Here is a 72,089-nt window from a genome sequence, read left to right as displayed (position 1 = left end):
GTTATTAGCTGCCAGTGTTTCATTTCATTTTACATGCCTTACCTGTATTTTGATGCCACGTTCTGTCACATGAATAATGATTTGGATACCCTGGATTAATGGCAGCTGAAGCTGATGAAGATGTAGCTGGCACATGATCTGTAGCAGTGTTTGAGAAGCAAACACCCCATCCTCCCCAGAAGCCTGCAGACGGGGGAAGCTCATGCTGTGCATGTGGCCAGACGACGAGCAGACAGCACACAGACAGACTGTGGCAGGGCAGAGTCACGCAAATCTTTTCTACTAGAGTGAGACAGTCTGCTGTCCTGAACCCAGTCTGCCGTCCTGAACCCAGTCTGCCAAAACTGAATTCACCAGCATATCACTGTAAAGGAACAAATGATCTCTACGCCAAATATGTGGGAAGGCAGAGAGTCCGTGCGCATGGTTACAAAACTGAATCCACACTGCTGAGCTCCTTTTCTGCCTGTCTGCAATACAATACCAAGCACAGTTCCTCAGAAGTAAATAATGGCTCAAAGGCACTGGCCTGCTTAAAACTCCTAGCTTGTCAGGGCAAAGTAAAAGAAAATAACTTCAAATAGACAATTTACTTCTCCTCTTGCCACAACTCCTTACAATAGTTCTTCATCCAGAGCAGTCTCCTTGTTATCAGGCAGCTGATATTGCCCACTTCCAGATGTATTCCCTTATACTTTGTGCTACAGACAGTAATGCTTTGTTTGGTCCTTCCAGGCATCTGGAATATAGGCCTGGGGAACACAGCTGGGAGCGGAATATTCAGTTCCAGCATATGCATCTCTGCAAAGAGTAAACCCACTTCAAAGGAACAGTGGAAAGAATCAGAAACTGGTTGGACAAGAAGGATGATGTGAGGAAAGGGAAAAGATAATGGGAGTTGTGGTTTGCATGTGACACTCATGAGAGGATTAATATACATAATTATAAGCAGCTAGCAACAGTCTCCTCCCAGGCGGGCTGCATTCGACTGATGTTAGTGGAAGCCCCTTGGAGCACAAGGTCCAGCAAGAACTTTCAGGAAGAGTCTATTCTGATGATAAAAATATTCTAACCTGATTATACGCTGCTGGTAAACTTCACTGAGAGTTAAAGAAAAATCTTGAGTCGTGTCTGTGTATCACCCCACTCACATTGTTTCACACGAACTCAGACTTTTAATAGGATCAGCTATTTCTTCACAGATGCACCTCTGAAGTATACAGTTAAGTATACATTATACAACAAAGAGAAATGCAAGCTATGTCCTTTACTTTTCAAGTAATTCACCTAATTTCTCCCAAATTAGAAGTGAATTCCCTTTAAAATAAATTCTGTGCTTGTCCGTGGTGGGAAATAGCTAACTGGAGAAGACAAGAGTGTACACATCCACTGAAGAGAGAAGGAAACTCATACATAAAACTGTAGCTGAGGAAATAGATTGAAATATAGCTGGTGTGTCAAGATGAGACTTGCAGACCTGGAGGCTCGTGTTTTGATAAAGAGAGTCAAGAGAGAAGTGAAAGAGAAAAGTACTTATTTTTCTAATATAGTTCAATGCATTGCAAGTGTCACCCTTAGAATGACTTGCAGCTCCGCGCTGTAATCTCCAACTTTGTACCTGCCACTTTGCCCGTACCTACAGAGGACTTGCATAGGTATCTACCCGGACTTTGCTTTCTTGAACTGCAAATTGTTTATTGCACATTAAATGCAATACTTTTTGTCAAAATTTGTAAATATCATCAGCTGAGTGACTTACCTGTGCTGTAGATTCTCTGCCTCCTGTACTATCTTCTATATAAAAATCCTAGAAGAAGAACAGACTTTTGGTAAGAAAACTTATTTAAAGATTATCTTTACCAGCCAAACATACATAAAACCATTTAGTACCACCCTCCTGGCAGAATTAAGGAATAAAAAAGCCAGATCTGTAATGAAAAATGAATGTTTTACCACTCTGAGATCTGATTCACGTTTGACAAGTGGCACATTTCTTCCATTTACAGTTTTTACATCATGCAAATATATATACACACACACCTCAAGTCAAGGAGGTACAAAAAAAAATAAGTTTCAAATACATTACTGACAATTAGCATACGCTAGAGCTCAGGACCCTTGGGCCTCTCTGAGCCTTTGGAAAGAATCAAGGTTTATGGTGTTCAGCCATCACCTCAAGGGAAACATGCAGCTTTGGTGAGATAATGCATTCAGGAGAGAGTACTGCAAGTTTTTGTAGCAGTAGATATGACTTGAGAAGGAAAATGATTATCCTTCATAAAACAAAGACTTCTAAAAATGCGATTGTCAAGCCCAAAACGTACACCTAACACGAATCCCGAATGTGTCCACAATGCAGATCCTGAAACAGAAAACCTGATTCTCACACACAAGTATAAAAATCTGTTTATCGTTTGATCAGCATTAGAGTCGATTCAACGACATGCTGAAAATAAGGTCCTGAAATACGAAGACCTAGCAAATGCAGAATATTGTTTTTTCAAAGTTTTGCAGCTCTGTCAGACACACAGAAGGTTGAGCAGAACAAGGGCAGCTCTAGCCCAGTCTCAAATACAGCTGTCTCTGTGACTTTCCTGACTCACATCTGTCTGGTTTTGCACAAGCTATCTTCAACTACCTAGAGACAGAGGGTACAGAGAAAATGGAGCCAGACTCTTCTCAGAGGAGCACACATGACAGGAGGAGAGACAATGGACGCCAAGTGGCAAAAAGGGAAATTCCAATCAGATCCTGTTGGGGGAGGGGGAAAAAAAAATCTCAAGAATAGTAAAGCAGTGCAAAAGGTTGCCCAGAGTGCTGGTGGAATCCCTGTTCTTGGGGATATTCAAAACTGGACAGGACATGGCCCTAAGCAACCCCATCCAAGTCGGCCCTGCTTTGAGCAGCAAGCTGGTACTCTTGAGAGTACCTCAGCTCTCAAGCTGACTTGCATGAGAGCTCATAACCTGCTCACAACTCTGACCTGGGGTGGAGCGAGCCAGCCCTAACTGTCAGAGGAGACCAAAATCTCCCTTCTCATGAAACAACTGCAAATTTTAACCTGAAGGTAATCAATATAACCCTGATCTTTTCTTTCATGAAATCAAAGTTAACGGTAGCTCAAAGTACACCAATGAATAAATGAAATAACTGACTAAGCTTTCTAGAAAGAAAGACTACACCTCTAACAGGTAAATACTCCCATCACCTCTGCAGCTTTCACCTGAGAAAGACTGTGAAATAAGGACGTCACATGCCATCTCATGGATATATTAAACTACTTGCTGTGGTGGCTTCCTTAAAGCCTTGTAAAAGATCAGAAGTGGCACAGAATTGGGACTTATACGCTCTGCTGTACTTATTAGATTGGTTTCCAAATGAAAGCTCACAGAGTAAGGGGAGAAGGTAGGAACAGAGGGAGGGAGGTAAAACTACACCAGCAGCATGGCTGCATCACAGAAAGGCTGGAAATACCATCTCAGGTTCACTAAATCAATGGGCAACATTCATGACTGACTGCCATACAAGTGTTTAACAGAAAAATGCTCATAGTTAATTAAAGAAAGGAAAAGACTATCTAACATTTCTCCAGAAAATCTGAGGATAGCCTTTCTGAAACACTTCCTGCTACTCAGGAAGATATCAGTACAAAAAAACAGAACAGTTTTTCTTGAAAGAGTGTTACACCAGAGGCACAGGCTGTTCTCAGAAAGTGACTGACCTGGAGTCTCAAAGCCTGAAATGAAAGAGCTAGTTAAGACTTCACCTCTGATACCAGACGACTAAGCCTGAACAGTAAGAATCTACTCAACAAAACAACTCTGAAGAGAATATATTCTCTTATACGGGTTTCATATTTGTTTCTACAAGCAGCTGCGGAGACTTTTAAACACAGAAATCAAACTAAGATGACCAGAATAGACAGAACTTATAAACAAACTGAAATTTGCAAGAAAAAGTTTTGAATACAAGATTATATTAAAAAAAAAAAAAAACTAGGGTGGATGACACAAGAGAATGTAAGAGTGAAATGAGATCACTTCAGTTTCATGATGTAGTGCTCTCTCACTGTTCATTTCTTCTGTTACTTGACCTTCATATTGTGGAGTTTTCAGAAACCAGCACTTCAAACTATCCATGTTTAAAAACAATACCTCCAGAGTATCCTCAGTTTATATAAATATTTCACATTTTTTTAATTAATAAAATGATGCAAGAGTTGTGCCTTGTGATGTGCACCACCACTGTACTCCAGATGAACCATGACAGTCTGAACAATCTTCAGCACCTCTCTCTCTCCTGAGCCTTATATAATCTTCCTACTTGGAACAGTAGGTAGCCAGCGTCACGGGGAATATTTTTCCCTTACATTTTAGAATACTGTAATTTATAACATGAAATTAAAACCAACATAAATTAGTAATTCAATCTCTCTATTCCAATTTAATGAACTAGAGGCTTTGTTGCATTATTGTTTTGTGCCACTGGACCAATCACTTGGTTTACAGATGGAATGCACTTCTTTGTTAATAAATAAATGCATAAAAAATAAAAGGTATCCTCAATGCAATTATGTTGATGTCCCTCAGGAACCAGAATGCAATTATTTAATATATTATTTTCTTAGATTACTCTCAAGAAAATAAGGAAAGAAATATGAAATTTGTGTCCTTTTAGCTTAAGCTCATTTTAAGAGCAGTAACAGTGATGCAGTTGGTCCCCAGTGGCAACTGAGGAGCACTTAGCCAGAAAATTGTTATTGGATTACAGTTCTGGCTTCATAAAACGTGGCTAAAGATCATTTTAGACATCTATAGAATGACCCATCGTCAAAACTCATATGACAAACAAGTGACAAAGTTATTGTAGTTGGCTACTTTGGAGGATTTTTCATATCAATCAAAGGTAACTTGGGGCAGTATCAGCGTACACAGTCTTTTTGATTCAATTATAAAAATAACTCACAATAAGAAGAATTCTAGCATAAATAATTAAATCTCTCTGGAGGGAGAAAAAAACAACCAACCCACAAACGTACATATGCTTTCAAGTGTTCCCTATGCATAAAGGATCATGAAGTGATATGGTGACCAGCAGTCAATTCTCATATTGAGAACTACTTTTCAAAGTAACTGGTCTTCCTTACTAAAATAAACAAGATGAAAAGGGCACCAAAGGACACTGCATGATTTTTAACAATGTGCTAACTGAATTTACTTAAATACCTCTAAAGTTCATATGATCTTTTTCATTTCACTCTACAGTTTTTTTCAAACGGATGATTTCCTGGATGAGGCTCTTACCTCCTATATTTTAATCTGCTGGTAAAAAACAAATAACCACTAATGTGAACACATACCAGGTGCACACGTGCACACTTGAGTAAATGCAAACAAGAAATGAAATCCATCACTTTTGTATTTGAAGTCACCATGACCAACCGACAACACAGTAAAAATGAGGGCCTTAATCAAAAACCTAACACGGGATTTAATTTCTTCCTATAAATTCTTTGGCATTTTTCTTCACTGTCCATTACATGGTAGCTCTTTGCTCTTCTAATTACATAATTAACATCCTCAGCACCTATTTCACCCCTTGTTAATTTTGCTAAATATAAATACAGACATGCTCAAGGAAACAAACTCCACAAGTAAAGAAGCGTAGCCAATTTAGGGAAAAAAAAAAATCTATTCAGTGCATCACTGAGCACTACTAAATGCCTGTAATCCACCCACTGGCCCTCTGTCTAGCAGCTTTTCATTAGCCTTTGCAAGAGCAGCGTCTACTGGAATGAGTCCATCTTTCCACAGGGATGGCACAAGTGTTGGGACAAGGAGGTCTTGGTTTTCCTTGTCAGTAATAACTCATGTTGCTTGGTGCACCAAAGGGTAGTAGTGACAGTTAGATTCAGGAATCAGTGGTATTGTGAGACCACTGTGCTTTACTACTTTCTAAAAATCAAAAGGATTTGAAAGGGGGTCTGGGGAGGACTTGGCACCTAAAGGCTCAAAGGTCTGCTGAATTAAAAGTTTATCCAACAGGCCAAAGCCACATTGTTCAGCTGACAGCACTGCATGAGCATGATCATCATTCAGCTGAGATGTGGGTTTGAGGATTACTGGATTAGCAGAGGGTTCCTCCCTCACACCTCTGAAAAAAGAGAAAAGAGAAAAGTAAGAAAAAAAAAAAGTCTACTGTAAACAAACAAGATCCTAGTTCCAACTGGGAAGTTCCCAAAGTTTTAATCAATCCACCCTTAGCTAGAAAATTGGCAGTCTTATTTCCTCCACAACAATGTCCAAAAAGTAATTCCGTTCATCCTTGTGAGAAAGGAAAATATCAGATGGGTTCCATTTAGCAGGGTCACAAAGACCAGATCTGTATTCAGCCGAACATATGGATCCTCACACTTAGGGTCAGATTCTAAAACTCTTACTCACAACACAAATTATTTAGCTCCTTGCATGATACCAACAGGTCACAGAGGCTGGTATTATTAAAGCAAAGGAAGGGTATCACTGACGGCTGCTGGCATCACAAACATACTTTCAAACTTAGTGCTTCCTTACAGAAGGATAATCTTTCTCTATACAGATGCATATTGTCATTTGACACAGCAGCTAAGGAAGAGGAGAACTCTCCCGTTTTCAAGATTCTTCTCATTAAGAATCACTATCAAGCTTGTTTCATTGCACAGAAGTGTAATCTTGAGCTATACTGAAGTCCAAATATACCATGCTGCCCTGCTTATTTCCAGAGTTCTGTTTAATTATCCAAAAAATGTACGAGAAAGTGGAACAGTCCTATCTGAACACCCTGATGCTGTCTCAGCAATTTCTGCTCCTCGCACATGCTGTTTCAACAGCCAGTGATCACTGGAGTTAAAGTGCATGCAACCAGCTGAATAGGATGCAATTCTTATTCTTATGATGAATATCAGGGTCAGGGGTGAGTACCAGATAACGCATAACAGATGTGGAGGGAGTAGAAGGAATTCTGTTTACTTTGGGTGACCACCTACATTTCAAGGGGGGAAAAAACAAAGTCTAAAACTGCAAGATGAAGATTGCTTAAGGTACTGCATTGTACAACATTGTGCAGGACAGATTTACATATTTGTATATTGGCATGAAATATTGTCCAGTCCAAATTAACCTCTCATGCAGTGTAACTTTGCAGGAAACAACTAAGAGAAATCTTTTCAAAACATACCCTGTGGTCACTTCAGCTGGTATCGAAACACTGTATTTCTTTTCATGTTGTGTGTACTTCTTTCCATTTCAGAATTTTTTCAGAGACCCTCAGCAAAGTAGCCTTGTCAAGATGAAATGGAGAAAAAAACCCGATTTGAATCTGAGGGAAGTCCTGGACAGTCCCTGAGAAGGCTCTGCAAGATGCTCGTGACAGCGCACTTACAGGCGTTCAGTGTGGGACCACAAAGCTTTGCAAGCTGTCACTAGCTGCTTGGGCTAGATCCTCCACCCTGTAGCCCTGAATGCCACAGAGACCTGAAACTGCTCCAAAATACCAAACAGGTAGTGGATGATTCTTCCAAAGAAGATAATGGGGTAGGGAATTCACAGGAACTCCTGAAGCTGGCAAAACTCTTAGCAGCCATTCAGCTGCTCAGCCCTTCACAGCTAATAATTACAGAAGAGGAACCTTTCTCCTCAACTCCACCAGCTCCCAACCACCTAGTGGCAAGGAGGGAGCCTTGTAACTACATTTAGCTGCTGTGAGGGACAGGTGGGAAGACTGATAACATCAAGTATAGCAGAGAACTTACTTCAAATATAGCACTGAACTTACTGCATGGTCATGAATTAAAATACTTCTTTGTTTCCGTGTTCCCTTTTCCCTTCTCTCCCCTCACCCAAGAAATCATGAAAGTCATTAAATATCCTGGTGTCTTCCATACAGATGTTTCTACAAGTTACAAGGGCAAAGCGGACCAGTTGGGAGAACTTAAGAACAGTAGAAGGGGTTTCAATAGAAAAGTGGGAGGGAGGGGGGAAAATAAAGCTCATTTATAAGAATAAAGAAATCAAACTATCCTAGGACACACTGCATTTCTCAATATGCTACAGACACTCACTTCCCAAACAGCTGAAAACAAGTACCACTGTGAATACCGCCACAGCAAGGTTTTTCAACAAACGGATGGATAGGTTTTGTTGAAAAGTTTTCCAAAACATTTCCACACATACGTGTGTTTTTCTGTGTGTGTGTGTGTGTGTGTGTGTGTGTGTGTGTGTGTTTATGTATATATACATATAAATACAAATTTTAAACTAGGTCTAGCAATTACATCCACATTCAGTGACCAACTAAGAGCTCAAAATAGAATTAATGCGAGTATCACGACAACTTTTCAAACTAATCTTTCTAGAAAATCTAACAGATGCTAGTATTTTGTGAGAAAGATCAGATATTAGAAAACAATTGTGAACAGGCAAGCTTACTCTAAGTAGGAATCAGCCACAAAAAAAATCCTCCTTTAGATGTAACCAGTTACTCTGCTATCTTTCTTAATGAGTTTTTGGTTTATTCCTTTGGAAGCCTTGCTCTGTATGTTGAGGATCCAATCCAATTTTTACGGGTGAAGTACACAGCGGGCAAGTAAATATGGCAAATGATCTCAGAACTATTCTGGACTCTCTGAAGATACAGTTGTCTTACATTTTTCAAGATACACACTGCTTCATTTAGATGATGGATTAAAATGGAGAAAGGAAGACAATTTAAGCAGAAAACCCAACAGATTTCGGTTCTAAGCCTTCTAAGCAATGTAAATCTCGTCTCAGCTAACATTAAGGTAATTAAAAATAAAATCCTGATTCTTTAATACAGCAAATATATTTGCAGCATAAAGCAGTCATTCTTTTTCCAAATCAAAACAATCTGCAGGAACAACTCCTAGGCTATTGCTAGAGTTTGGCTGAAACAAACCAGCAAAAATCCCCAATGACTTCTCAGAAAGTGAAGGGAACGTATCCCTCCCACGTTAACTTTTGGGTTGCTGCCACGCTTCCATTTTGGCAACCAAAGGAATGCTGTGGGCACCATACAAAGGCATCTGTGGCAGCCTCAGGGTTAAAGCAGACATTTCTCATCTTTGACAGATGGTTAATTCATGGTCATTATTACTAAATTCAATTGCTCAATAATTTAGATATGACAAACATGTGTGTAGGAATATATGCCAGGACACCCTTCTAGGAATCCCAATATTGCATATTCCCTCCATGCTTTCACTATGCGTCCTCATGCTGAGTGCGACAGATTGAAACAAATGGGGGCTTTCTGAGCACTTCAGCTCCCTGGTGCCACTCCTGTTACATTAGAGAGTGGTTCTAGAGAGTGGCTGTGTTCAGATCTGGGGATGGATGAATTGGCTTGGCTAGAACAACCATTTTTTTCAATAAGTGTAATGCAACTCCAATTTCTCTTTTTTTATTGTTGGAGTTTTTTTTTTTTTTGAGGCCCAACTTTTTCAGTTCCGTTGCTGCAGATATCAGCACTAAAGAAATCTTAAGGAACTAATCTGCAGACAAAGAGTTTGAATGGCACTGAGCACTAGAAAGTTCTACTGAGAAGTTGTTCGAATGCCTTTAAAGCAGATCCTGGCTGAGCCACTTGTGATTAGCTGCACATCCACTTTTACCATACAAATAAAAAGTCAGAAAGTAAAGCCACTAAACAAGCTGTTCTTTTCTCTCCATTACCACCCTGTACCCCAAACCTAGTCCATTTTTTTCCAGTGTGGGGACAGGTATAAAGCTCTTCTGGCAAAGGTTTCTTTAAAATTCCCTTTTCCTTATTTCAGCTGATACAGGAAATTGGATTGCTCTTCTTCCCTATTCCCAATGATATTTCCAAATTGGCTGGCACAAGAAAGCACCTCAGAACACCTCTACAGCTCACTTGATGGATTTGAAAGTCTTCCACTGACTTCACAGACCTTTGGATCAGGCCCAAAGTCAGCATACAGACGGGCCAGCACAGACTACGCAGCCACAGCACCGCCTGGAACCCAGCTCCTCCACATGCGATTGCTAAAGCAGTGGAAGGAGCTCGCACAACTTCACATCTCAAAGTTTGCTTGTGCTTTTGTCTCCTTGCTAATCTGTGGAACACTTGCAGCATTTCACTAATTCGTGTGCTGACTCTGGCTAATTTACAGATTTGTTATAGAAAATATGCGATACATCATTTGGACCACAAAACCCAAGTATCACACGCTGTTTGGGGAGGCAGGCTTTTTTTCTTTTTAAAGCCTTTGAGATCTTAAGTTTCTATGCCTTCTATGCTCAACTCCTCCCCCAGAAATTTCATTGCCTTCGTGTGTCTGTATAAGGCCCTGAGATGTCATATTTTTAGTTAGAACATGAACCTTTTAGAGCAAAGACCTTGCTCTTACTTGTTAGTAGCTCACTTGGTACACTATTGGCACTAGGTAATATGAGAGAATAAATCACAAGAGTAGTAAGTGGGAAAAGCCTCTGCTCTGTTTTTCCATCACGGCCATTAATCCTCCTTAGAGTGCTGGCAAGACAAGAAACTCCAGGCAAACATGTGAAAGCTAAGCCCCACCTGTAAGTTTGCAAAGCATCTCAGCCACAGCAGGAACTGAACCTAACTTTCTGTATGCTTGAGGCAAAGGAATCCATTAACCAGTTCAGATGAAACATTCACGATATCCATTTCGGATTACTAAGCGCTGCATTAGCTTCCACATCAACATCTTTCTGTTCGTGTACCTTTCACACCACTCCAAACCACCACTGCTTCAAACCATTGCCACTGCGGACTCAGGACACGCTGCAGGGAGATGCGGCACTCCCATGGCTCCTCAAGCTACTGAGAGTTAAAGAACAAGACATCCCATGGGCCCTTCTCAACATCTTTTACAACTGACTCTTTGGCCAGTAACTGCTCTGACATTTGGTGGTTTTAAACTGTCTCTCCTTCCTTACCCCTCATTTTAGGTTATAAATATGTGTCTGTAAGAAGCTTACAGAGCTAAAGTAAAACTAAGGGAAGAGCATCGTAACCTCAACAGCACAGTGACATACACAACACCATGTAGAGTTAAAAATAATCAAAGTTGGAAAGAGAAACTCTGCATAAATTTCTCCTACCTTTTGTGTCCAGGTAAACACACACTTCTGGTGAATAATCAAGTTTTTGCAGTCACAAAAGTGCAGCAGAGCATCACAACCCATCTTGTCTCCTGCTCAACAGATAAAACGTTCTTTTGCTTCTAATTAAAAAGATTAATAAAGTAAGAGAATACATCAGGTTTGCATCAATCACTGCCCATGTGGTTCTTATTACTGTAATTAAAAGTTATCTCCTCAAAATTGTTGGATGAAAGTGCCATGATCTGCAATTGAAAACACATTGAAGGGAGTTATCCAACTTATTTGACTGTTTTAAGACAGTCAAATTTAACAACACTGTGGAGATAATGCATTCAAAAGAGTTCTTAAAGGCAATCTGTCAGTAAAAGTGCACTTCTGTCCTATAAAACCCCCCTTTATAAAAAATGTGAACCTTGCTAAGGTTTTGGATTCTTTTTTTTTTTTTTGAAAAAAAAAAAGAGAATGCTAATAGTAAGAATGGATGTCTTTTTTTAAAAAAATAAATAAGCTATTTCAATTCAGCTTCTAAAATTCAGGGCTTGATCTTGAGAGTTGTTCAGCTCCCTTGGGACTGAATTTTTTCATGTGTTTAGCTTTTCACATTGAATGGGCCAAATTTCAAATAAGCCTAAACAAACCTGGTTCTTTCGCTGACATATGACCCCTTTATGCCACAGAATTAAATGTTGAGTTTTGACATGCAAACTTTCACAATATACTGGATTTTGAAAACTGGTGGTCTAACTAAAGAATTTTCACACATTCAGGAATGCAGACTTACAAATCTGTGAAATGAGGAGGTAGAGCAAACTGAATTTATAATATAATTACAATTCTTTTCTTTCAAACAGTTATATATAATAGTTTTACAATAAGCTAATTTCATCAAATTTAGTAGCATGCTAAAAACTCAACTCCTTTTAATGCTTTCTTTGTATAAGGCAACTTTTAAAATTCTTTTCCTTACTCCCTTCCTCTCCTTTCTCTGCACTGCAACATATTTTGGCATGGGATGCAGTGACTGCTCTGTCTGGAACTCTGCTGGAGTTCTGTTCAAAATTATCCAGGATGCAAAGCCACGCACCAGTGTTTGAGAAAGGTTAGCAGGGTGGTGTTAAAAAAATATATTTTTAATATGGAGGAAGGTATCTCTGGTAACATAAAGGAAAAACCTCTTATTTAACACATCGCAGGAAAACACCAAAGGGAGCTAAAGGAGGACTTGTTTGAAATCTTTTGTGAAACAGAAATGAACATTTTCCTGACAACTTTGTTTACATTTGAACTCTGCTACCAGTTTTACTTCTGTAGCTTCTGAAACCCAGTGGCCTCTTGTATCTTCTTTACTGGTACCAACAGACAGCTTGATCCATGGGCAGTGGATTTACATGGCAGCTGATTTACATGACAAGAGATCAAAACAGTCAGTCTCCAAAGGGTTTTTAGAAAACTACAAGAGATTGTATTTGCTTTGCAAACTTCAGCTATAAGAAAGAATTTTTTAATTTTTATTTTTTGCTCAGATGGAATTACCCACATCTCACAGAATGTTATGAGTTTTACAGATACATCTGAGGGAAGCCTGACTTTTAAAGCAAAAAAAAAAAACACCCAAACTTTAAAAGGAAAAAACAAGAAAGATGAAAAGAGTGCAGAATTCTGAAATGAGACCATGGGAGGAACATGGCACACCATATTCACCAAGGCCCCCCTCTATAATTTCCTATAGAAAAATTACCCTGTACCAAAGGAAACATAGAGAAAAGAGAAATAGTGATGCTGAATATGACAAAAAGATTGTTTACATTTAATACACAGGAGAAATTGCTCAAGAACCGTTAAATGTGACCTATTTAATATTCCAAGGTCTCCAGTACCTATGGTACCCTGCTGAGTAAGTGCTGATCATGCAAATTAAGGCTGCCTGGGGATACACAGTGCTTTTCCCTTGCAGTTTGAATTTTCCAAGTTCTCAAAAAACTTTCAGAGATGTGGAAACATGCTACAGGGTCAATAGGGCTACTTTCACTTCTTGAGTTGTTAGCACATTTTGGAAATCTGTCTAACATTCTTTTTTTTGACTCATATGTCCATATTTAGGAAGGCAAAGATGTAATTATCACTTCTAGCTGTGTAACCTAAAGCAGAGATGGGCTAGTCAATTTGAAAAAGTGTCCTAAGACTCATACTTCATCTTCAACAGGAAAGAGGAATGAAAAGAGTGGTCTTTGTGACTCTAATTAACTTTAAAGTTCAGGACAGACTAGAAGGAGTTAAAGCTAACATAGATTATGCCTGTAGTACACACTGTACTGAAGACTTGACACCTTCTGGAAACCCTTTCATTTACTGGCCTAGGTTCTTACCCAGTTTGCAATAAGCTTACATATTCCACCAGCTATAATTTGGGCTCATTTTATCTCAGTGAAGGCAAGAAATTCCAGATTATACATCACCTCTGAATCTGGCATCAAACACTCAGTCAAAACTTTACAAGTTAGGTGAAAACTGGGATATGAGATGAGAGGGCTAAAAAAATGCACAAGAACCTAGGAACAGCACTGCTGGTTTAATACGGGCATAACGTGCCCACTGTCTGAATACAAAAGCTCATAATGGTAAGCCTTCCATTTTTATAATCTTACTATAATTATATAGATTCTAACCTATAGGGAAATTATGCTATAAAACAAGTTGCCCTAACCGTCATTCCCTAAACATTTCTCTAAAAGATTAAACTGCGCCTTTTCCTATGGCTGTTTTTAGTAATGGCATCAGTAATTAAACATACTATGGTCCAGGGCCCCAAAGAAAACATCACTCTGGGTTCTGGATGTGTTCCATGTTATCTTGAAACAATCTTGAGCAATGTCCACACCCAGCCTTGCGATCCGGGCGGATCTGCAGGGACCCATTACACTTGCCAGGGAAAATGCTGGGGTTTGACAGTGCAAGCAATTTAGCTTTATTCCCTGGAACTGAGGCATGACACAGTGCGAAGCTGCTATTGTTCTCCTTGGTTTCTCTCAAGACACTTCAATTCAAATCTTCTCTCTGTCTAATTCATAGCTGAAATTTGAACCACAGCCTGCAGCCTCTCAAGGGAGCGTCCCAGGCACCTGATAACAGCATGCTTGCTTCCAGGAGAAGGTACTCTGAATCCCTGTTCTTGCAGATTCTCCACCAGAAGAGAACTAGCTAAGGATACAATCCCAAGTACCTATTCTTCAGTTCAAGAGCTCTCTCTCCTGGCCATATCTTCATTTCCAACAGGCTACTGCCCTCCACCATTTTGCAGGGCTGCAGCATCAATCAGGTCACAGCAATCATTTGGGTTAAAAGCAGCAACACCTCCTGCTCCCCCATCTCAACACAAGCAAAGTGCTCTCCTTGAGCTCAGGTCATTGCAACGCCTGGAGGTCCATGGCAATGCCGTTCCCCAAAGAATGGGACACGCAGGGGCACAAATAGGCCACAGCCAGGCCTCACTGAACCTGCGCCGCCACTGCAGGACCTGCAGCCTCAGAGCCATGGGAGACGTGTGGCAGCACGACACACCGTGACCCATCACATCTCAGCTAGGTACTCTAAGCACAGGGCCACTGCTCACTCTTCTTCAGCAGCCTACTCCTTCCATTCCATTTCTGTCATTTATCAGCACCTGCCATCAAACAGTTAATTCTCTGCAGAATAAAACAAAATGTTTTCAGTATTTTCATTTAAGTAAGTTTTTTTTTAAGTGAATCCAATCTGATCCAGATTTTCTTTTTGTCAGTTTGGCTGTCACGCTGCAAAATCAATTATCTGCAGAATCCTAGTTTACTTTACGGAGTTAGTGGGATAACAAATGTGGTCACTCTCACTATATAGCCCACTTTGATAACAAGGTCTTTTGATCTTTTCTTGACTTCTTTTCTTTCCTCTCATTCTTATTAAGGACAAGTTTGAAAATGTGACACTTAATGAGGAAAAATACACACTGCATCCACTAGCTGCATACAGTAAGCAAACAGATGTAGATGGGTTGTTTAGCTCCTATCCAGAAAGCCATTAGGTATTTTGAAGGCATTGTTGACACTTACATAATATTTTTAGAGACACGCTGTCTCACATCCGGGACCATTAGTGCATTTTATTTGACGTATGTCAAATAAAAGATTAACAGGAGGAAGAGGGTTTTTTTTTCCCAGAGATGACCATGAAATATTAAAATAAAAGTTGCTAGAAGCCATTTGATCACAAATCTGTTTTTCAATTGTTTGTGCAGCTGGAAAAATGGATTCTCCTATATTATCCTTGTATCTACCAAAAAACTAATGGAAAAGTACATGGACGCTTGCTTCTACACCTCACGTACTTAGTATTATTTTCTCCCTCCCAGAAACAAATCTACCTATAAGGTAATTGTTGCAAAACACTTTCCAATGACTGCCTGTCAGAAAAACGACCTCAATTGCTTATGCCGAATCACAGTCAAGGAGTGCAGTGGAGTTCAGTCTAGACACTGGAACGGGTGACACTATGAGACCGACTGTACTTTCTTGCCAAAGGGTAATTGCATTAGTTACTAAGTGAAGAAGGAATGTGGGTGTTTAAACACACTTAATGTATACTAATGCTCTGTGTGTGTGTGTGTTTATGTAAATACCTATCTAGCATTTGTGTTTAAGTATATACATGTATCAACAGAGAAGGATACTGTACTACACAGGGCACTAAGATAGTCTCTGCTAGTGATATTCCTTGTATGCTTGTGTACTTGTAAAAACTATCCAAGATACATACAGTTCTCAGTGACAAACTACAATATAAAAAAAAAAAAAGATCAAAGATACTAAGGGACAGTACGCTTAAACTCCTAGTTATTAGTATTAACAGTTATGGAGTGAGAACGACAGAAAGTTGACCTTGGTTTGCTGGTGTTTTTAAGTTACAGAGACAAAAGGGGTTTCCTAGAGGTACCATAAAAACCTGCACTGCAGAAGCATTTATGGGGTACAACTTTCAAAGTGCACAGTGCAGTTTTACAGCTATCTCAGACCTAGCGGGCTAAATCCCAAGCTAGTGAAATCAATAGTTCCACTTACTCTACTCGCACTACACAAATTTACATCACTCAAGGATCTAGCCCAGGACCTGTAATGGGACTCATGTGGCTTCAGCTTTCACAGGACAATCTGATACTATATAACCTTATCTGACAAAACCAAGAAATTTGAAATTAAGATTTCTGCTTTCTCCATATTTCACCCAGTTGTGTTTTAAGTGCATGGCTGTAAGGGCCTTGATATTATGCAGTCAGTGCACTGAAATAGCCACAAGAATTTTCTCCTCACTCAGAAAAAGACCCTATGGACTCCAAAGGGACTCCTACTAATAATTTCAGTAAGATCTTATTTAAGTAAAGAGTGTTTTGAGGCTAGGCCCAGTGACCACTATGACACTAGAATGTAAAAGGCTTGTTACAGTCTGATTCCAGATGGTAGCTTCCTGCATGCTGGGGTCCTGGTGCAGGTGACAAGCTGTGTTTAGCTGGGGCCCCAAATGGCAGCATTTAAATCTGGATACCAATTTCCCCTCACAACGTAAGAAAATCTGCCCCTGAACTGCAGAACCAGGATATTATTCTTGGCCTACTGAGAACAAAGAGAGAGATACCCTACAAACAGAAGTAATTGTGAAAGAATCTAAACATACAAGGCCATTTTCTCAGCTGACACAAAAACAACACTGTTGCATTTACTTCAGTGGGCCTAGAAAACCTCACAGGAGTTGAAGGACTGACCCTTGAAAGTCTTCAGTCTCTGCTACATGACTTGGTATCAGCGATGTGAGATACTAGGCTCTGGCTGAAATTCATGAGTGACAGATTAAAGGCCATCACTGGACAGAGACCATAGGGCAAAAACCTATTTCAGAAAAGGAAATTTCATGTTTCAAATTAGAGTTGTCTTCACAATGAAAGGTGACCTTGCTTTGCTCTTTTATTTAAACTCTCTTTGCTTTCAGCACAACTTAAACACAGATGAGCACTGTCTTCATCCTTTCTTTAGCATCCCTATTTCAATATTCCAAACTCACCCATCACTTACCCCAACATTGTGCATCTGTCCCTCAAATCTTAAGTACCTGTCCTCCCAAGCTGTTCTCAGGCTGAGTCCAAATGAGTTTTGTGCATGTAAATTCTATTATCTACATGCATAAATGACAGAATCTACTGCCTATGCATACAAATGTTAGCTATCTAGACCAGCCAATGTGTATTAACGAACAAAGTTTTTTTGTGCACACATGAAAGCCTATTAGGGTACCTTTGAAACTGTGGCCCTAAAATTATGTGCATGAAGAAAAGAAGCATCCCTGCTTGCAAACAGTAGGTATTACCTACAAGTGTAATTCTTATGTAGCTTAAACCTCTGGATAATCTTCAGAGCATGGGTTACCCTTGCTTACAGCTCTTCAGGATTCACCTGGCCTTTGGTAACGCAAGAGCATATGTGCAATCTGTCCAGTTGAAGTGTTCAGAGAAAGAAACATCATCCCACTAATATAGATTATCCACAGCATCTGAAATGTTTCAGGTCATAAAAACATACAAGGAAGTTTAACAATTTATTCACCAGAAAGGCACTGCAAAGGACAAGAGGTGACTTGAAAAACCAAATGACATTTCTTTTTGGGGGTTGTTTTTATTTTTGGCTAAGGCATGTTTTTCTTTTAAAACACTGCAAATGTCAACACTTTTCTTTATATTCATTGCCAAACAGGTAAAATTAGACAATAGACCTTTCTTTCTTTTACAAAGCCAGGAACATTCATTCCAGCACTGAGAACTTCTAACGCACTAAGTTTCAGCCTCAGGTCAACTTATCAGCTATTAAAAGTCCCTCCTGAAGAGGTTTTAAAATGGAACCACTTACGTACCTTATATTAAAGAAGCACAGCGGTGTATACTGTACTTCTGCTGTATCTGCATATGAACTTGGGGAAAAAATTGATTCTGTTGCTTAGGTGTAACTAAGAACGGAATTCAGTTCCATTTATGTGTACATTATCCACACATTTACATCAACTGCCATATTACCCATTATATAGACTCCAGTTATCACTCAGTGTACGAATCAGTCCCTTCGCAGTTTATGATTTATGCAGCTTGCTAGAAGAGAAGTAGGCCATGCTAGCCTTGAAAGCACTTTAGCTTAGTTGTTTTTACTCATGAAGGACGTGTTGTCCTGTAATTATTCTGTCATTTCTTTAAAGGTGAAATCCTTAACAGGTTCATGCGTTATGTGTTGCTGTGTGTATGTGTGAGTTTATGTCTGAGCACATCTCACCAAGTTGGAATCATCACTCCAAATTACTTTACAAAGAGCTACATAGAACTGGACAGCTTAAAATGTGTTAAATATCCTTAGAGTTTACACGGACTATTTCAGGGGGAGCAGAGGTGGAGCAGGATAGGGGGAGTCAAGGAAATCATTAATATGTTCCAGTTACTGCCCTGATTCACAAAATACACAACTGCATAAAAGTGTCACTTTCTGTTTTGATCCTGTCAGTAATGTAATATTGTGTTGTGTTTTCCTGTACCATTTAATAGGGGCAGTATCAGCAAAACGTGCAAGTTTAAACAATTATGCAAATTTTAAAGTACAGTGTTCAGAGAAAAACTAAAAGGAGATTCTGACATTAATCAGCGACTGCAGGCTCTGCTTGCAACAGTTCTGTAAAATATGAGCTAACCTTAGTGCTGGTGGCTGAAAAGCAAAGTTTTTCTGCTGCCTTAAATTAACCGTAGTTTTAGCTTATTAGAGAAAAAAGGGAATATTAAATTCCCTGTTCTACACAAAAATCTGCCATTCCGCTTAAAGGACTAGCACTAAGACATACAGGAAACCCATTTCTTAGATATGTCAGAATATTTGGAGAATTTTAGTAAACTTTTAGAATGATCTACAAATCACACGAATTATGGGAGTGCTACAATAGATTCTAACAAGTCTTGCTGTGCCTAAGCAATGCTTATCTGAAATACTGGAAATATGAAGCTAATATAATGTGTACATACAGAACACTGAAATGGTGTGCATGAAGGGAATACCAGCCTGGACCCCAAATGCAAACAGATGGGAATCTGGATCCTTTGATACATTACAAGAAAAGGTGATTCTGGATGGTTGGGCTTTTTTTTTATTTCTTTAACTAGAGATGAGATAGAAGATGAGTACACTATTAGGATCCTGTAAGCTTCAGATTCAAATTTTAGATCTCTGTTAGCTAAGAGCCACTTGTGTGATACTCAATCCTTACTGTTAACCAGGGAAGGAAGAAAGAAAGTAGAGAAAGAAAAGTTATGTTCAGCATGACGATGAAGAGGAAATGCCATATCTCTCACGAGAAAGAATGATCTTGAAAGACACCTATCCTGTTCTCCAAACCGCTGGGGTTCAGGTAATATCCAAACTCTTTAAAATTATTATCTGAACTGCCCTCTGAACCTTTCCTGGTTTCCCCACTGTGGCTGCAATACATAAGCACAATGAGGGCCGTTTACAAGGCAGTGTTAGTTATTCACTCTGAATTTCCTAGCTTTAGTTGGTTTAAGTAAGACCCTTAATGTCACTTAAACATAGTGTTTTTGTGTTATATTTTAATTTTGAAAGGATTATCAGGAAAATCTACCCTTTCCGTTAACTTTCTTTGAAAACCGATTGAGAGTTTTAGAAAGGATCTTCAAATATCCTCACTCTGCCTGATAAATTATCCAGAACGAAATATGTAATACAGATGAAATTCTGAAAAAATGTGGAGGCAAAATATAAAGTTCTCAATACTACAAATACCATCATGTTACTTGGGAATGCAGTGCAACATGGTTAAATACTGTAAATTATCCTGAAATTTTCTTTGTGTTTGTATTCAGCTCTGTAGAGCTTTATTGACAAAAACAGCAATTTATTTTTCTTTTTATGGGGCTTACAATTACATACCACTCAAAAGAATTTGACTGCTATTAGCTGACTACAGCACTTGCAGAGAAAAATGCCATTGTCTTGCACAAACTTTACCAGTAAGTGATATTCCATCTAAGAAGGATTTTGGAGAACTATCAATAAAATTACTCTTCTTTAGCTACTCTTTCCTAAAATACCACATTAGTAATCTCAGGCTGCAGCTCATTTTCCTGATATTACATGTGGAAGTCACTGTGAAAACTAGAGAGAGATGGGATGTAACAAATGCATCACTCATAAATATGGTTCCTCAAACATAAAAATCTGGCAAAGCTCAAAGAGCAGAGCAGGAGGTAAGACAGCTTTCATATGTTGCTGCCCTTAATGCTCTTAATGTGCACTGGATAATTATGTACCTCATTTCTTCCAAACTGAGTAAGATGTTTTGTTTTAAATCTATTTGTGGAGTATGCTGCCATGGATCTCTTGTAATTCACTGTAGTATTCTCTGGTCTAAAGCAAGGGGTTCTAAATTAAATAAACTAACATACCTACTCCACAAAGCAACCAACTGCATTCCAGTGAAGCCCCTTTGAAAGCTATGTCAAACCTCTGCTGTCTCAGGGAGGAAAGTACCTCATTCCCTTTGCATTAGTCACCCTGCTAGAGATTAATCCTAACGAGCTTTTTTTTCTACAGGCTTGGCTGGCACACCCAGGATTTGCATTACATACCTGCGATTTCTCAATATTTAGCCCAAAATGTGTGTTCAAATGCAGATAGATATCAGCTTTCCAGAAACCATTAACTACAGCATTACTGTAATAGCTTACTGAGTCTAAAGAACGAGGCCAGTCACAGGGTGCCTCCTCAGCTTTGGTAAGAAGCCATCACACAACTAAGTAGCATAAAATCAACACGGGCCAACACTCATACCAACACTGGTATAAATGACACATCTCAAAAAGGTCACTGAATTAGAGAACAACAGCACTCTCTTTTTCTTCATTTCATTATCCTCCCCCTCATTATCTCCCTATTTCACTGATTTTTGGCAAAGAGTGGGCATCTATTTGATCTGACTAGATTGTTTGCAGACTCTACAACAGAGTTTCAAGCTTCCTCCCAGCTGTATCCTGCCCTATCATTAGGCAAACAACCATCTTTTGGCCTCCTCCACCCACGAACATGAGAAAAGACTAACAAAATTTCAGTTCACAAGGAAACCAGGAGTCCTACATCACTGATCACTCATAAGTTTTCTCACTCCACAAATACCATGCCTGAGCAATTTTTATTGAGGGAACAATACAAAACTATAATAGTAGTCAGTGTCTACTATACCATCAAACCATCACAGAAAAGATTCCCCATTCAAAAAAATTCTTCTATCCAAGTTGGCTCAGTCCTTTTGAAAATAAAATAGGTACTATTAGGTGCACTGGCGAAGTCAAGAAGCCTGGCCTCTTTTGGACCAATAATTTTCAGATCTTAAGATTTTTAACAGTAGGCAGTATTAGGTGCACTGGCGAAGCCAAGAAGCCTGGCCTCTTTTGGACCAATAATTTTCAGATCTTAAGATTTTTAACAGTAGGCAGTAACAAGCTCTTTCCCAGTTAAATGAGGGTACTGCTAGCCTGATCACTACAGCCACTGTAAACCACTGCAGACCCTGTCTAGTGAAGCTGTGTCGTTAAGGTAGCCAGGGACAAAACTGCTTACAGTTTCAGAAACACTAAAAAACACTACTCAAGCTTTTCTCAGAAGTGAAATAGAAGTAAGTGCAGCTCACAGTCTACAATGCTCCATGTAGGACACAATGTGAAGCCAGACAGATTGACTGAACACTAGCTCATACTTCCAAGTATTCTTCAGCTATGGCCTGGCAATGGCAGCAAAAGGAGCGCGTAAGAAGACAGCTTACACAACTACGCAGCTCCATTTCTATCAACAATAAATAAAGTAGCATACTTGTGTTTCATTGCGAAAGATCATTCACTGTCATTCTCTAAAGACCTAGTCTAGCAGTGTATACTCAGATTTCTATCTGCCTTAAATATTTCTAAGGTGCATACCATCCTTGCAGTGAAGGGCTAGATAAATGAACTACTGTACAAGTTGTACTTTGGAACACCTACCTTTTGGGCACCTGGCCAATGAAATGGTACACAAGAAATTTGTGTTAAATGACTAAGTTCAATAACCAAAGAATGAGAACTTTAGGTAGTGCCAATAATAAGAACTGTCTAAGACTCTCAGAGTCACTAGAGCGGGCCAACAATATAGGCTGGCTCTAAATTTCTACCTCCCAGAATGTAGATGTTCACGTATCTGATTCACACCAAGAAAAAGGTGTCTCTAGCTATTCAGGAGCTACAGTACAGAACTGTGTGCACCACAGGCCTTCTTGCAAAGAAAACAGTAGGTCTACACTTCTTTTTACTGGAGTTTTCCGGTAGTTCTTTTTCTTTATTTTTCTTTTTTTCTTTTTTCCATTTTTTTTTTTAATCTAACGTCCCAGTGGTTTGAGCACTAGCAAGAAAGTAGAAGACTGGGTTGGAAATCTTCCTAGAAGTGCCTAAATCCTGCGCAAGTGTCCTAACTACCATGATATCCGGTAGTGAGCATGGGGGACACTCACCACCTCTCCTGCCAGTCCAACTGTATCAGCAGCTCGGTAAGACTCCTCCTTGACATGAGTAATGCACTCATGGGTCTGGTGACCTCAGTCAGGGTAGAAATCTGCAGAAAAATGAAACCCAAAGTCCTTCAACTTTTTCAGTCTCTGGGTACCTCAAACATGACTAGAAACTGTCGGGAAATTGAAATGCGCAGTTCTCCTGATGGATACCCTATGTCGATCCTCTCATGGAGGAGAGCTAAACCCATTCTGCCAGCTCCAGGAAGCAGGAATCCCTTTTCTCCTGCTTCCTGTGGGCAGGCTCTGACAGAGACATTGCCAGCTGTCTCTGTTCATGCAGGACTTACTGTGAAAAAGCCAAACAACAACACAACTTTCATGCTGCACTGTTTAGCTTTGGCTGAGACTGTAATCGTGTGTCTGTGGTTTTCCTGTTTGGGTGCCTAATTTAACTGGCTGAGCCCGCTCCTTCAAGTGAGGAAGGGACTCTGAGGGTACAAGGAATTAGCATGTTTCTGCCAGAGACATTCCACCAGGATCCCATGTTTGTTTAACATACACAAACAACTAAAATAAAATATTTGTTGGCCTCAGCAATAAACAGAATATAAAATAGTGTGAAATTAAGCAGGACCAGCTGGGGATCAGGAGAAAGGAACAGCTAACTTATATTACACAGCTATCTGGAATGCAGATGCAGTACGATGGACTGCTATTGATGTGTGTTTTTGATGCACTTTATATACAAAGTGCTGATTAGATCTAGCTACCAAAATTATGCCCTTTCATATCCGTATGTCAGTAATAAACAAAATTTAAAGAAACAAATATTTAAAACGTTTTCTACTGTTTTAAATCAACTGCCTTGCAAGCCAAGTTTGCAGTGTTGCATCATATGTGGCAGAAGTGTGAAGAAAACTTTACAGTGGTGATAACTGATTCCATTCTCCTAGGGAAAAAAGAGAAGAAAATTAAGAATTCATCTGCTTTAAGGCAGGTTATGTCCAGCCCTCAACTACCTGAGAATTTCAGGATGTGCCTCTGCATATATTTTGTGTAGGAGCATTTGGCCCTCCGTGTGTGTGTGTGTGTGTGTGTGTGTACACACACATACACACATACACACATACATATATATACTGAAACCACAATGCAAGCAATGGCTTAAGCAGAGTTCTTTGTGGAACTGAGAAAAGGTGTTGCCTGCTAACACAGACCAGGAGAGGCATTCTCCGTCTGCCAGGGCTTTTTCTCCTTGAATTAGGAAGCAGAGTCCTGACTCTGGAGGAATTCTGTATTCGTCCTGACCTCCTCCCCACTGATGGCTTCCTTCAAGAGCACTGAATATTACAGAGCTACCACTACATGAGAGTGGAAGGGATGGAGGCAAAGAGTATGTTTCCAGAAACACATGTAAGCTGTGAGGGAACACAATATCAAGAAGGGACCCTATGAAATAAATAGAGGACAACATTTTATTTCATAGCATTAATGTAATTTTGAGCAGTGAATATGAATAAGAATGCTACTGAAGTTGTAACGCTTGTGACAGATGCTGTTACACCACCTACACCTCTCTTGCACCTTCCTCTGGCTATACACTGTGCTCCAAGCCTTTCCCATTTACCTTCCCTGAGTGTTACGCATGTGGTATTGCAGCTAACTGCTCTTCCAGCAGACTTCTCTTGGCAGCTGGGCATTTGGGACCTTTCCCAGCCTATTACAAAGAATGTATCTATCAGATGCATTTATGCTTTTGATATCTTTTAAGAAAAAGAGGCTGAATGAGGAAATAAAGTCCAGCCCTTGGAAAAGCTGCATGGAAAATAAACATCAGTCAGAGCTAAACCGCTGATGAAACAAAAAGGCTGGAGAAACATATTTAGAAGTCTGTCAGACCAATTACTACTTTTATCTCATTTCATTGGCAGCTGGGCTGTTTTGTTCTTTCATTTTCTATTAAAAAGAATATACTGGGACCAGTATACACTCTGGATCTACATCCTCATCCCCAACTTGAATCTATTACTGAATTGCCTAACCAACAGAATGAATTTTCTGTCTGGCACATGGCAGGTACACACCACATGCTACCTAAGGTCAAGTTTCCTCAAACTATCCCATAATCAAGCCTAAACCCCAAGATGCCATGCAACATCATGTCTGTATAGTCTAATGCTGTTGTGCCTCTGAATGCACAGGGACATCAGGTAGGTCACAGACAACATCAGCTTTGATTTTAATCTGGTAATCATTTAAAAGCATCATTTCCTTCCTTTGTCTCCACATCTCTTCTGACATAAGATCAAAATGGCATACTTGCCAGAAGAGCCAATTTGAGAGGGAATGCGACCGATTCAGAACCAAAAGGAAAAATAATGAATTTCATAGCATCACCTGCCAATGGTGGCAGAAAAACTCACCACCGCATCACCAGTGAAAAATATCTGAACCATTAATTAAAATCTGCATGCTTCTACAGATCTATGAATCTGCATGAATCTGCATGAATCTATGCTTCAAAATGAACAATTTAAAGAATTTTCAGTGAAATAATAGACACTTATTTTCAGCCACCTCTATGAAACCTCTATGAACCTCTATGAAAGCAAGGCGCTATCCTGATCTCATGACAGCAGAAGTTTTCTCTGCATTTTTTTCTCTTTTTAAGATGTAAATACTACTATGAATAAAATATTAGTGGTAGATGATGATACTTTCCATATTTATTTTGACATCATTGATTTTTACTCATAAATACAAGAAAATTTTTTAATGAAACCTCTCTTGATAGTTCTGTGTTTAACTGTCTGTACTAAACTGCAACAGCCATAGCCCTGACTAGAGCATGTCTCCCGTTCCAAGCTCACCAGGGAACCAGCATCTTAGAGACTACGTGCTGCCTCCATGGAAAGCAGCAGGATGGCATTCAGCAAGCATCCCTGCAGAAAACTTAAAACAAGCTATGTGAGTTTCTTCACCCCCTACCTAATCTATCCAGCTAAGATCAGTATGAAACTAAGAATGGAGCACAAGGGCTCCAACAATGAAATGTATCCCAGATCATTATATTTTTCATAGTCTGTGTCTTCAGAGTTCATAATATGTTTTATAATATGTTTTCATAAACAGGCAGATTAGTAAAACTCAGACTTCCTGGCCAGACCTGGGACAGCACTCATGAGCCTGTTTCTGAAGAGAACTGTCCACAGTCAGCAGGTGACACCCCACAGTCTGCCTACAGCTTATGACACAAGATAAAAAGAGCTCCTCAAGAGATTGGACAACATAATATAAAACACTAATGTGCCCATTTTATTCTGGATGAAATGACTTCACAGATAAGTAAGAAAAGCATGCTTCTGTGCAAAGATAGCATACCATATACGTCTTTGTTGGACTGAAAGACAATGAAAAGAGAACAAGTACTCTAAAGAAATAGGAAAAAATAATAATTTAGTATTTTTCTCAGCAACCGGTACATTTATGAGAATGTTCTTTTCTCAGAGCCATCATCTGAAGAATTAGGAAAAAACCTTCCAGCCAGAAAAGAAAAGACTCTTTGACAGATATACTGTTTAGAATGATTCATTTAAAAGTGCTGGATTCCTATTCAGAGCCTGAAATCTAGGAACCACCAGCTGGGTTGGGATTCAAAATTAAATGGATGGAGTGAATTTTTTGAGTTGTGATGCATTAAGCAGTGGAGACAAATGCTTGTCTCACCTATCCCACAGGGGAAGGAGGAAGGGAAACATTTAAGCATTAAGCAAAGATGACTTAGGACTATCGGGTTACAGCATTTTGCACTGCTAGAGGCTGAATCACTGTTTGCATTAGAAGGGAACTTCAACAAAAATTTAAATAAATCTTTCCTTGACAGTGAGTCATTTCAAAATGGAGCTGGAAGAAAGACAAAATAAATAAGATAAAGCTGTGTGTATTAAACTAGTTCAAAAGGAATCTGTGTACGTACCTAAAGTTCACTCATAATAAATGGGGCAAAAAAAGGTCCTTGTTGCCTTCAAGTATCAGCATTAAGGCCAAGGGAAGGAGGAGGGAGTTCATGTAACAGGTATACAAGAGAATATCTACAGATTGTATATAACACACATGGAGGGGAAGGCCTACAAGAGCGGGAAGTCAATAGCCACAAACTGCTATACGCTGTTTGAGGAATGGAGGGGATCAGGAATGTCATCTACTTTGGCCCAGGAGTGATGAAAATGCCGTAAGCTATCCAGATCTAGCCACGGAGAAGCTCGCTGGCCCATATTTCTCTCTACACCACATAGAGTGACACAACTTTGCACAAAATAAATTCATTTAATCCACAGTGCCTAATGTGCTATTTAAAGCGAGCCCAACCAGAGCAAGGGTTGGTAAGACAGGCAAACTGGTTCCTAGGAGTCACAGTCATAGCTTACATATGTAATTACCCATCCGTAGCTTACCGTCAGCAGCTGTAACTGCAGAGATACTGTGCAGCAGGGCAAGTAACATGGTGGGTGTTTGTGGGTGTAAGTGGCAAAAGGACATGTGTGCAGGTTAGCATCCAGAGAACAGCACTGGGGTTTCGTATCAGTCAGATTTACCAGGGAAACATCTAACAGGAGGGTGTAAAATAAAGCAGGCCTGATCTGCTTTCACTCACCCTTCACCTTCCTCAGCACACACAGGCACAAACGGACACTCCTCCTCCTGGAGCCAATGATAGCGGTGGGCTGCACTAATTCCAGAATAAATTACTCACTTTCTCAGTGTGATTTACACCAGTCTACCTCTTATAGTCACACACGAATTACAGCAGCTTGCATCTTACAGGTATTTATAACTACAAGGCACTTGAGTCAGGTCAGAGAAATTTGATGAAAAGAAGAGCTACAGAAAGCTCGGACAAAAGATCAAATGTATTAAGGGCAACAGTAAACATTTTAATTTCTTCACTGCATTGCCAAAAGTGGCATTAGTATTGTAAACAAATTCATATTTTTAATTCAGTTTACTTAATACTACCTATGACCTCCATTTACTTTTGCCATATCTCTTAATTTCAACAATGAAAAGCAATAAAGCAAGTTTTACTTTTGCTTCCTGCCAGTTTCACTTTCAGAAAAGACTATTTATTTGTTTAAAAAAAAAAAAAAAGCTTGATTTCATTGAGATCAAAAGCTGCACACATTTCTGCTGACCTCTGATTTAACAAAGGCTTTGATAGAACACTTAGGTTTTAGGTTAAATTAAGTTGACAAAGTTTGGTAACAAATATTCAATTGATTTACAGAGAGACTAATTTTGTGCAGAAATGTTACCACAGCCATTGGACTAAATTGCAAATGAGAGAATTTCCCAGAACCACAGAATGGTTGAGGATGAAAAGGATCTCTGGAGATCACCTCGTACAACTCCCTCTGCTCGAGGCAGGGTCAGCTAGAGCAGACTGCAAGAACCACGTCCAGTTGAGTTTTGAATACCTCCAAGGATGAAGACTCCACAACCACTCTCGGTAACCTGTTCCAGTGTTTGATCACCCTTACAGTTAAAAAGTTTGTCTTATATTTAAGTGGAATTTCCTTTATTTCAGTTTGTGCCCATTACTTCTTGTCCTGTCACTAGGCACCACTGAGAAGAGTCTGGCTCTGCCTTCTTTACTCCCCCTCATCATCAGCAAGTCCACATTTTCCCTACTCTTCCTCTTGCTGCCGATGTACTTGCAGAAGCCCTTCTTGCTGCTTTTTACATCCCTTGCCAGATTCAACTCCCAGTGAGCTTTGACTTTTCTAACCCCATCCCTGCACACTTGGCCTGTGTCACTGTATTCCTCCCGGGTCACCTCACACTGCTCCCACCTCTTGCTCGTTATTTAAGAGAAGTTTAATTTAATAGAAAGTTATGCTAGTGATCTATTTTTTAAATTTTGTGTGGATATTTTCCTTACGCAATTGCTTTCCTAGTCCAGTGCAAAGGGGATTCCAGAATCTTGTTTATACATTTCAAAATGTTATAAATAAAAAAAAAGTCTGAAAAACAGTCGCTGCAAAGGTGAAGTATTGTGGCTTGTTTTTACAGCCTACCCCCCAGTACCCTGCAGTAGACTGCTAGCACCAAAAGAAGGAGGCTGGACTGTAGTGTTGCACTTTCCATCAGGTCATGGGCTGTAAATTCTGAACAAAGAGTGATCAGTGACTGCACTGTGTAACCTGTACAGTGCTCATAAAATATATTAATGAACAAATAAATATTCCCTGATGGATGAGCCAGCCAGCAAATAACCCACAAGTTCCTCCCTAGCCCTATTCCCACAGGTAGGCTGACCAGCAGGTATCTAAGTGCGCTCCCACAAATAAACCTGCCGGGACACCTTGGGCCCACTTCTCCTTTACCTTCTTTAGCCTTTTGTGGCTGGGAAGAGCAAGTGAAATGTGAAGGTAAAACCTAGTTCTGAGGCATTTTAGATCCAGGATCATGCCCCACTGCCCTGGGCAGTAGCGCAGCCCCTGCTCCTCGCTCATCACTCGCGCTGTGTCGGCACGGGAGCGCAGGACACACTGCCCGTCTCGGGGGTGCGCAGCCCCCCCTGCCCCTCCCTGACACCCACAGTGGTCACTGGATGGCTTGGGCACCTTGAGCGTCACGGAAATACCAGGAAGAGCTTTAAATACACTTTCCAGAGAAAGCTAGCCCTTTGTTGTTACGTGCGGCTCACGTTTTCTCTCACAGAGGCCCTGGGTGTTTTGGTGGGCGCAGGCCTCTGGCCGCCGGGCCGCCCCAGCCACTCACGGCTGCTGACGAGGGGCTGCTGCCGACTCCCCCACGGCAGCCTCAGAGCCCCCAGCCCTCCACGCCACCCTGGCGTCGCCGCTGGAGAACAATTGCTTCTACCTCATGGACTCATGGACTCAAAAGGAGCCATTTTTGCTCATTTCCTGCCTCTTCCCTGTTGCAGGGCGGCTGCAGCGCCAGCTCCGGCCCCTGCAGCCCAGCGACAGCTTGCGCGCACCGCGCTCCCGCGCGTGCCGCACTCCCGCGCTCGCCGCACCCCGGGAGCCTCCCCAGCGGGCCAGTGCTGGCAATCGCCCTCGGCAGACGAGCAGGCCTGCCTTTGGGGAGTGTATCAAGCTTCCTGTTAGGACAAGAAAAGAATAATGGAATAAAAAGGAATCTGAGTAAAAGTTTTTTTTGATTTTTTGAATCAGTGTTGCCACTTTCTGCTGGCCTGAACACACAAGACCTGTGTGCTACTGCACCATCGTTGAACTTTTCATCATAGGATAGGACACAGTAACCACAGGTTATTCTTTTCCAAAGAGGTGGTCCATCTCACTTAACTACTGTCTGCAAAGGCCCTCATTACCACTGCATCAGAACAGCATGAGGTTTTCCTGTCTTAACATGAAAAAAGAGATAAAGACAAATACACAGAAACCTACTGCAGCACATGAGATGTTCTGCGGGTATGCATTATTGTTCATTTCAAGGCTTAGTCCTGTCAGTCTAATTCAAGCCTAAATTTCCACTGGCCTCAGTGGCAGCTTTGCCTGAGAGGGAACAGCAGACTTGATGGAGCACAGACAGCAGATACGTGCACGACCAGTGAACATCAGCTGTACTGCAAAAGTGTAATCCTTAAAGGATCCTAAGAACAGGGACCAGTTGATTTTGGCATCGCAAGACCTGAGTGGGGGAGTATCAGGGAGGTTGCTGGGCAGGTTCTGGCAGCAGTATTTATGTCCCTTCCAAAATATGGGTCATAGTTTTCAGCAGTGATGATGAGTGTAATGAGAATTGCCCATCAAGGTATCTAAAACCGGGAGCTGTTGGCAGTTTTCTCCTTCCTTCTCCTGTCCTGTTACCATCCCACCCAGATCAGCTTTAGATCACTACACGTAATTCACTTTTACCAGTCACTGAAAAAATTGATCATGTTTAGATCACTGTTTTCTATTTTGATGGCAAGACTACCCTGTTACTGTTTTTAAGAAGTATAAAAGAGGTAAATGTTTGTCTGCTTTTTTAGTAATTCTTGTGTCTATTACCTGCTTGACTTTCCCTAGTGCTGTCTTCTGTCTGGTGATAAAAACATTAACATTAGGTCCAAATTCTGTGCCTTTCTGGTTTTGCAATAAATGCAGTAGATTCAACAACAGGGTGAAAAGTTGCTCTCTTTTTCCATGCAAAAGAGGGCTGAATTTTCACATGGCTGTTAACTGTTCTTTACAAATATATTATACGAAATAATACTTAAAACAAATTAGTGAAAACAGGCAAGAGTCTCTGGTGGTGCAAGCAAAGAGCCAAGAGCTCACTTTTGCCATTCAGATGCCATTTTATACCATGAGGGACGGGGGATAATGTGGGAAAGCAATGTAGCAGCAATTTGCTTTAACTGCAAGTCCCGCTGTGTTTAGTCTCTCTGAGAAAACAAAATCCTATACAGAGTTGTTCTTTGGTTTGATTCCTTCCCTTTACAGGCCTTTGGAACGATACTGATTCTGACAAGCAAGGAGTGATCTAGTCCATTAGGGCCCTATATACTCCTCATGCTTTCACAGTTCCTAACATCATACAGTTTGACCTAATGCCTCAAATTCTCCTCTGAAGCACACACACTTCCTTTTTTGCACCTCCACCTTTCAGAATACAGGCTATAGCAAATCTGGAGCCCATATTTCCCAGAAAGAGGTTTGCGTATTACAACTTACAGTAGGTAGGACAAACCAAAAAATCCATAAAGATCACTAAACCCATGAAGCAATAACAAATTCTCATTCAATGCTGAATAACTCACCAAAAAAGTTTTCACAGCGATACCTTTCTTTCGGGTCTTGTTTTTTTTTTTTTAATTACAGGTTTATGAGAAAAAAAGACCCTCTCCCCTTGAAAAATCAGTCACAGAAGTAGCAAAGTTGGTTTCTATTTCCTCTTGTCCTGCCCACCTTAATTCCTAATAGAAATACAGGCCCACAGTAACTACCCTAGTCCGGTACTTCATTAAGAACAGATAGTTGCCTGAATTAATACAGGGGTAGATTAAGTCAAGATTTTTAAGGATTCATAGCTCTTGTCCATTGTTTAGTTCTCTGACCATGTGAAAATGTCTTTTATGATTAAAGCCTTTCTTCCTCCATATCTACATCCCTGAAAACTGATCTGACGTTCTTTTCCTTACTGTGTTTTCTTCCAGATTTTACCATAGCAATCTGGGCACCCATCCAAAATTCTTAAATGAAAACCTCCTCGTGCAGCACAGCATCAGCATCACATACTAGCAGCTCAAATAGTGTCTCTCTCTCTCTCTCCCTCTCTGTCCTGAATCCAAACTTGGGAATATCCCATGTCACAAGCCTGCTTCTCTCAGGCTGATGCGGCAGAGGTGGTTATGTTTGCGTAGGAAGTTCGAGCCGCTCGCACCAATGAGCGCTCACGCTGCAGGCTTGGCCCCAGGAAAGGGGCCTTCTCCCTTGGAAAAGGAACTGAAAGCATGCCTGGGGAAGCCTGCTTTGCCTCCGACCGAACTAGCTGTCTAAGGAAATGCCAGACCTCACTGCACAGGGGTCAAATGTAGAATTATGTGGCAGTTTGATAAGCTACAGTACACTAATTTATTGGCTATTTTAAAAAATGTAGAGGAAATTTTATTACGGATTACTTTGCTTTCCTGAAAACTTTTTATAATTAAAAACATCTGGAAGACATTTCAATATATCATAAACAAGAGGAAATCCAAAGCATGTGACTTCTAAGAAAATGATGCAAATACCTTTCTGTGCCAAAATTTACAGTAATCTGTTTTTGTTATTTTGTTAAAGGAGGGGGGGAGAATTGATGGAGGAAGAGTCAACAATGAGAAAACTGTTAGTATGAAGAAATATGCTATATTAGGAACCATCATTTTATGAAAAATAATTAGTTTTATTTAAAACAGCAAAATCATTAAAATAGATTTTGCTTTTTTCCCCTCAACAAAAATAATCAGTTTCCTGAGAAAATATCCTTCTGGAGTGGATAAATGATGAGATCAATCCAGACAATAGGAGGAGGCTATCAGTAAGAAGGAAGCAAAGGAATAAGAGAATGCTTTGGATGATTTTTGGTAAAGGAAACTACTGTTTTAATCTACTGAGTACTCTGCTTCTTAATTAATATCACTAAAAAACTGCAGACTAAGATGACAGTTCTTTAAAAAAATAAAAAACAAAACACCAACACAGTTCGACACATTACTAAATGTCTTAGTCTGAGTAATCCATTAAAACAGAGTAAGATTCATGGGCTCTTAAAACAAACACAGCCAAAGAGCTTTACACAAAATCCTCAATACAGTTAAAAAATAGCCCAACAATTAATAACTAAGTTCACAGTAAATTAAATAATACATGGGTAGAATGGCGAAAATGTTTATAATTAAACCCCAAAATCATAAGAAACTTAAAACTGGTGCTGGGTTCACTGGAAAGACATAGAAACACAAATTTGAACTGTTCCAGAGTTCAAGGTGTTTTGTATCTACAAGTTTGGTTCGGTGCATGGGCAACAACCATAAGGCTTGTGCTGGTCTGTAGGTGCAACGTCACCTAAATCTCTGCTATTTCAATCCAAAATTTCAATTCAAGATCACAGTTAGGTTTGTCCAGATCTATTGCTCTTGATAATGTAGTTACTTTGAGATGGAAAAAATTATTTTCTTATCACTTTCGAGAACAGAATGGGAGAGAAACGGTTTAGATGCTTCCACATTGCGAACGGACAAGAGAATGCTTATGATAAATCTGGGCTAAGAGCCATGCTCCTGTTCTGGACTAGTCCAAAGTCTATCATGAACTCAGACTACAAGCCGCTAAGGCTGTGGCATATGTGATTCAGAAGCTCTCTTTCCCAGAAGAGGTTGCTAGGACACTTTAGAGCAGAAACAGATTACCTGTACTGACTGCTTTTTACTGATCTTGCTTCATTCTGTGACAGTTCACTGCAATTCAGACAGATACCAAAATGTCATTTGTTGATGGAGTCTAAAAACATGCCATAGAAAGCCAAGTAACATACCTATATGCATGTGGAGAGGAGGTTTGGCTAGACCAGGAACGGGCCAACTGCAGCACTGTAAAATCAGCTCATGTGAGACCACTGATATTTTATTGACCCTTTCTTATCAGTCTTAGGGATAGTAAAACAGTTACAAAGGCTGTCATTTAACTTTTTCAGATTATTATCATGGGGTATGTGAACAAATCCCACTTTTCAGTGCTGTTGTCTCAGGCTCTTCACAAACTCAGGTATTACTTATTGCATTGGCTACACATCACATTTTAGAGGTTTTTTTTCCCAATACTAATTACTTTACTTAAAAAACAAGTAAAAGTATTTCTTATGAAGACAATGGCAATTTCAAAAACAACAATTCCTCCAGCTCAAATAAAGCCCTAACTAGGTTATTAAAATATGTCCCATATTTTAATATTAAAATATTAAAATTTTAGCATTTAGAGAGAATACAGTGCTTGCTGGTGAGCTGTACCATATAATTTAGGGAGGACCTGATGAACTATGTTCTCATTATTTTAGAGGTATTTAGCTTGTTGAAATAAATTTAGGTTATGCATTTGTGGCAATTAATATCTTCTACAGCAAGAGGTGCAAAGAAGACCCAATTCTGATCGAGTGCTCTGATTAAAACTGTAATGCTGACAATGCATCCAAACAAAAGTAAAGCTTAGTTCTTTGTGCTTTCCTTGTATTTTGAAAAGAAAACACTTAGGAATGAGAAAAAAATATTTTTGTTCTATTAAACAATACATGCTTGATGTTTAATTAATTACTGTGAAGAAGTTGTGATAACATTTTGACTTTCTCCTTTAATAAATATTTTGTGGACCAGGCCTGAATTCTGGCAACATGTTTATTAATTGCATTTGATAATCAGGCATTGATCCTTCCTGTGTTTCTGCAGATGAATAATACCTAAACTCGACTTTGCATAAAATCAAGCACGCTCGCATTTAAATGAACAATTTTCATCCTACAGGTTGCCTGCAAAGTCAGACAGTGATTATTTGTAACTATCACTGTGGCTGGTCATTTAAATCACTTGATACTGTATCTGTTCTCTGAATGCGGAGAATTCTGAATGACAAGAATGAATTAAAAAAAGTGAATGCTTTTTCTCAAACGTTATGGCTGAAGTCTGAACAAACTGATACATATTAGGGAATAAACAAACCTCTACCTAAACAAAAACTGTTCATGCAGATGTTGGCAAATAGTGAGTGCAATGGGATATGAATTTTCTTGAATCAGACAGCAATTCTGACAAATGTTCAGAAACGTTGTTTGGGCAATATTCAACCAGCTCTGTTACACAGTATCTTTTACGTAACAGAAAACACTCATTAACATTTTCCTATGAGAAATCTGAGTTTGTAAGGATATTATATTTTCATGGCATTATCACAAATTGAATCCCTTTATCCAAAATAAATTAAACATTCGTCTTCCGGAGTACAATACTGCAATGGAAGAACAACTCAAATAAATAGCTCAATTAATAGCTTTTTAATTTTAGGACTTGTCAACTTTTCCTTCCTGTTTCAGATTTCTGCCTTCTAGCATCAATGATGACAGATTGAAGAGATATGTAAACAGTAGAAACTCCATGAATTTGCAAGCCAGTCAGAAAATGCAGTGTCATTTGGGAAATCTCTCCTTTGCAGAAAAGTGTAAAAAAAGTTCTAACATGTTACTGCAACAGGTAAAATATTCTGGCCCACTAATACCTGTCAGGGACATGGCTGCACTGGCTTTTTGTACATACTGGCACAGAAACTACTGTCAGGGAAAGAAGGTGCTATAGAACCAGCAAGGCCTGCAAGCTCCTACTCCCCTGCCCCAAACTCCTCTGACAAGTCCAGAATGGCCACCATGTTTTTTTTACTAAAATGACTGACTATTCACGTTGACAGCCACTGCCTTTGGGCAGCACTAACACGATTCTTGCAATAGAGAGCAGCACTTGGTGGACACTAACAGGAGAGAGCTGCAACATTTTCTACTACTTTGGCCAATTTTGGAAGAGGTCATCTGTGTATGACCTCACATAGACATACTGGTTATGTTGACATGGCAGGCACGGTATTTTTATAGATGCTGTTACTTGTAATGTGCATTTTCATTCTGGAATGAGCTCTCAGAACAAGAGAGAACTTGAGCATGTGTTTACCTGAACTGGATCTCCAGTGTCCAGACAATGCAGTGAATCCGTCTGAAGTTTTGACGAGTCTAAGTAAAATAAACAAACAAGTGCATAAATGAAGGGATCCTGTTTAATTACTAAAATATAGCATAGTAGTTTTTAAAACTCCAATGAAAGATGGTCTGTAGGAAAAATACTTAAGGCTGAGTGCTAAAAATAACAGCGCAGTACTGCTATTCTCCCTTAATCAGGTAACAGCAACATTCCTACCCAGTGAGGTGGGATTGGAATCAGATCCCCCCCTGTATGTATGGTTTCCCTGATAGATGAACAGTTCATTTTTAACTCTTCAGGAGTGCAGTCAGGTTATGGTACTTTAACATCTTGTCTTCTGTTTATTTCTTTCACCATGCTTTCCATACTCCCACTGTGCTGTGTCTCATCTGCCCTTACCATACTGCCTCCTCATTTAATCACGCATCAGAAATCTCCTTCTACCCTCCCATCTCTCTACACTGACTCTAATTTTCTCATTCACAGAGGAGGCTGTCCTCTCCTCCCTGCTTTAATTACAACTCTGCATTAAAAATAAAAATAATAATAATAAAAGCTCATTTTCCTGAGACATAAGTTATTGAGGCTCCGGCCCTGGAGAAATATACATGCTTTTATTTGAAGTCATTTTCAACATTTTGTTTCTACCAAAAACACGTATTTAAGTAAATGAGAGCTGGGAATGTACCTTCTCTTTTTTGGCTGGCTGGCTGGCCCCCTTGGAGCTTTGCCTTGGGTGTGTAACTGAAAGATGGCCACTCATGCATGAAGAACAGAGGCTTAATTAATTGGATTGGAATTGTAAAATGGTGTACTTGATGTGGGTAAGGCACATTCCACACTTTTCCCCCATAAAGAAAGTGACATTTTTGTGGAAGTGTTGAAGAGCTGGTCCAGGAGTCATCAGATGGATGAGACTTCATTAAACAGGTACAGCAGGGAACCCCTAGTCCTGAATCTCACACACATTTTTCCCCATGCATTCATTTAATTAACTCTCAATCTCTATCTATGGTTCCAGAACAATTCTATTTAATTTTTATGTTACATGTTACATGTAATTTATAGTACATAATAAATAGTTTGTGAGAGGCGGAGCAATGAATAGTTTGAAACAGGTTTTCCATGTCCACATCAAGCTGCCACAGAAATCATTTCTCATTTCTGCCAAACTTAAGGTTCCTTTTTTTCTGTTCAGTCTTGAAAAATGTTGTTAAAAAATCTCAAATTATCCAGGAAAGTTGATCAGATTTCAATAAAATAGTGACTTCATTGTTAGCAACTGCTTATTTCAACCTTTTCATGAAATGGCTCCTTTTTACATTATAAGCATTACATACAAAGTAAAAATATATGGCTTCAAAATTCTGTTTAATGATATTTATTATAAAAATAAATTAAAAGGCATTTTGGGCCCTCTCTCATTTCCTCATAAAGCGCACTTTGCCTCTATTTAAAATATACTGGTGCTGTGGTGAAGAAATGCCTCTTCCATTTTGCTACATCTTAGTATAGGAAGGAAGGAACAGGCTCTTACAGGTAACTTCATCTATTAGTAACAATAAACCACACTGTTTTGTGGTCAGCAAGTATTTTAGAAAACAATTATATATGAAATAATATATAGTTTTTCTTCAAAAAATGTGCCCTTTGTAAGCCCACTGATTCTTTTCTTTTGGGTTTCCAAGACCCATATCTTTTAGGGATTCCCAAAACAACCCACCATATGTGACAGCCCTTGACTTTGTTCCATCTTACACTATTTTAGGGCTAGAATACTTGCTGTTGGTCCTGGAATATGCCATCCACAGTCAATGAGAGCTTTTTAATGAACTTTCATTCACAATCGAAGTGCAAATAGCATGCTCACTGCACCCATCTCCTTAGGGACAGTGGCCCAGGCAAAAATATCTTTTTTTTTCTGTCATCAAAGAAACTTCAGTGTGGAGATCTTTAGTGTGGAGATTCTTTTCCTTTGAAGCTACTGAGTTTTATGAAGCTGTTCTTTATATTCAGAATAGCCTGACTTAGAAAATAAAAATACACATAATAAGCGATAAATGTTTAACATGCAGCAGAACCTGTGGTAGGACCCGTTCAACTCTCCCTTCCTTTTCCCATTCAGTGATCTAATTTATAGCCCAGTAGAACCAGAACTCCATCATTCCTTATGAAGATGAGGATCAAGTCTTTATTCCTACCTCACACCTACAGACATTATATTACAGTTACTCAAACACTCTGGTTTGCAGACTTGAACACTAAAGTTATGTACTGCGAGCTGTTTTGAAGTCTTGAATGGCTACCACCTAGAAAAGCCAGATAAAGCTGCAATGTGCAGTGGTAAAAATTGTCTAAAATAAAGAATTGCTAAAAACAAGTCAAAAGGCAATAAAGTGTCTTCTGACCCTTTCTCCTAGTTGTTTTTGACCAACTATTTTGTCACCATCCGTAAGGCTCTGAAGGCTCAAATGTTGCATCTGCCGAGCAACTTTGAAAATTTGGCTACTAGTATAGCTAACCATCCCCTGTATCTATAGCCCCACCTTATATAAAATTATGTAAACATCTTAGTTCTACAAGTTTGAGCTGGAAATCTGCAAGCTGTCTCATGAGACTTTCAGTTCCTGGTCGGGTGGAAAAATTTTGCATGTCTAGCCTTTTTTGTGGTAGTCTGGCATTTCATATTCAGGCCTGGGCAGATGCAGGATGAGCAAACACTTGTAAAAATGGGGAAAAAAGAATGAAAAAGAATGTCTCTGTAAATCTTTTAAGCACCAAGGAAATGTTCAGGTCTGCAGCACTGCAAGTGGTTTGTTCTTTCATTATCTGCCAGACCCTAAAGAAAAAACAATCCAAGTTTCCCTGCCTACTTCTTCAATGCCTAGTATGAAAAAAAAATCCATACTGTATGTTTTATACACATTCAGGAGTGAGTTGAACAGTAACTGGTGTTGCCAATGGATACTCATTGATAGCAGTAGTAATAATCCCATGTAATTAATAATAGCCTTAAATTATTAGTGTATTGCTTTCCAATAGAAGAAACACCATGGATAAAAACGTACAACTATTCATTTTTATTCTAAAGCCATATTAATTCTAAATTTCATGGTAAAAGTGGCCTATCTTCTTATGAACTGGTAACAGGCTCCCTTCTCATTTCTTTAACAGATGAATGTAAGGGTAAGAAAAAACAACTAGAGAAACAATGTGTATAACAAATTAGAGTAAAAGTAGATTGATATGCTTTCAAGATGGTGATACAGCAATCCGTGCTGAGTTTACAGTGCCTGTGGTTTATAGCATGTGCCATAATTACTTCAGCTTAGAGCTGAATTGACTTTGAAAATCCAGAAACAGTTACTGTGACTATAAAAAGTGAGACTTTGACTTTAGTGAATCTGTTCCAAGAGGGAGAAGTTACATTTAAAAATGAAATTTCAACTTGCATGCTGCTTTCTGAGGCAGATCCAAGAAAAATGGTTCTTTGATTCAGCCAACTATTTTGCTGCATTCCTAGGCTTGATGTCAAAATCTTAAGACCAGCAACCATGCAGAGAGAAATTTATATATTATGCAGATAAGAAAAATGTAAGAAGCTTCCATAGAAGAATGTGAAGGAATTTTCTGTGGAGAAGGATTATTAATGCAATTAGTAGTTGAGTTACTGAGACTTTATACTAGGATAGTGTTCTAAAGGCATACGAGTTTGCTAAGTTCATTTGAAGTATAAATATAGAGCCAGCTATGGCAGCTGCACACGAATGACAGGTCAAATTGGTTCAAGTCTTGGCAAACAGACTTGAAAAAGGAGTCAGGCTGCACAACGAGCACAGCTGCACGCGAGGAAGAGGGAACTCTTTGTCCCGCTACTCTCTGCATCGCAACTTCTACCTAGCTTACCAAAGGAACGTTTCTATAGCGTATGGGGGGACAAATGGAAGAGGGGAAGCAAACATTTCCAACTTCAACTGCTTTGGATCAGAATCAAATAAAAAAAAAAATCACTAGATTCACCAAAAAACTGTTTTCCTAGAGGGAGATGATACTATTTTAAACGCAGAATGGCAAAAATATGGCCATTTCCTGCTTTGATTTCCCTAGCAAACCACACAGTAGCCATTTGTGGGTCACATACACAAATAACAGCCATTTAGAAAACTAGTAACCTTGATTGTTACCAGTCCATTAAGAACCCATTTAGAGTGAGCAAATTTACTATTAATGAGGATGTCCCTGAGGTACGTAGCACCATAAGAAAGGCAGATGAACTCTCCACTCCACTAGACATTATCAGTGTCTTCAAATGTAACAATATTTACCCTACAGTACTGGCGTGACTGACAGAAAATGCTCTCTTGTTCTTGGTCGTCTGTCCCCTCTCTCTCTATTCCTGCAGTTCATAAAAATGTAGGATATTTTTTCATTCTGCTATGGAAAAGTGATATACATTTTTTCATCAGCACACAAAAAAGTTCATGATGTTAGAACGCTTGGAAACAGAGCTTGCCAAAACTGCTTTCAGCACAAAAGAGTAGTATGACCGTTCCCCTCATCCTGATTCTGTTTGCTGATGCTTGACGAACCTTCCCGCGACTGCTGTTGCTCACAAAGTCATACACTAGGCACAGCCTTCAAGTCTTGTACTGTGGAGGGGTAGCTTAAAGATGTCTAAACACTAGGTTGGGTGTTGAGCTCTGTCTGGAAGCCACTAAGCACTGCCCAACACAGTTTTCTTTTCTTGTTCTGCCCTGTATGACATCTGCCAAGTACAAATATGAGGGCCTGAGAAAGGGCTGGGTAACTGGGGAAAGAGGGTTGCCAGCATATGCTTTTAAGAAAAAGGATGAATGCACCTAGATGTCGCTGAAGCACCTCCAGTGTAGTCCTGGGTGCGCACACAAGAGCACACAAGACCACCTAATTTCTGGGGCAAGGACACCAGGGACACTTCAGTAGCTGACATGCTCCATACGTTCCTTCAGCGTTCCTTCAGAGGCACATCATATGCTTTGCACAAACGGTGCAAAAATTTGATGTAAATAAGCACAGAGGAGAAGGAGCTATGTACTAGTGCACAAAAACTCAATGCTGACTTGGTGGGCTAAGCAGGCTTTCTGTTATGTATTGGGACAGGTTCAGGGGCATGGGTGAGAAAGCTATTTCTTTACATTGTGACTTGGAGTCCTCTGTGCATTTGAGGATTGGAAGGCTCAGAGAGGTCTGTCTCATATAGGGAGTCAGCCATGAAACAGTTTGGTCACGAGTCCCATCACTGGTGTATTTCCATTGCTGAAAGGTTTCTGAGCAGCCATAGCACAAGTATAGGATTAACTTCTGGGTTCAGATAGACTGGTTGCACAAAGAGTCAGCAGTGCGTAAGGAGACGAAGCTATTCAGCACCACATTCTATCTAATGTGCTAATCAATGTTATCCTTTCTCAGCTCCAGTTTGGGACTACACTCTCATTACATTTTTCTTGACTGGCTTTCGTTTCAGTGATTTTCCTTGTACAGCAGTTCAGCTTTATGTGATCTCTTGAGATATCTTCATCTCTTGTCTCCTCAGAGGAGGAGCTGCCCAACTCATTTACTCCCTCCTCCTTGGTCTTTTCCTTCCAAGTTCTCAAGTTAACAAGATAAATGGCACATATCTCCACTTCACATTTTTCAAGGCTCACTAGAGACTAAATAATATTGACCTACCTCAATATTCCTCAGAAGCATTAAAGGCTTGCTAGAGCCCATCATAGGCCCATAAGAGTCCTGAGAGAAAATTTTGAGGGAACTAGAATTGTGAATAAAATTTAATTCATAACTCTGCAATGCAGTTGAACAACTGCGCATCTTACTCGCTGAGCAACTTTTAACAAAGTAAATGGCAACAATATTAAATTTATTTTTTAAAATACTCAACTTTGCTGAGTAATACTGCTTTCCTTTTCCTGTTACGGGCTACATACACAATAAGGAACTACACATTTCACCCTCAAAGCCTGTGGAATGAATGATGGGATCACAGCATTAGTGATAACATGCCTCAAGTTTAAAAACAAAAATAATTTTGCTATAAAAATAACATTTTTTAGCTTGCACAAAGTTCTATATTCATCTATTCATTTTTATCTGTATAGTCTAACAAAAAAACAAAAAAGCTTTCACAGTAGAATGCATGCAGATTTGTGGAAATTCAGATTTATTTACAAGAAATCAGAAATATATTATTCTTACTAACTTAAAGAAAGCCTTCATTTAAGTGACTTAATCATACTCAGAAAACATGTAATAAAATAACGACCTCTATTACAGATCATAAATAGCAATCAAACCTCTACAAAATAATGATCAAATGAGATAATAAGTCTGATTACATTCACAATCCTGTGCTTCTACTCAGTTTTATTTCTGGAGTGCGAAACAGAAATTGACTTATGAGAAGATGCTGGGCCAACAACAGAGGGGAGTCTAAGCAAACTGAAGAGTGCCAATTAAGCCTGGATGAAGTCTACGTTAGGGAAGCTTACCTCTTCTTCCAGACCCCTCAATGTGCACATCATACCAATTCAGACCCCCTTGAGACACGCTTAGACATATGCACTGAGACTTACCCATTTACTTGGGCAAACTACTTAGTAAGATGTGACTTACATATTGTCTCTGAATATGACACACAGGTCCTAAGTCCAAATTAGTGTAAATCATATTCCGAGAGGTCAGAAGAGAAAAGTATGTAAAGAAAAGCAACTAACTGGAATGAGAAAGAAACTATAAGCTAAAATAAGGCTACTTCTGCAGTTATCTTTTTCTAGTTCACCAGCACGTGAAATACACCAGCATAGCAAATGGCACAAGTAGGCCTGCAGAGCTCAACTGATTCCAATGTTTCAAAGCTGGTTCTAACTGGGCTTCGTAACCCAATGTCTCCCAAAGCTTTGGGATGTGCTAACAACTATCTTTGAACTGCAATGACATATCTTACAAATCTGTGTGTTTGGATTTTTTTATTTTTAATTCTAGCTTTGCTCCTATCGCTTTTCTTTCTGACAGAAGCAGGAAGTACTGATATACCAACCTCTTCCAGCCTTCCATAAGATAAATACAAAATGAATTTCTCCAGATACCTGCACTTCCCAATTAACAACTCTGATTTCATTTCATAATTTGCATGAATTGTATTATTTGCAGGAATACATTTTCTATCTGTAATACAAGGAGTCTAGAGTCCTTCCAGGTACTAAATTCTAGATACTAGAGATAAAGGGAACATCCATATGACAAGGTTGAGAGAGATGTAAGCCTTTGTGCTCCAAGCCGGCTGACACAAGCTAGTTCTGAGACAGAAATTATAGCCTTAAACTAATAACCCCTACTTAAGCATTATATTAGGATACAGGCAGACTCTTAATTCCAACCTGAACTGTCAACCGTGCAGCCTCCAGGAGCCAAACTCCAGACATTTCTCATTAATATAGGAAGACATTTCTCCCCCCCCCCCCCGCCCCTTTTTTCCATTTAGCGCAACTGATAGAGCTCTCTCTTACAAGTAGAAGGCCCAGGTTCATTTCCAACACTACCTCAGTGTAGTGAGCGCTACCTTGTACTCACACTTCTGGTAACCATCATACCACAAGTTAAACTGGACTGAAGGAAAACCTTTTGTTCACCTTGTGTTGAAATGCTTTCTGTTGGGATCCGCTCTGCAAAGATTGATTGGCAACAGCGAGAACAAGCATGAATACAGCTTAGTTGTCAGAGCTCTCACCTGGGGGATAGGAAATGTGATTCAACTGAGGGATTCAGCCCCTCAGCTGATGAATACATAGCGCATAAACATTAACTGGCACAGAGACTGCATATATGCTTCTGATATATATGCTTCTATATATGCATATATGCATATATACACATTTCTATGTGTATAACCTGAGAGACCTACAATATCACCCTAAAATACTACATCTAGGATTCACAACTGGAATAGTTACCCACTGAGAGTACAGTTATTGATGGCTGTTCCAAACTTTCCCTTACACTGTCTCCATTCCATATACAAAGAAGCCTGGGCTTGTACAGATCCTACAGTAATAACAACCATAAATGCATCTTAAATATTGCACTGGTGATTCAGGATGATGCGAACAGGTTGTACTAAATTTCCAGCCTCTTAAAGGAAAATTAGCAGCAGCTTCTTGTGGTAACAAAATGTTCTGTTTGCCCACTGGCTTCTCTCCAGGATAGCCTCATAGAACGGCCGGAAGCCATTCAAATAGCCCTCAACAAGCCTGAATATCTGTTTGGATCCCCACATTTGAAAACTAGAAATCTAACTGAAAGCCAAATGCTGACTAATAGTGACATGAAAATCAAGGCCTTGAGAATATATTTCGTTGGTAGAATGGTGTTTGTGGGGGCTAAGTTACCTAATTAAAATCCAATGTCTATAATAAATAGAGCTACAGAAATGACTAAGGTTTGCAGGTTACAGAGAGCAAAGAGAACACATACAAAAAAGGTGAAATAGATAAGAATAGAAGGCAGAGAAGCAGTAGAGAAAGCCATCATAGGCTGCATTAATAGAAGAAACTTTAAGAATATATTGATAGCAATGTTGAAAATGAAATAGAAGGGAATTTTCTTTATCAAAGGCTACTGCTCCACCAACAGCCCACTGTCTCGGCAGAAGGGAACAAAATCTGATGAGACTCAAAGTTAGAGAGGAAGATAATACAGTGCCTTTTCGACTCACTTACTATCAGCTTGAACGGCCTCTTACTTGCTAAAAATGTGTGCACGCATATAATGCAGCACATGCTAGAAATAACCAGGTTAAGTCTTCTATCACTCTCTGAGCAGGCCAAACTAGTTCCAGTTCAGTACAGATTTCTCAGCCTACCATGCCTACATTTACATGTAGACATGAAAATGTATATAAGTGGAAGATGAAAAGTGACTTTGCTTCTGGATTCAGCACAGATCAGTAGCTGCCCATGTAGAGGCTCCAGAGAACCTCCCTGGGTGCAGCTGATACAGATGGTTGCATCTTGCTTGTACTTGAGCCGGTGACTCCCATTAAACTCACTCAGAAAGCAATCTGCTGTCCAAAAAGTGGGCACAGTATTATTGTTCAAAGTAAAAATGGTGCTGTGTTATGCTCTCACTCCACTATGAGCATTGTTCACAAAAGAGCACTGCACTGTCTGGCAAAGATCAATGGCATCCTGGGCTGCATTCGTGTTGCCAGCAGGTTGAAGGAGGTGATCCTTCCTCTCTCCTCAGCGCTGGTGAGACACGTTTGTAATGCTATGTCCAAATCTGGGCTTCCCAGTAGAAGAGAGACATGGGCCTACTGGAGGGAGTCCAGTGAAGGGCCACAAAGATGTTTTATGTGACTGGAGCATCACTCACATGAGGAGAGGTTGAGAGAGCTGGGACTATTTAGCCTGAGGAGAAGGCTCGGGGGGGATCTTATCAATGTTTATAAATATACGATCAGAGAGTATAAACAGGACAGGACCAGTGATGCCAAGTGACAGGACAAGATCTGTACAAGAAAACACTTCTTCAGCGTGAGGGTGGTTGAACACTGGAACAGGTCGCCCAGAGAGCTTGTGGAGTTTTCATTCTTGGAGACATTCAAAACCTGACTGAACATAGCCCTGGACAAGCTGCTCTAGCTGACCCTGTTTGAGCAGGGGCGTTGTACGAGATGATCTACAGAGGTCCTTTCCAACTCCAGTTATTCTGTCATTTACAACAACCAGCCACTGCACTAGTATCTGAGTCTTACACACCATCCCTTTCTGCTCACAATGCCAGCAAACCATAAGAGTGAACTTTACAACATCACTTCTTGGAACAGCTCAAGATATCATACATAGGTCTGGAATGTCATAAAGAGTTGGAAGGATGTTATTAATGTCTAGGAAGGGGCCCTGGGCAATGAGAGGCTGGGTGGTAGACTCAATGAATCCACAGATATTCAGGGAATCAGCTGCTAGTGGGGACTACAGTGAGCTAATGCTCTGAAAAGGGCTTAGAGATAACTATGCGGGAACCATAATTGCAGATTGTTCCCATCCTATGCAACATTTCAGCAGTAGAGTTCCAATAGTAAATGCTAATTGAGAGGTACTTAATAATTTAATAAATACTAAGTAATAATTTAATAGCTTACTTTGTTTATAAATATCTGTATGCAATACAGTATTTTAATGCCACAAACATTATCCCTTTTCTTATCAGTGCTGTTCTTTAGGATAGAACTCAATGTAGCAGCTATTGCTGTACTGTACTGTAGTAACACTAGAAGTTGCAGCCTTACGGGTTCACTCTAAAAAGTAACCACACATATTGATTCTGAGTATAAATACTGTCATGTAACATAATGCTACTGATTTACTTTTAAAAATTCTGCCAAAATAAATTTGGCAATTTAAGTTTTCCAAAAATTGAGCAAAATGCCTTATTAGCCACGCATTCTACAGTAGCTGTTTCTGTATTAGACTGCCGGTACCTCAGGGCAGAGATTGCTTTATGTTACACACATGTAACATAGTATATATACTTAGCCCTCAGATAATACTAATAGTAAAATAATAACAGAAACAGAAAACCTTAACATGCGCTCAGCAAAACAGTCTGGAAGGAGAAAAAGGGCATATTAATCAGACAGAAAACAAACTCAGTTCAGTAGGCATCTAGAGTCGGGCTCAGAATTGAGTTACATTTTCTCCTGGTCATATACCAACCCTGTAAAATGTGGTGTTGAAGAGCATTATCCTTCCCTCTGTGAATGAGACATTAATATTAGGTATTATAACAAAGATCCTACAGAAATGGGTCACACTCCTGAATGGCTGTTTCCAGTGCTCTTTCACATACTGAGTGGATCTGGTTTTCCTCATACTTTGAGGCATGGGAAAGCATGGGATATGCTTATCCTCAGTGAGTTGGCCCTATCCCCAGCTATGCAGAGCTAACACGAAGCTCTTCCCTATAGAGCCGTGAGGGTGAAAGGCTTCTGTCTGCTTCCTCTCTAGCCCCTAGAAGCCGGCACAGTAAGGATACCCTGAGGATACCCTTCCAAATGGGTTTTATGCAGTGTCAGAGCTGGGTAATAAGGGAATTTGTCAATAAGAGTGTATACTAGACAGCACAGATGTTTTGGTGGAATAAAGTGCGTCATACACCTCTTAGAAATGTACTTGAGGAAAGGCCTATGTTTGGTGTGGTTATGAAAAACTACTGCTGGGTGTCAGATAATAGAGAAGGGCTAACGATAAATTGCCACACTGTGAAAAAAAGCTGAGTGTAGACCCACAGGGTTTGCAGATAAAACCTCTTTATCGGCAAGTCTCTAGCCAGACAGTAGAGGGCTGCAAAATTTCTCCAGCATGAGGAAGGTTCAGTGCAAGAGGAGGCAGGTCTAAGCCCGTGCATGAGCACAAGGCAGAGATTTAGAGCTGCCTGCGTGGAGAAGCTAGGCATAGAGCCAGGCTAGGAAACAGCCTGTTTCTGATAAGCTGAGCAGCATTAGTCAAGGTAGGCAGATATTTAGTGGCAATCTGCAGGCAAATGGGCAACGTGGACAGGCCTGAAGCACATCGAGCAATGGGTTGAACCTTGTCTCCTTGCAAGGGAGGTTTAGCTTGGCCAGATGCCCTCAGCACTGGCCAAATATAGGTTAAAAACACAGCCATCTTCACAGGCTCCCTTAGGGCCTGAGATAGGTTTGGCTTTAGTCTGAGACAGAGAGCACTCTCCTTTGAAGACAGCTGCAATGCTCACACCTGGCTCCTTGTCTTGTGCAGCGTCCCCTCGTGACCGCGCTGGGTGCAGTGATTTGCTGTGCCCCCACCACAGCTGGGGCGCTTGGCTTTTAGGGTGACGGAGATGTCATACCCAGCCCCAACGCACAGACTCACCCATGATAAATTTGTTAGAGAAATAAACTACCCCAGAAGCCTCATACACTGAAGCACCAAGTCACAGAATAAGCTTACTAATGGCTTATTGTGAAAGAGATTTGGGGCTTTTTGGTTTATTTTCCTGAGAGACACCAAGTGTCTTGAGAGAGGTAACACACTTTATCAGGGCACAGGAGAAGGCTGGAAAAAGCAGCTACATTTTCCAGACCACAGGACCTGCATGAGGTCATTTATGTTTTGATCCTTTGAATACCACCACTCTTGGCTCAGTTTGGGTACTGCATCTTTCCAAAGGCTACTAATTGATTTGGCTCTGCACAGGATGAATAAGCACTAAGACAACTAAAAATTTATTTTTGAACAGAATGCTGTATTTGTGAGAAATGAGTAATATACCTCTTTTTCCACAAATTTCTGTAACAGGTTCTAATTAAATACAGCATACAAACGATAGGTAGGTTGCCTTTTCAGAAACAAGTAGTTCATCCAAGCAACAAATTTGTGGTACAGCAGTTTGGCATTTACCTCTAGCCTGGAAATTTGTACCAATTATCTTACCATTAGCGGAACATGGTACATCACAGATTGCATACTCCAGGCATATAATTTCAAGGGCAGGAAAGGCATATCAAAAACATCCTTTCCTAATTCTGTAGATGAGGGTTTGTTTACACAATCTTACACCATTTCAGATGAACAGAGGCAAGATCAGTAGAAAAAAATAGCTTTCCTATAGATAATGTGAGCCTCAGCAGGCCTATTTCTTAAGGCTTATATTAATGTCAATACAAGTTTTAAGGGATTACCCATAGGATACTCTTGAAAATAAGATGTCACATTTCAATGAATTTAACCCAAGGCACAAATTTTTAAGTGCAGACTGTAAATATTAAATAAATTTGTCTACTCCCTTGTAGCTGCTGCTTATTGTTTGAGAAATATTTCAACTTAAAAACTAAAAACTGTGAAAATTTTGGCATGTGCCAAAAGAATTTTAGAATTTTGACATAAACTGTGATCTAATTAAACAATAAGACCTGACAAAACAGTCACCACTGTCTGATAATGACCTCCTGGGGCAGTTAAACATACCAAAGCAAAGCAGAACAGACTGAGAAGGTCAGCAGCAGCACGAAGAAACCTTTTACAAGAAGTCTAATCATTCTTATAGCTCTCACTTTCTTTTCTTATTTTTCTTCTATTTAAAAAATAAAATGAAACGCGTATATAGAATTATAGAAAAGACATTGTTCTGAATTATTTGCAAGGACAAAAAACCCTAAAATGTAACTGTATGGTCTGATAAATAGTCCCAGTCTGGCTGGCACATTACATTGCAAATCTCATTAAAGCATAATTATTGTTCTCATCCAGGATAATGGATACCAACATACTGGGGATAAAAAGAATGTGATGGAGAGAGACTGTAAAAGGTATTTATACTACCCCTAGCATATATATCCCCCTAATATGGAGACTGTTAATATCTGCATCCCTGCATCTTCTGTAACTTGCAAGCAAAGGTTCAAGTTCGCAGTGTGGATTCAGTTTCTCTCTATTGGTTGGTTGCCCAGAGAAGAGTTATTCGCATGCAGTTGAAAGCACCTAATTTTTGTGAGTTAAGCTATGCCCATGTAGTAATTCAAAGTGATGGCTACTTTCATAGTTTAGTCCAGAGCTCTTAAGAGGTAAACTTAAGTTTAGCTAGAAAAAAATACTTCTGTGGGCATCTTCCTTTTCATCCAACCAAAACTAGAGCAGTTTTTAAGGTACTGAATTAATCTGAGGGGATGTTTACATTACTTCTTGTTTATAATCCTGTTAAGCAACTGGAAACAAGGCACAGCGAGCTCCTCATGACCAAGTGTCCCTCTTTATGGAGCAGCAGTGGGGCCTTTGTTCTTCATTGCTTCTTTGAAAGACCACAGGTTGAGAAAAACTGCTACATACAGCATACTCAGAGGAACCTCAACAAATTAATCTATAAACCTGGCTTCTGAAGTCAATTAAAAGATTACAATAACACCAAAAAGTACATCCCTGCAGAAAAGTAGGGACCATATTCTGGTATGAAGTCTCTTTCAAATTTGGAGGAAAAATCTGCATAAATAAATCTACGTGGGTACACTGAAACTGCATGTAACTTGCTGCTCTGTAATACCCCAACAGCACTGCAATTATTATAGTAATGTTATTACATTTAGTCCCTCTAAGGATTGGTGTCCACGAGTACCAGAAAATGAATCCCAATATACCATTATTTTTTTTGCTAGTTAAGAATATCAGAGTACTTGATAGGTAAAAAATTATCCTGTTTACTTTGTCTTTGTAAAAAGGACGCGTTCACCCTCCTTGTCCTCTAAAACATTTTGATCTGTTTTTTAGTTTTTAAGCAGTTAATGCTGTCTTTACCTGCTGACTTCCACTGGGATTTCTGCATGGCTTAGTCTAATTACTCTTGATGCTGGACCTCTCATGCTATGAACTACTTCAAAGGACAGAACTAGAAAAGGGATTGCTTTTTCTAAAAAGCGCAATATCAAGGAGACAAGATAGCATTTTGTTCTCCTGATATGATGGACAAATCATAGAGAAAATCTATTAGAATGATGGATGGTATAAATTTTAATATAAAACACCAGCAGTGGTGCATTTTTTTTTTCCTGGAGAAGCTTTGAAATTGTACAGTCTCTGTGTTGTCCAAATTTATTGCCAAAGCCTCTAGTTGAAAAGTTCGCCAATGAACAGAATCAAAGTAATCAGATTTTTACATTACAAGAACTAGTAAAATCGTGGTTCGCAGCTATGATTTCCTAATGAAGCACCAGTACCTGTAAATGAATATCATTTCCTGCCTCAAGGCTCCCCTGTGTCTTAAGCACAGTGCCCGTTTATCCGTCAGCATTGACCAGATATTGCTGGACTATGAACTACTTTTTGGAAGCAACATAAAGCAGGTCCATTTTTAAGGTTTTATGCAACATATAGTTTATTATAAATTTTCTGGTCAAAGGAATTTCTCCATAAATATTCCAATATACCCCAATCAAAATGCAGTTTTGGTTCCTGGAGCAAACTTTTTTTCCAGATCAACAATTGGTGCTTTATTATTCATCCAAACAAATACATATATTAAAGCAATATTATGATATTTTGATTGCAAGAAGCAGACTAGCAGTCAGTCAGTCAGTGGTACTGACCAGAGTACTGGTTAGCACACTTGTCTGACTAAAAGTCATCAAAGTACATTTAACTTCAAGCTAAAATTCCAGAACAAATTCAAACCAAATTTATTCCAGCTTCTACGAGCACATGCCAAGGCCCAGAGCCCTCTTAAGTGGTGGCAGCAGAGGAATGAAAGAGTACCACAGCTGACCAAAATGTGTGCTAGACAGCCAAGGAGTGAGTGGCCACAGCAATAGAGGAATGCACTGATTCAGCAGCCGCTAACAGCAAGGCTCATATGAAATCCCAACCACAAATTAAATTAATCTCCTTCCATCATCAGAAAACACCAAAGGAAGGCAGAGTCAATCCCCTTAAGGTGCAATGAGCCATGCTGAAACAAGAAAGTGTTATTTATATCTTCCAGACCCAGCACTGGTGAATTTGGCCCTTCATCTATAAATTACCCATTTATGCCTTTAATAGGTATTTCAGGGCCAATGATTTGTAAGACAAAAAAGAGGTTTGAGACTCATGCAATAGCTCAGTGCAGTTACGTGTTAACCAATAGCTACAGCTTTTGCCCTAAATTTTCTAGGCCAAATTACAGCATTAATCAGATTGTAGTTAATAGAGTTGCAGGGTTCCATCTGAAGGCAGAAGTTAGTTCTCTGTTTTGTGGGTTTCAGTGTCTCCAGTAGCACAGTATGTTCCCAAGCAATATTTCAACGCATTTGTCAAAATCCGTGGGCTTCTGGAAAGAAAATATATTTGGGGCCATTTTGTAGTTTATTATATCCCAGCATTTGAGGTGTTAACTTGTATCGTTGTTGGTCTGAGTGGCGTTCTTGTAAACAGCGGCGTTTTTAAATGATCAAAGAAAGACAATAAAAAGCTTTCTCAGATTTTAAATCATTATTAAGCATACATTTTTTGGCATTTTGTAAATCTAAAAATAACCAGATTAAAAAAAAATCAATGGTTTGCAATTATATGGGTAAATTCATCTTAAAGTGCAGGTTCTCTGTCCAAGTTACAACTCCTACTAAACGTGGATTTATAATAAAACTAATGACAGACGTTAACCACAGAGGTGTCAGTAGGCGCCACTGTAATTATTACTGTGATCTGCTTATTGACAGCTGTAACAAATTCTAGCAGACAGAAGCTGGGATCTTAAAGGCAGCAACCGGACTATATTTAAGTACTATTAGTTACTAATATTAGTAAGAAGTGTCAGGCTGGACTTACTTCAAAACATAAGGAAAACGTCCTCAGAAGGAACACTTCTTTTAGCCCATTCCTTTTCCTTTTCTCTTGAAATCGAGTTTAACAAGCTGCAACTATTTACTGAGCAACAGTCATGGGGGTGATAGCAGGGCTGCAGCCTGCTCTGTAGTAGGGCACGCACCGCGAGCCGGCCTGCAGACAAGGCACCACCGCGTAAAGCAGGGTGTGAACTTACAGCGCATCAGCTGCTCTCTGGTAATTGCCTGCATGCCAGCTTTTATCCTGTGGTTCCTGCAAGGTTGCTTATCTTTCTTTCATAGAGGGGTAAGCTACCTTGAATTATCTGATTAGCTGAGGGGGAAGTGCGCCGATGGCCTGTTACTCTGGAGCAGCTGACATGCGGCGAGTTCGCACCTCCCTTGCCCCGTGGTTCGGTACTCGCATGCCCCCATGCCCCCCCACCTCCAGCAGCCTGACTCCAGCAGGGCAGAGGGACTCTGGATCTACATGGCTGGAGCGACATGCAAACCCGAGTCCTTACTCTTCATCACGTAGGGCCACACTGTATCATCAATTTTTAAGTCTAAGTCCCAGCCGAAATCAGTTAAGAGATCAGCCTAAAAAAATCAATGACACAATATGGCCCAGAGATAGCAGCAATCCGTCCTGTAGACCTCAGATCTTTGCTTTTAAATCTCCCCTCTTGGACAGACCTGTTTTGTTTTGCTTCTACTGTATCTGTGTTAAAATGAGAGATGGGCACAGAGTAAAACATGGCGTCTCAATTCCAGTTGCCTGGGTACATTTGAAATTTGAACTCAGACTCTGGCTATAATTTCGTACACTGCCCTAAGGTCACGCACAGGGCCCGACCCCTGCACTTGCTGATCTTGAGAGCTGGGGAATGCAAATTCTCCTAATGATGGCAGAGAGCAACTGAAGATGAGCAATTTTCAGGAGATTTTCACTATTTTGCGAGATCAAGTACTTATCACTATGGGATAAGCAGGGTGGGACGAGACATTACACCTCTTAAAACAGAGGAGGTCTCACTCTCAACTTCTACCTTGGGCACTCCCAGATCTTCAGAGCAGCTCTTTTGTGAGAAGAGAGCCTGCCCAGTTGTGACTTTCACTTCGGGATCACACCTGAATGCCAAGGGTTCAACTCTGCTTCTGTCCCTCTAACTGGAAAGGAGAATGTCTCCTCAATAGCAGTCTGCAAGTGTATTTTCATGAACAAAAAAGAGACAGTTATCTTTCAGCAGCACAAAGGGTTGATGGGTTCATCCTGTTCTGCTCTCCATGCACGCAGAAGAAGCTGGTGCGTGAAAGTGTCTCTTTTCAACACGATCAAGCCAGCCGACAGGTGGAAGCTCACAAACGCAATGAAAGTAACAGGGCCGTTTGGCTTTCTTAAACTAAGTGCATTTGGCGAGTTTTTAAAATAGCAATACATTCTGAAGACAAAAATGCCACTGTCAAGGCTGGCTATAACTTCTGTGAGGTGAGATTAAAAAGATTTTTGGCATTCCTGTCGCAGGGACTCCACCCCGCCAGGCATACCACAGCAACCTCCACCTGTCAGAGTGGGAGGCAGGCTGTGTGCGCCTGTGCATGTATGTGTGCACGGGTCCACGTGTGGTTTCTAAGCCAAAGTGGATTTAGAATCCCATGGCAATATTCTCCCCTGCTTTACATCCGCTTTAATCGCAGCAAAGTTGGTGGGAGAGCAGGCGTACAAAGCAGCATAGGGCTGGCCTCCAGGCTCTGTGATTCCATTCAATAAACACACTGAGGCACTTGTGCTGAATGAATGCCTTTCCCCTCTCCCTTTAAACCTGATATTTTAGATATTAAGAGAAAATAATTACATCCTCCTCTTGGGAGGTTTATTTCAAATCCTTGCTAGGGCCCCACTGTGCCAGTGCTTACATTTTTCAAAATTGATTTTAGGCAGTATAAATAGTCTGAAGCTGCACGTGACATTTCCTCACACTAACAATGACACAGTATTGCGGAAGCGTTTCCTACTGCAACACGTGCTTCTGGTTTTTGGCCTTGCTTATTAACTTGTTTGCCTTATACCAGCAAGCGGTATCTTCAGCACATGAACAAACACATGGCTGCTGACAATTAGAGGGTCTCAGATTAACATCGTAGTATATAGGCTAATGATTAAAAATGATTGCGCTCCTATGACTTATCAAGTTACCACTTATCAGCTAAACAACAGGAACAGATTATGTGTGTGCATTTGGCTAGTCCTAAAAGTAGAGTAAAATACATTAGCTTAAATCATTTTCGTGATATTGTCTGCTCCTCTGGACTTGTATGCATACATGCTCTCCAATGAGCAGCAAATCAAATTAATTTACCCCCTATTTCATTAAAAACCATGTTCTTTGTTAATCTTTATTAAGGTGAGGGAAGAACATTTTAAACCTTAAGTTTACTTAATGATTCCTCCTCTTCCTGACTCTGTATGTTCCTGGACAGCTAATTTTGGGAAAAGACAACATGTCTCTCAAGAAATAGGCCTTGGAGTACTAGAGGTTATGTTAATTTAAAAGTAAGAATCAATGTAAGCCTTTATTTCTAGGTTGGTACTCTAAGCCCATAAATGCAGGGTAAAAGGCATATATACATAAGTGACTAAAAACTTATTTAGTAACCTTTAATGACTGAGGTGTGTGGATCAAAGGTATTCGGCACCTTGTAACTTCTGGAGGTAAATGCTCCAAGTTATAATATTTATGCTTAATATTTGCACAGACTTTTTTTCTGCTGCTAGCCACAGGGACTGCATCCATCCTTCCAACTTCCACCTTTCTTCCTGTTTTTGTATATGTATTTTCAAATCCAGGATATTAGGAGGCGGCGGCAAAATGCTTTTTATGGTTTATGGAAATTCTTGACATCGGAAAGCAAATAGCTGCCATCCCAGGTAGGCACCACGACCAACTAACAGTTTACCTATCAACTTCTGAACATGAGAGGCACTGATGAAATACTAAAGGGTGTTTCATCATTCCACAGCTTGAAGGCTAAGACCAATAGAAATTTCTTAACTAACCTGGCAAAATCTGCAGAACTCTGCAAGGAACTCTAACGTTAGTGGGCTTCTTACCTTCACCACATGCAGAACTGGCTCAGTACTTCAATTAAAATGTAATCTTAAAGGAAAATCCCCAAAGGCCAATTTCAGTAGAAAAACACTTCCATAGATTTTTATTGGCTCTAGACATGGCCACTGATACTCCTAGCCATGTCTTGATATGATTTTGGTCAGAATAAGTCTGAACATTTTAAATCCCTAAGCTTAAAACTCCTTCCCATGAGCTGAATTTAAAACACATTGGTGTGACTGTGCTATGCACGTATACACACATCAGTGAACACAGCAGCAACTGCCCTTTGCTAAAACATTTGTCTATTGATTTTGTTACAGTATTAGTTACAGCCATATCTTGAGTCTATGCTGTAAATCTGTTGCTGTTTAAATGTTTAAATGATAGTATAAAACTCAGATCATATTGATGTTGTGGGTAAATGAATGTTTTAGCTCAGTGAGTTGCTGCAACAACGCCTAGCCAACTCTCTGAATTACTGTACTTCCTAGAAATCTTTATACTTCTGGAATGTAAGCAGAGTTTCAGCCTCTGGTTTTCTAATGCTACAGTAGCCACTTAGCAAGAACTACTCACTTTCACAGTAAACCCTTTCTCTGAGTATTTTAGTTTGTTCACTACATTGCATTAACACACGTGTGCACACACACACATGCACGCACACATTTCATTGTTTATCTATAAAGCACAGGGCAAGAATATGATAATATTCTATCAAAAAGAAGCCAGCCGACAGCAGTAGTAGAGCGTTCAGCCTGAAAACCTTCCATCAAACATCTTGAAGTGATGTTGCTTTGTTCATTACGCTAACCTACATGACCCATTATTGCCATTTGGCTCTGAATTATTAAAAACCAGTAGGAAGATTTAGCACACCTCCAACTCCAGGCTTGTCTATTCTCCAAGATATAAACAGTTTTACTCTTTCTGCTAGTTAGAAAACATCTGTGAGCACCCCAGCACTCAGCTTCTAGTGATAACCTTGTTAGTGCTCCATATAACTGCATGTAACCACTCAGCATGGCAACCTTTTGCATTTCTCTTTATGAATATTTTTGTTATACCTCATCCATTTTTGTGTGCTCTTTATTAGAGCACGCGACTACATTTATTAGAGTCCCCGTCAGAGAATTCTTCTTCTTGTTATCCTTAATGGTGCCATGTACTGCCCTCTCTGGACTGTAAGCTTGGCACTTTGCAAAGCATGTTCATTAGTTTAGAACCTTTATGTTTTAAAATTCCTGCAAATAATTTTATGGGTGACAAAACACTTAAATAAATATCCGACACACATACGAGAAGCATGTTAAACACAAAAGGAAGAATTTCAGAGGAGTGTAGGTTGGAAACGGAGTTGCCATAGGTGAAAGGTTAACTCTTTTTTGATATAACATTTTATGTGGGAGCTCTGTGATTTTTCAACCAAAACTTTCATTTTCTTTTGAATGACAAGGGAGAGCAAATCTGGGTCATATCCACAAAATTTTTTTGGCCCTGCTACCCTTTTATTCACCGTATAAATTGGATAATTGAGAAAAGATTAGGAAAAATACTGGACATATTACTCTACTTTCACTATGCTGACCAAAATGGTCAATTACAGAGCTTTAGGAAGAAAGTAACGCGATTCATAGGGGGTTTCCATATTTGAAAATTTGGTTTCATTACAAAATAGCATGACCTTCAGGGCATGCTGCAAAGTTTAATGTTCCCAGGCCTTTATGGAGATTTACAGGTGGGAAGCAGGATCCAAGCTCCCTCCTCTCTGGTAATAAAGATGATATACTTTGGGAAATTGAGGTGTCAGGAGAAGAGGTTCTTGAGCAAACTGATAATTATAAAAACAATGAGTCATCAGGCTCAGGTGATGACACTACACCAAGAGTTCAGAAGGCTTTACGTATAAATTGGCTAGGCTGCCGGCAAAAGGCAAACTCTCATTAAGAACAGCTACTGTTCCAAGGGAACTGCAGTGTTGTACCTCCAGTACATAAGACAGATCTCCGAACGATCTGGGAATGAGCATCTCGTACCATCCATTATAGGCCTGAACATCTGAATTTGATAAACTGATTCAAGTAATAGGTTAAAGGATCCATGCAAAAACAAAGTAAAGATCACTAATCTTTAACGATTCCTCATGTGCGTATCAGTATCACAGTATATAAGGAGAGCTGCTTGATGCAAGTTACTCACGTTAGAAAGGGCCTATGACAAGATTTTCATGTACTAAGTTGTCATGAAGCAGGAGGACAAATATTTTTGGAGCCAAAAGCTGTGTAGTAGAAAGAAGGTAAAGCACCGGATTCCAGTCAATTTTCTGTATAGTGAAAGGTTAACAATGAAACACCTCCTGTTCTGTACTACATCTCGATTATTTCATTGTCTACTAATGCTTTGAAAGGTACAGGAGCAGTGAGATGGCAACACCTGTAGGGGACACAAAGCCATTTAACTCAGGCCAAAGGAGGACCATGATGATCTTCAGGGGCATCAAAGGAAGCTATGTGAATGACAAGAAATTCGTTGTTGACAAACGTAAAGTAACAAAGTAACGTACATCAGAAGAAAAAACATGCATCTCTGAAGTCAAGAGCAGGAGTTAAATAGTCCAATAAAACCCCCAGCCAAATCTGCAAGTGCCAGGAAAAAGAACAGCGTTAGGTAAGGAATGAGATAATGAATAATAATTAGACTTTCACAATGGTCTGAAAAGACCAAGATTATTCACCCTAGATGGGAGATGAATAAGAGGGAGACCTGATGGAAGCACATTAATCAATAGCACAAAGAAGGTGAATCATGGTTTTTCTGTCTCATGATCAAGAATAAAAAAAACACTCAATGAAGTTAAAGGCTGAGGAATTCAAAAAATTTCATAACATTTACTGCCACTGGAAGTAATTGAGACAAAAAACGTTTCAAAATACAAAATGGACACAACTTTTAAAGAGAGAAAAAAATCAGCCGTATATTGGAACCAATTTTTGAATATACTGTTAAAGGAAGAGCAATTTCCCTCCTTCCAAATTTAAAGAAGCTTCAGAATATTATGTATCATCAAGACATTGGATACTGCAGAGGAGAGAAGTCATCTCACATCTTCCTAATGTAGGACAAATGGAGGCACTTGTTATCCCAAGTGTCTGCCATGGGTCACTGTCAGAGACAGATCTAAGATCCTTTTCATAGTGCAGATAGCTCCATTTCTGTGTTTTGAATGTGTTTATTCCATTTTGCCAAGCTGGCAGTTCAACACAGCAGAATCAGTAACCAGCTAACAGCAGTGAAAGCTAATTATCTGCCGTCACTAAATAATGACATATTCACAATGTTCACAACGAGGAAGGTGGTTATTTTGCTAGTGAACTATCATTCACACCCCCCTTCTTTGCACAGTTTTGGCAGTGAGAAGCAACCCATTCTTCCACATATTGGAGATGCTGACATTTAGGCCAGTCATTGAGACTTTGTTTCTTATACACTTGAAGACTTACCTAGCTACATCATACTCATTGCACTACAGACTTGACTTGATCTGCTATCAAAGGTGATAGTCATCTTAGGACACCAACTACAAGAATATAAAAATGAGTTCCAAAATATTTTGAAATCTACTTTTCACTATAAATTCCAAAATAGTATTTTTTGAAATACCTAAAAGAAAAACAGTTGCCAAAGTACCAATCTTTTCTATAAAACTACTGTAAAAATTCCTCATGCTATAATGTTAGGTTTTGCAAAGGAGAACGCAAAAATCTGCTGCAGTAAGGGTGGAGAGGGCATCTGGACCTTTAATGCGCTCGAGTCTCATGCTTCATTAAAAAAAGAGTAAGTCTACAGCTTGTATCACTTCAAATAAAAAGAATTACGATATAAAACAAATGAAACTAATGCAGAAAAGATCTACTTGAGTTTGCAAAGAGCCTGAAAAAATAACTCTAAAATATTAACTGCCCTCTTCATTTCAAAATTGGCTCAAAATGGGCTAGCAGCACTAACGGTATTTTAAATGTTAGCATTGGTAACTTATTCACTAGAATATATAGCAAAGGTGAGGAGGATTACTAACAAAAAATCTGAGAATTTCCCAGACTGCAACATGCCTCCGTGGGAGGGTATGTGTGAAAGTCTGGCTGTACCGGATATGGAAGGTTAAGACAGATACATCTTAATCAGCACGCTGGGGCTGGGTTGCAGGGACTCAATTTTTGAACAGCTTGTGAAATGCCATTGTAAGAGCAAGTCAAAGTACATTCCCACAGCAGCTTGCAATTAGACAAGTTATGCACTATTCAATACTACAAACAAGTTTCAATAATACAAGTACGTTTCACGACCCAAATGCAGTAGCAGTCACAAAGTATATAAAGCTACCATTTTTATGAAGAAGACAGGATTATAATGAATTTAGGCAAAATTAATAAAGAACATACTTAAAATGAGAGCTGCTGCCCTCATAGAGCAAAACCTAGTTTTCAAGTAAAAGTTTAAACAAACATTAGAGTGGGTCATCTATGAAGGAAAAACTGGTGTATCCCTATCAGTAAAAATCTAAGCCAATTGGAAGAGTCCTTCAAGAACATCATAGTGCAAAAAAAGATTATCTGTGGAAGATTTAGAGATTACTTACATATGTCCCCCGTTACAATGAAAATCTGATGGCTCAGCTCCTGCTTTAGTCTTTATTTGGACTGATTAAACTAATTTTTAAACAATTTTGCTGCACAAACTTTCAGCCACGCTAAATCTTCTGTGAGAGGGACATAAGCACTTACTTATACGTCTTGGAGTGGGAATGCTTACCAACCCACTATGATGTATTTTTCTAAAGCACTGAGATGTCCTTGGGTGAAAGACTCTTTCTGTGTACTTGGTATAGCTATATATTAATGGCAATAAAAAGCCTGTTTGGGTTTAAGGAATTTTCTTGTTTGTAGCTTTAACTGTGAGAACTGCAGGGCTGAGCAACTGCTGCCTTCGATATTCCAAGGTGGGGGAGCACACTTTTTCTCTAAGGTGTCAACAGCTGGTACACATTAATATACTACAAAAGCATTCATTCATAACTTTTAAATATGTACGCTGAGGTACAAATTGATTTTTTTTTAAGTACAGAAATATATCCCATTCTGAAATGCCCTGTTCAAAGATTGCATTGGGACTCGGAAGGCACACCAGCCACCATCTTCACAAGGTAATCAGTCTACCAGGCATCCCCAGCGCTCTGTGAATGGCTCAGGTACTTCTGGCAAAATACAAGAAACATCTGACAACATGGAGGAATAATGAGCAGTGACTGGCTGCTTATGAGATGTATTAATAGCATGGCTTGGAGGAGCGGTAGCAGATGACTTCATTTAACAACATGGTTACAGTTACTCATTGCCAGGAATGGAAAGAGGCTACCAGGCTGCTTGGTTGACTTTCCCCTCTGCCGTTCCTTACCTTATCCTTGCCTTCTTGCCTCTGCCATCTCAGGGCACGTGCAACAGTTGTTGCACCCCAAACACTTACTTTGCTGCCCCTTTCCCCAGCATATCAAGAGGAAAAGTCAGTCTTTCCTCTTGGCCAGAATTCTTGACCTGAGCTATCACAGGACAGGGGAGATGAGAAGGTGGTGTGGATCATTCCCTTTTGAAGTTTTGATTTGCTTTGTCCATTATACTTGCTTTGCTGCCACAGGCAAGAGCTGACAGATGAGAGAGGGAGGAAACCATATCCCAAAGCAAATGGATCTATCCGTTGGCCTCTCAGGAAGAGTTGGCTCTATGTCCTGGAATGCCTAATGTTCAGAAAATTTATCTTGGTAAAGGCTCAGGAAAATGTATGTTTTTATTTTACCCAAAGTAAAAATATTGGTCAATGTGAAATTAAAAAGTGAAAATAATACTCCCCCTTGTAAAAAATTCCAGCCTCCTACACTCACTGTATCTCACAGACTTCTAAAACAAATAACATGCATTTTATGTGTTTTTTTCTACTAACATTTTATTGGCATTTATAATGTAGTACAGAAGAGACTTTTAAGAGGGAAAAAGGCAAGTTACAATAACATACCAAAGCCTTTAGAAAAGGCTGTGATTGCAGAGGATACAGATCATGCTACCTTCCTTTCTCTTTCATGGTGAGAAACAGAAAACACCAGACAAGTAATGCGAATCCTTTCTGTTGCCGCTGGGGCTGTTTGGGACAAACTCCTGAAGGCATATATTGACATAGAAGGAATATATTTCAGAATGTCACCTTTTCACACCTCCTTTTCTGATTCCAGCAAAAGAAGGAGGCCTACAGATCTGTAAAACATGTATCTACTGATCACCATTAAAACAACACGTAGCAAACAATCCAAAAAAACCTCCAAACGTAGGAGGCTATAGTCAGCCAATAATAAGTGCTTATGCAAGAGAGAGGAGAACAGCCCGGGGGGTAGCTCTGTAACTAACTGGAGTTCTCAGCGCTTCATTCTCTTAATCACTCATTGAACCAGGTGCCTGCTGGTAACTACAACATTTGGAACAGTGAAGTTTCTACTGAAGTTTTTCATGTTTCTGCTTTTCATGTTTCTACCTATCCAAGGCATATTTGAGACCTACAAGCACAACTGCTCATGGCACTTGCTGAATATGGCGGCTTTTATACCCAGAGGTATAAAACAAGGGGTCTTGAAACAAGAGGTGAGGTGTTTCACTTCAAACCCAGTGGTTGTCCCTATGGTCAGCTCATCTTTAGAGGGATACCTAGTCATCTGGAGTCGCACTAGACATGGAACTAGGCACACTACTGCCTTTGCAACACCAGGTACAGAAAGTGCCTTCATCAAGCGAGCTTTATAAAACACTCTCCTGGCCCTCTGCCACCACGGCTGGGATGTGACACAAACACCCAGGCATGCCACCAGAGGCTGGTTGAATCTTGTTTCTGCCACACTGCCAATAATGCATGTGAATCTGGTAGGGGTTTTTCATGACTTCCACAGGGTTTGGGGAGTTTTGAAAGACAACACAACTCTCATCAGAGCTTCTTTTCACCACTGTCTCTTAACAGTGCAGAAGTCCTCAGTTCACTGTAAACACAACTGCTCAATGCTATTTCAGAGTAGCAGAATGAAACTGCATACATCCAGCAACCTAACACTCATCTGACACTAAAGGAGATATACAATGAACAACTGCTTTCCTTCTGAGGGTTCCAACGTAAGAGACTGCAAGTATTGCTTAGTTCAAGTTGTTTCAGTAAATACAGGGTACTAAGTTTAACTTTAATTAGTTATATTAATACCCACAGCTCTCAATCAAGCATGTTTCCATCATATTGCCCTTAAATATATTTGATGTTTGTATATTGTTTAGCCAGAAGTTCTGCCACAGACCTGCTTTTTTTAAGAACCACAGTCAAAGTAAAGCCTTCAATGTAATAAAGGCCTGGAATCCAATAATAATAATATGTTAATTCCAATACCACAGAATGGTAAAATTCCTTCACATTTCAGCAAACAATCTGTCTTTCGTACGGGCTATAGCAGCTCAGATGATTAAGGCAGTCTCTGAGGGGGCAGAAAGGCATGCAGCTATGTTCTGGATGGCAGCTTGTTAACTATTGCAATGGAAGTGGAGTCCACGCCTTAATGAGTTCACTAACTATTTGAAAACAAAGATATTGCAACAACTGTAGAAATCACTAGTGCCACCAGTTCATGAAAATATAAGCCTGGCTATTATTCCTTCTAAGGTAAAACATACTGTACCATTAGAGAGCATCAAAGTAATTCTCACTGAAGGCTATTATGCAGATACTCAGTTGTTAGCTCTTTCTCTGCTATTTAGTCATTCTTAGGCATGAAAGCTTGTAAATGTGTGATTTCTGTACTGGACTGTCTGTCTGCAAGGCATGATGTTTCGGATTAGTGCATTAGTTTCACACTAGATATCAGGACGTGGAAAAAGATGGAAGTCTGTGATGTAATGTCAGACACATTTACCAATAATACCTTTCTCATATAACAGTGAAAGTTAGTCTGAGATTAAGAAAGAGGTTTTCAGTGGAACCAGTAAGAACATGGTAACCATCTGCATCCCAGCATGATTTGGTGAGACATATAGAAAATGGGGAACTCAAGGAACCAGAGTAAGGATTTAGCACAAAAAGCACCTGGAGAGAGAAACCTGGACTGTCGGGAGGAAACGGAAAAGAGACTGAAATGTTAACAGGTAGAAACAAGCCCAAAAAGCAGCCCTAGAAAAGCTGCCAGGGCACAAATGAGTGGCAGGCTCCATCACAGCCATTTCTGTCCCAGAACTGAGAATGAGAAGATGGGTTAGAAACGTAGCAGATTCTGCCCACGTGACTAACTGTTATAACCCCAGGAGAAAGACACCTGGGCTATGTAGCCTGTTTAGTTCCGGAGGGAGCAACAGAAGCAGTCCTGACTGAGAACCTGTAACAGATCATGAAGCTGTTAGTTTCTGTCCTCTAGAGAGAAGTAGAAATGACAACATCAAACAGCACTTTTTCCTCGGAGGCTCCAGCTATTTGCTTTTTTTTCCCCCGTCTACTGACTGACCAACCAGGCAGCTCCATCTAGAAGGTGGAGAGGAGGTGACTTCCTACATCTCTTGGCCTGCTACAGAGAACACACGTAGCACTTATTTAGGAAGTAGCTTTCTGTCAGTAACCCATGCCCCCGAACAGATAACTTTTTCCACATTGTATTTTCGTACTTGGTAATTGCTGTTTGCCTGCATTTTTTAAAGAATAGCTGGTCTAACACCAGCAACATCTGAACCATCTCAAACTGCTGTAAACTAGAGCTAATTGGGAATTTTCCAGTGAAACTTACTTGTTGAAAATGCTTGCTCATCAAAATCTACGTATTTTTCCCAAAGTCTCTATTTCAGCTAACATCTGATGAAACCCTGTCAGGCAGGTCTTGGCATGTCTGGCCTCCTGCCAACCTGTCTGCTGGGCTGTTGGGAAGTCCAGTTTCCCAGACTGCTGCAAGTCCTTGTACTGGAGTTCCCAGAACTGGATTCTTATCTGTCCAGGATAATGCATTTGTCCTTGCAAACCTCTGTCAAACCAGAGTTTTTGGGATCAAGGACCTTTGCCACGTGCCTGAAATTGGCTTTTAGGGGCTGTAGCTTGTGGATGTCTGCAGGATGACATCTGTCACAGTGCCGAACCCTGTATCTTTCCAATTCCCAGTTCTGACGTCTGTGCCGGCTGCCTGGCTCCCATACTACTCTGCAAGTTGGGAGCCAACTGGGTTCCTCCTCCCAGGACAGACCATACGATGGCTGGTGGCCTCTGGAAACCTTGGTATTGACAGAATGCCTTCCAGTTTGACTCTTCCCTAAAACTGGTAGCAGTCAAATGGATCAAAATCACGTCAACGTCCATTAGTCAGCCCCGTGTTCCCTGCAACACAGTTAATTTCGGGAATACCATATATCCTGTGGTTTTGGCTTTTGTCAAAAATGGGGGTAGCTCTCCCCTCTTCCTTCCTCCAGCCTCAAAGAAAACACTAAAATCTATGGTTGAATGGAAATTTGGTTTCCTGCACTGTTAGAAGGGACTTATTTGGCTATTCCATGACAGTATCCAGAGATGTCTGTAAGGCAGACATTGGTATTTCAACTTCTGTTTTCTATAGCTCTTCTCTATTAGGGAGAGATTTATTTTCCTTTCACCAGGCAGAGGAGAATGCACCTTGCCCTGCAGAAGCATTTTTAAGTTTTGAAATAGGCCCTTCTATTTCCAGCATTTTCTCTGAGATTGCTTCACTCAGTGCTTGATAAAGTAACCTGCACTGTATCAAAGTGTTGGTGCAGAAGCCCCAGGAAATCGTAATTTTCAAAACTTTTATGCTAAGTCTCTCTGCCTCCTGCTACAGCAGCTAATACAGCATGAACAACACTTGAGTCACTCACCCTTTTAAACCTTGGGGTCCCTGTGTTTAAAAATTAATTCCTTTAGGGTTCATTTCTAGATATCATGGGCTTGGTCCAGGATACACAACACTTCGCCAAGACTATGAAGAAAAAATCAAAACCATCTTCAGGAAGTATAACTGAAAGCCTGGCAGAGACATCACGGAAGGCCAAAATGGTGTGCAACATGCTCAAGCTTGTTTTTCCTTTCCAGTTAACTGAATGTTAGGCATAATTTAGAGCCTGCTTCAGCACAAAATACACCTACAGTTTCTCTACAGTAAAAGCTTGCAGAAGGCTTCTGTAAGGCAAAGCCTGAATGAGCTCTTTGCTAAATCAGGCCCTTAAGACTGTCAGTATGCAGACGTAACCACGACTGGAAGTGGGGAAAGAAAAGGGGCAGATTCCGTAATGTTGCAGCGCAGGCCTGATCTGTGTAGCAGACCAGAAGGTCACAGCAGAGGGTGGGAGGAAGCAGTGTTCTGCTCCATTCGAGCAGAAGAATTTTATGTTTGTTCAGAAGCATAAGAAACTTTGAAACACCATATAAGGGCTGAGACTCAGGCCATGCTGGAAAAACCTGCTGGAGCTGTGCTCTGTGCATAACTCATATGAACATTAATGAGAGTTAAATGCATGCATTGAAAGAAGAATAGACCCCTTAGTGATTTGTCAAGATAAAATTCAAAATAACTTTGAATACTCAGAGGTAAATATTAGGTTTAGGAATTAAAACCAGCAGAAGTAGTGGAACAATTGCCTATAATGAGATCCAGGAACAATCTACCCACTGTACCAGGTTTTCATTAGAGTTATGGCCTGCAGCCATACCACCTTGTGCTGTGATCTTAAAAGCTAAGATGGGTTGGGCTAGTTAGCATTTGGAAGGGAGACCTCCAAGCAAGCTTACCACTGCAGGAATAGCTTAGTGATGCCATAGATAATGTTCTTCCTTCTGATTCAGTATTGGATCCAGGTGCTAGGAGATCTGAAGGTCATATATGTGAGATCTAAGTCTAAGGATGTGATGATCTATGGTCATTAAAGCACTCCTGTCATTTCCTAAAAGTGTTACAATGCCACTTTGAAATAGCTACTGTGTTTTACTGTAGAGGTGGTTGCATGTCAGTGATAGATAAGCACTGCCAATATCATGTAATGATCAACTTCACAGGAAGGCTGGAAAACTAAATTTGTCAGTACAGGGAAAGTGGTTTAAGTCTCAAAAGCTCCAGAGAGGTGCAAAGGACTATTTGCTGTTTGGGGGGGAAGGGGGTGTTGTTCGTTTTTTGGGTTTTTTCTGAGGGTGAGTGTTCAAGTCTATCCTTGAAATGTAGTTCCATCTTGGAGCTCTGCAAAGGGAGGGTGCTTTTACCTTACCATACATATCACATGTATGTGTATGTTCTCTGCCCCCTGCGCGCGCAGCTGAGCTGCCTCTGCAGCAGCCATCAGAGACCATCGCAGCCCACAAAATGGGCTCCAAGCTGTTAATAGCAGTGGTGGAGGAGCAGCTCCAGAGGAAATTCAGCTGTTCTGCTGATGGGAGCAGGGCAGACAGCTTGCCAGTTGTCCTATCTCTGCTTTTAAATCTGCCAGGATTAAACCCCTTAGGCATTAGCCCTGCAAGGAATTAGGTGCATGTTCAACTGTAGACACTACATAGTTCCCTAAGTCGATGGCACAACTCACAGCACACTGTTAAAGATGTATCTGTCTCCAAAGAATGAGGGCATAAATGAGCAGCGCAGCTACACAGTTCCTAATTGATGTTCTTGATTTATTAACCTCCCTGGTTGTCATCCAGGGCACTGTACTAACACTGTTTTGTTTGTTCATGTAGGACATGATCCTGAATACTGCTGAGAGCCCTTGAGTGTGTAGTGCAGAGAGGGCTGACTTCATTGGGAATTCACTGAAATTCATCAATTGGAGTTCATTGAATTCAATGGGATTTAAGAGCATTTGGCATCCCTTAGGAGGCAATTAGCACCTTCCAGAAACAGGGCCTTAGACGATCAGATCTGGGAAGCTGAGACAGGTTTTCCTCTGGGTTTTGGGATGGCTGCTATTTGTATACAATAAGTAGCCATTTTAATGTTTTGTTTTCATTTTAAGATTTAATTTTGAACGGAGTTGGGTTGTCTGTTAGCGCTTGGTATCATGCTAGGACTGGATGCAGCAACAAGCCTCACTGATACTAGGGAATAACCTACCTGCCAATTGCTAGAACTGGGTTGCTTAGTTCATTTACGTATGGAAATGCATTATAATGTGACCAAAATAAAACATTTCTCCTCTTTACCATGATGCTTTTATTTGCATCATATGGCTGAATAAGAATAATTTGTTCAAGATCCTCACCCATGCAACTTCCAATAGTTGCTTATTTCTGACTTTCTGCAGTGACAAGGAGGAAGCCATGAGTCTGCTGGCTTGAAGTAGCTCCCAGGCTGTGTCATAACTTGTGTTTGTACATAGGCCATATTTGCTTAATATCTCAGTTTTGCTATTGACTTCATGGGAACAAGCAGGGTCACATAAACCAGCTGGCGATACATATTTGTGAGGAGGAGGGAAAGTGTCAGCCCACATTACCCGCTGTCTTATATCAAAAACTCTTCCAACTTACTGTAGATGAGATTGGAAACTGGAGCCATAAGAAAAGCCGTTTCTTAATTTTGATATTTTTCTTTGCACTAAATAAACTTAGCCCCGGGTCTCCACTCCTATTGCCACAGGAATTCTTCTTGAATGTGTGTGTTCGATGTCTTGTGTATGTTACTGTAATGCAGAGAAAAAACTGGGGCTGTTCAACACAGTGAAGACTTTACTATCCAAAATGCTGGATAGGCTCCTTTGAGCTGACAAGCTGCACAAGAAATTATAGTTATTCAGGACATCCTGATGATCTGCATGAGTGAAAGGACCTGGAAGGATTTTCTACAGAAAAAATAGTGGTCAGAGGAAGAGAAATTACCAGCCACTGGGAAAATATAAATAATAGCCACTGGTAATGTTAATGTGAGCACCTTGATCCCATTCAGAGACAACTTTCAACAGCGCCCAGTGTTTGCAGTAGCTCCAACTTTGTTTCATTTAGACTGGAAAAACAAGACATCTGTCCTTCCCTGAGGCCTGATCCAAAGACCAATGCTGTCCACAGTTTTTTTTCATTCAATTCAATACCTTTTGGATTGGTCCTTTAAACAAAGACAATTTTGCAGGAAAATGAAGCATTCTAGTAAGTAGATTTTGATAACTAGAGTATTTCAACTCATAAGTAACAGAACACTCTTCAGTCTGCACATTTTTCCTTCTTTGCTTTGCTGCTTATGTGCTTATAACTACATTTCCTACTAATATCAAAATATAACACATAAGGAATCATGTAAATGCTCAGTACTCAATACAATCAGAAGAACTGATGGAAGTATCTTCCCATTTAGTTTCCAAATGCTGCTCTAATCCTTCCTAAAATCCTAATAGCATATACAGCACTGCATAGGAATCCTTATGCTTCAGAAATATGTCTTATTTATCCACACAGCAGGCAGCTCAAGGCAAAAGAAAAAATCCACATTAGAAATAAGAAGAGTGTAATACTTTTACAGCATCCTACATCAGCCTTCACACCAGAAAGATGTAAACCACCAAATGTCGAAAGAGCATATTACCCAGGATAAACTGAGCACTGCTACCACTGTAAACTGTTTTAATATATATGCACTTGAAGCACTGACAGCAATAAGTGAAACTCCTGTTTACATTTTTTATAAGAAACACACATCCCTTTTTTATCCAGATAATGCTGTAAAGTTCTAGCAAGAGGTTACACAAAGCAACCACAAATAAAGTGCATGTACATAAATAACTCTGACTTTTTGTTTAATGTCCAAGATGATTGGAACAGATTGTATCATGAACTATTTTCCCTTTGGCTAATTAAATAGCCGTTCCCCACTTACCATAAAGCATATTCTTATTAAAACAAGTATCTATATTCACTCTGTTGGATAAATTACTTCCAAGTAAGTGCCATAAAGCCCATTACATTCCTGCTTTAGAAGTGGATTAGGTCCAAACAGACAATCAAAGGATTTCACTGGGATTATTTTAGATTAGAAAAACTAAGGGAGACATGAGGCATTGACAAGATCATAAAGACATAAAGGATAAATTAGCAGTTACATACCAAACAAAGTACTCCAGCAGTATCCTAGCATACCAGGAGGAAAAAGAAAAAAAGAAAAAAGAAAAAAATCCTATTGTATTAACGTAAACCAAAATGGAAATCTGTTAATGCAGAAATAAAATGTCATGAGTAGATGTTATCTCCCATTCAAATCAAATGGCTATTTCAAAGTTTAAAACCTGGTAATATACAAATACAACCAAGTACACCAACCAGCTGAGTAGGAACTTATTCTTTCTGCAGGTTCCTTTTCAAATTGAACAGAAAAGACCATGTTATGATTTACCATATTAATGTGCCATTATTGCATAACTGTATTTTTATTGCAGATATATTACCTGCTAAATGATGCTGTTTTCCCAGAAAAAGTTCACAGTACAGATTCTACGGGAATGTTTCCTGCTGACAGTTCTTAAATCTTTCAGAAGCTGTCAGCAACCTCAGAAATCAAGTTTGCAGTACCCTAGCAAGCAGAAGCACATGCATAGGCCTTCTACTCTTAAACTGCAATCCAAACCATTAAAGAAACACCTTAAACGTAACAGATTATTGAAAATAAGAACATCCTATCTCACTTGTCAATCTAAAGGACACTGTCAATTACATGTAATCTAATACACAATTTCTATAAATATAACTCGACACTTAAAATCTAATTTTTTAGCTAACTTCTGCCGAAACTGATTATTCTCAGAACCATGTTAACAAAGCCTTGATACTAAAATAAGTAAAATTAAGTAAAATAAACATTTCCACAGAGAACATTGATACACAGAGAACATCCTGTTTTTTGCATTTACCTGTATCCAATCTGCCTATCACAGATTGTTCACCCTTAAAGCTCATACAAAGGGCAGCAAATCAGCCAGAAGCTTACAAGAAATTAAGCAAAAAGGTTATAACTACAATTAATTATTAAAGAAGACCCATCAGGCTTTTGAAATGTCCTCATACTTTGCTTCACTGTAATGATCTTGTTCTGCTTGTAGCACTTTTTTGAATGACGATACAGAGGATCAAGACTCCAGAAGTGAGTATAACTCTTTGCTAGAACTGAGACTGTACTGATACCACGATGTCCTGATTATACACTGAATGTGAATACAAACATTCCTTACCAAAGCTTACTAGAAAAACTGATTACCAATGCTTCCATCAAATCTGATTACTCCCTTTTTATTATAGTGGCCATTTTCAAAGTGGTGCTCAAGAGTTTACAGGCACAAACTCTGTTATTGGTAAATGGGATTTTTATGGCTAATTTCCCCATTTGCTGTTTCTTATGAAGATTTGTGCACATTACCCTGGTACACAATTTCATGACTATATTTTATAATGTTCTTTTATTTTGGATATTACCTAGAAGATCACTTTCTCAAGAGCATAATGTACTCCTCTAATATACAATATTCCATGCTGCTTTTCAGCTGGTTTGGGCAACATGGAGAAGCTTGAAAACTGCCACAGTGGAAAAGACAGATATTTCCCTGCCACAGCCAAGAGCTTGAAGGATTTTTATCTCTAAAGCAACCTCTCTTATGGTCTTCAGGATTGTGAATCAGAGCAAGGGTGAATATTCCAGAAATTGCTGGCTGGAAGAATATTTTTTGTGAAGACTGTTTTACCTCCTGCTATTAGCTTATAAAATAGTGATTCAAATCAGATGTGGGCTAACTTCAAGACAGGTGAGAAAAGGTGACTTAAAACAATACTTAAAATAAGTCACTACCACCTATCTTCTGGGTGCTGCTTTGAGACCAGGTTTAGCAGTCCGGCCCATATACATATCAGTGTAAAAGCTACTGGCTACTCATAAATAGGACTAAACTAACTCATAAGTCCTGGATGGGATGTCCCCAAAACAAACAGTGACTGTTTTGAAGTGCAGGCAAAATAGGCAGTTTTTTAATCTTACCAACACAGAGGCTGCTAGTTCAACAGCACCATACTTACTGCACAGAAACAATTCTTCCTTTCACTTATTATTATTTAAGAAAAGTAATGAGGAACTTCTTGCTAGTCTCAATTAAGCTTTTCAAATAAACATGGCTTAACTGCAGTTGGCACTATTAGTAAGGCTATAAAAGCAAAAGCCACGGCCAGGAGGGTTGCTTTAAAACTGAAGCCTAGGAAAGAGAGAAGAGAGGAAAAATGTGGCTCACGATTTGCTACAAAGAAAGGAAGGAAAGGATGGATCATAAAATGTAAAGTATGTACATGCATGCATGTGCATGTGTGTGCATTTATACATATTTATACACACACACACTTGAATAAATATATCTATACATTGTTGGAGAACATATGTATTGTTCAACAAATAAGGAAAATGCAATGTAAGGTTTTCATTTTTCATGAGATTTATAGTAAGTCCAGAATGTAAGAATATTTGTATTTTTAATGATTTTATTATTGCCAGTAGTATCTCCTCATATCTATGGATTGACACAAATATCTATATATATATCTATATATATATCTATATATATATCTAATATCTCCTCATCTATGGATTGACACAAATATCT

The sequence above is a fragment of the Struthio camelus genome, chromosome 8 (assembly GCF_040807025.1).
Source record: "Struthio camelus isolate bStrCam1 chromosome 8, bStrCam1.hap1, whole genome shotgun sequence".
Taxonomy (NCBI): Eukaryota; Metazoa; Chordata; class Aves; order Struthioniformes; family Struthionidae; genus Struthio; species Struthio camelus.
The sequence above is the reverse complement of the archived record's forward strand: the minus strand, read 5'-3'. Positions refer to the sequence as shown.